General features: G+C 40.0%; 4 protein-coding genes across 4 annotated transcripts in view; 3 read left to right on the top strand and 1 right to left on the bottom strand.

The window, feature by feature from the left end:
* The window catches only part of TCEAL8 (transcription elongation factor A like 8), a 2,172-nt gene extending 1,950 nt beyond the window's left edge, over positions 1-222 (top strand). The window contains exon 3 of the mRNA XM_016195729.2: positions 1-222. This exon is cut by the window's left edge and continues 754 nt beyond it. The gene's annotated coding sequence lies outside the window, so the exon portion shown is untranslated.
* Positions 223-9,786: 9,564 nt separating this feature from the next.
* On the bottom strand, positions 9,787-10,772 carry BEX4 (brain expressed X-linked 4). Its single transcript, XM_016195728.2, has 2 exons — positions 10,732-10,772; positions 9,787-10,377 (listed from the first exon to the last, which is right to left on the bottom strand). Exon 2 carries the CDS (start codon positions 10,370-10,372, stop codon positions 10,010-10,012), a length of 363 nt encoding a protein of 120 aa, XP_016051214.1. The 5' UTR covers positions 10,373-10,377; positions 10,732-10,772; the 3' UTR covers positions 9,787-10,009.
* Positions 10,773-34,094: 23,322 nt separating this feature from the next.
* Positions 34,095-44,164, top strand: NXF3 (nuclear RNA export factor 3). The gene is given in 17 exon segments (XM_087813356.1): positions 34,095-34,110; positions 38,260-38,431; positions 38,654-38,807; positions 39,414-39,497; positions 39,592-39,696; positions 39,820-39,900; positions 40,121-40,230; positions 41,574-41,610; positions 41,953-42,021; positions 42,107-42,162; positions 42,262-42,369; positions 42,489-42,547; positions 42,648-42,763; positions 42,867-42,909; positions 43,468-43,540; positions 44,087-44,129; positions 44,132-44,164. Coding segments are annotated over 17 exon segments (1,359 nt in total).
* Positions 44,165-63,522: 19,358 nt separating this feature from the next.
* LOC107524015 (nuclear RNA export factor 3-like) lies at positions 63,523-70,703 on the top strand. Its single transcript, XM_087813355.1, is given in 19 exon segments — positions 63,523-63,548; positions 63,776-63,828; positions 64,125-64,299; positions 64,522-64,675; positions 65,282-65,365; positions 65,460-65,564; positions 65,688-65,768; positions 65,989-66,098; positions 67,442-67,478; positions 67,821-67,889; positions 67,975-68,030; positions 68,130-68,237; positions 68,357-68,415; positions 68,516-68,631; positions 68,728-68,770; positions 69,309-69,381; positions 69,928-70,110; positions 70,479-70,539; positions 70,650-70,703. Coding segments are annotated over 19 exon segments (1,647 nt in total).
* Positions 70,704-72,089: the final 1,386 nt, after the last annotated feature.

Below are 72,089 nucleotides of genomic sequence, written 5' to 3'. Positions count from 1 at the left end.
GTGTGGTGTGAGTTTTCTTTTTGCTTATATGTATTTTTTAATGAACTCGTGTCACAGACAGAATTAAAATTTTTTAATAAGTAAGAGAATAAAATAATTTACAACCAGCTTATAAGGGCAATGGGGGCACCCAAACTCTTGATGAAATAACTATTAAAATGTAAACCTCAAGTCACCTCTGGATCTCTTAGCCAGAGGAATAAAACTGGCAATTATTACAGACACACTTGGTTAAGTCCTGGTCTTTTCATGGGGAAAATTGGCCTCACAAAGCAGCTGTGGGGAAGAAAGGAAGGGACTCTAGGATGTGCTTGGTGGGCTCATGTTCCTACCTGTGCATACAGGATCCCAACCCACTACAGAACATAGTTATTTGAGGGAGGGCCCTGGCATGACTCAACTTGTGTTCTGGAACAAATCCAATAGGCAAGGAGGTGGAAGCTTCCATGCCAGTCCTCTGATGGTGAGCTCCACCTCCTCCCCTCCCTTGGGACTTGCCATGTCTGCTGGGTCCTTTGCTCTCTTGCTGGCCCCACTGCTGATGGGGCTCTGGAGTTGAGTGTCAAATCCCCACTGAGTTACCTGGAGTCCCCAGGGGGTTGAACTCCCCACTCTGTTTTCTGAAGCCTCTTTCTGCGTTACAGTGACAATACAGGTGGGGATTGTCCCAGGAATGCTTGGGTCACAGTGCTTTGCAGAGTTCTTAGCAAAATAGCCCCTTTTGTTTTTCAGTCCCACAACCCTTCCTCTCCATAGGAGTCAGACATAATGAGTTCATTTTGGGAGTTGGACGGGGTACAAGGCTGAGTGAAAAATGCTGTAGTCAGAGTTATTGCCCTAGGTCTAAGGACTAAGATTTTCTTAAGTGAGATTATCTTTCCCTGAAGGTTCCTGGTGGGCCTTCCTTCCTGGTTCAGAAGACTCAGGATATGTATAAATTGCACAAAGCAATACAGGAAAGGGATTTAAGGGAATAGTCTCCTTTACCTGATCCCATCCCCAGTTGAAATGTGTAAAAAACAACGTGTAAAGGCAGTAAGAACTTTATTAATGCACTTGAAGTCAAATGGCTACTATGTAAATGTTAGGAATTATACTTCCCTTACAGGTCAAACAAAGACTTAACTTTTTCTCCTGATATTTCCACATACTTTTGTTTAATGGACACATCATGTTTTATCATTTAACTGATTTATCTTTTTTTAAATTCTCACCTGAGAATGTTTTTTATTGATTTTTTTTGGGGGGGGGAGAAAGAGATGTGAAAGAGAAACATTGATCAGTTGCCTCCCATACGTGCCCCGAGCAAGGATCAAACCCGAAACCTGGGTATGTACCCTGAGTGAGAATCAAACCTGTGACCCTTTCATGCACCAGAAGATGCTCCAACCAATGGAGCCACACAGGCCAGGGCTTTAATTGATTTCTTGATTATTAACAAGGAACCAGTAAGTTTTTCAAATTCTGCTATTCACTCAATAATCTTGCACAAATCTTTTTATTTCTCTAGTATTGTGACAAGCAATTCCAAAAAGAAATAGTGCATGGAATGGACTGCACTCTAAAGCTTTTATCAAAGTCTTGTATAATCACCTGCACCAGACTCACCTGGGGAACATCTTAAAATACTGATTTCTGGGCCCTACTCACTGACAAAAGGTGAGCTATAGAAATAACAGTTCACAAGTTCCTCCAAGTGATTATCATACGTGCTGAAACATGAGGACAACTGGTATATAGTGTATGCTTTCCCTTATTACAAATAATTAGAAGAAAGTATTGGTGAATTTTATTGAAATTCAGGAAGTAGAATTCTATAACTGCATTTATTTTTTAAGTATGAACTTTTAAAGGAAAAGATTGATAGATTTATACATAAAATTTAAGATTCCCTTTAACAAAGAAAGACAAGATAAAAAGCCAAGGGAGGGAATATAATATAGGATGAACTATGTTTGGTCATGATTCACTTTTCCCAATATCAGTAGTATATATCCAAGTTCTCTTTTTTTGTGATCAGCTCACAAAACAGTGAGCAAACCCTGTGCCCCCTTTTCACTGTGTGATGCCATTTTGGGGGATTTTTAAGTCTTTAGACAAGTCTTCAAAGTTATGGCAGACTGATGATTGTTGGTCAGGCTGGATTCCAGCTGGAGTGAGATGAGGATCCAGGGGCTCACTGTGACAGTTTTACAGGCAGGATGAATCCATCCCCCTGGTGCTCTAAGGGGTGGTGCTAAGGTAAGATGTAAAAGGACTCACCCCAACCACACTCCTCTCCAGGTTGTGACTTTGGTTTCTCTGCTCCAGCCTGCAGCAGGCACCAGACCCTCCTAGGCTGATGGCCAGGCAGTCCTGGACATGCTTACCTGGAGGACAATGACTGGCCCCATCTGAAGTCAGAGCACTTTGCTTTTCCTTCCTTCTGTTTCTCTTTTGGGGAACTTTTTGTAGAGGAGGAGATAAAGCCCCCGGGATTTCTAGCTGGGAACATTGGTTGGGATCATCTATGAGCAAGACCTCTGACCTGGGCCTGACCAGGTCACTAGGGGCTGAAGCAGAAGCGGCTGGTCCTTCTCTCAGAGTACAGTGAAGTGAGCCCCTCTCCCCCAATAGTGATGGACTTCCAACAAGAGCTCACCCACCTTGCTCAGACTCCCAGAAGGGCCTTGGATATGTCCCAGCCTGTTTGGGTGGTTCTGTGGTGATTTTAGCTGTGTGTGTGCCTGGCGCAGTGCTTGTGATGTCTGCATCAGCCAAGGCTCAGAGACACAGTAGACCCCAGGTAAAGGGAGCTTGCAAAACCATGTGGTCCTTCAACTCAGGAGAAAAGTGTCACTACCTGTGTGAACACCCCTATGCACTGCAAGTCCAGCCCTTGACTTGGGGGCCAGGGCTGTCAAACTGTGAATTGGTGTGAAGTTGCTTTTGAAGGCATTTATGATGGAGGAAGCAATGCCATTATGATCCTTGTTCTTTAGGTCTGCCATCTGAGGAATCATTATTACTTTTTCTGACATCCTAAAGGACTGGTTGGGCAATAAGGTGAAGATGAAATTCAGATTCTTGGGTTTAAAAAAGCAAAGTGGTTAAATATATGGCCATAGAGACAGATAAACTTGGATTCCAATCTGAGCTAGTCTTACAGTATGTGACCTTGCATAAACCAGTTCTTTGAAGTGAATATTTATAGGTAGTGTTTTCATGGAAAATTTCTAACTTCATCATTATCTTTCTATTTCTAGTTTTATTATTTTCAATTAACATGTGGAGTTTTTATGATCAGAAAAAAAGTAAAGGTGAAAATAGTATAATTCTTTTTGTCCTTTCTTTTAGCTGAAATAGGGGCTATTGGCTCTTTCAGTTCCTCATTTGCTTTCTGTTTCATATTACTTCTGAGAAGAATCTGGTATAAGTGTCAGACCTCTGTGGGTCCTGGCTGAGAAGCTTCCCCGCTCTATGCGACCTCCTTGCCACTCTCCCTTGTGAGCTAAATTGATGCTGTATTTCTGTCTGGTCACAAGGTGTTATTTCATAACTATGTTTTAAATATCCTCTCAGCCCTGGCTGGTATTACTCCGTGGTTAGAGCATCAGCCCAAGGACTGAAGGGTCCCGGGTTCGATTCCGACCAAGGGCACATACTTGGTTGCAGGCTCAATCCCCAGCCCTGGTCAGGGTGAGTGCGGGAGGCAACCAATTGATCTCTCTCTCTCTCTCTCTCTCTCTCTCTTTCTCATTCTCTTCCTTCCACTCTCTCTGAAAAGCAATGGAAAAAATATCCTCAGGTGAGGATTAAAAAATAATAATAAATAAATAAATATCCTCTCATAAAATGATATTTATTTTTCTTCCTTTCTTTTTTATTTTTAATCCTTGGCCTAAATTGAACCCGGAACCCTTCAGTCTTAGGGCTGATGCTTTAACCACTGAGTAATACCGGCTAGGGCAGTGATATTTATTTTTCAAAAATAAAACGGCAATAAACATACATATCAAAAAACATAAAACTGATTCTAAACTTTACTTTAAAAATAACAGGTATAGGAAAATACTGGAAAGGATAAACACTCAAATGCATTTGTTCACAAATATGCATTGTATTTATTTACTCATTCAACAAATATTTACTGGATGCCTCCTATGTGTCAGATTTTGCTAGCTAAAATCAATTTATCCATTTCTGACTTTTCTCCTCAGAAACTGTATTCAACTGCCTGCTGATAATGGACTAGATAAATATTATCCAACAATATGGGCAGAACTCTGTATGGACACATACTCATCAGTTTTAGCCAGTTTATCCCTAATGCTGGAGGCTCACCACAAAGACAGGTACTCACACATATATACCCTCACACGTTTCCATTTATATTTATTTTTTTATATCTCAATTAAAGTTGACATTCAGTATTATTTTATATTAGCTTCAGGTGTACAGCACAGTGGTTACATAATCATGTTGTTAACAAAGTGATACCCCGGATATTTCAAGTACCCATATGGCACCATATTACATAGCTTTTATGATATTATTGACTATATTTTTTATGTTGTACTTAACACCCCTGTCACTATTTCGTAAATGCCAATTTTTTTAAGTAGTACATAAGTTTTTTAAAAGTATGTTTTTATTGACTTTAGAGAGAGAAGAAGAGAGATGGAGATAGAGAGGCATCGACTGGCTGCCTCCTGCATGCCCCCTGCTAGGGATTGAACCTGCAACCCGGGCATGTGCCCTGAGCAGGGATTGATCCATGACCTCCTGGTTCATGGGTCGATGCTCAACCACTGAGCAGAATTTTCACTGATACATCTCCTCAGTCAAGAGAAACAAAGAAAAGAATAAACAAATGTGACTACATTAAACTAAAAAGCTTCTGGACAGCAAAACAAACCATCATCAAAATGAAAACGGAGCCCCCCATATGGGAGAACATATTTGCCAATGACACATCTGATAACGGTTAATTTCCAAAATATATAAAGAACTCATACAGCTCAGAAAAGGAAGACAAATAATCCAATTAAAAATGGGCACAGGACCTGAACAGGCACTTCTCCAAAGAAGACATACAGCTAGGCCAGTATGGCTCAACGGTTGAGCATAGACCTATGATCCAGGAGATCGAGGTTAGATTCCTGGTCAGGGCACATGCTGGGGTTTTGAGCTCCATCCCCAGTTGGGGGGGTGCAGGAGGCAGTCGATTAATGAATATCTCTCATAATTGATGTTTCTGTCTCTCTCCCTTTCCCTTCTTCTCTCTGAAATCAATTAAAACAAAAAATCCCCACAAAGAGGACATACAGATGGCCAATAGACATATGAAAAAAATGCTCAACTTCATTAATCATCAGAGAGATGCAAATTAAAAGAACTATGAGATATCACCTCACACCAGCCAGAATGATTACCATTAATAAATCAACAAACAACAAGTGCTGGTGAGGATGTGGAGAAAAGGAAAAGCTAGTACACTGCTGGTGGGAATACAGACTGGTGCAGACACTGTGGAAAACAGTGTGGAGGTTCCTCATAAATTAAAAATGGAACTACTGTTTGACCCAGCAACTAGGAATTTTTCTAAAGAAGCCCAAAACACCAATCAGAAAGAATATATGCATCCCTATGTTCATAGCAGCATTATTTACAATAGCTAAGATTTGGAAACAGCCCAAGTGCCATCAGTAGATGAGTGGATAAAAAAGCTGTGGGACATTTACACCATGGAATACTATGCAGCTGTAAAAAAGAAGGATTTCCACCCTTTGTGACAGAGTGGATGGACTTGGAGAGTATTATGCTGAGTGAAAAAAGCCAGTCAGGGAAAGACAAATATCACATGATCTTGCTTATAAGTGGAATCTAATGAACATAATAAACTGACAAACATTATAGGCCCAGAGGCATGGAGGTATGGAACAGCATGACATACCTCTGGGGGGAGGGGGGAGCCGAGAAGAGATTAACCAAAGAATTTATATACATATATGCATACCTCAAGGACACAGACAATATTGTGGTGAAGGCCTGGGATGGGGCAGGGGCTCAGAGAAGGGAGGCAAAAGGGATGAAATTTGGGAGATATCTGTAATACTATCAACAATAAAATAAAAAATAAAAATTTTAAAAATCCCACAAAAACTCAAGCCCTAAGCAGGATTCCTCTAATGATTACACGTCTATACCCAGGAGCTATTAGCCTGCAGACCATGGAAACAATGCAGTGCAGGCTGGAATAAAATACAGTTAAAGAGACCTAGCATTTCACTCTGTTACACCAGAACTGATAAATGAATTTAGCAATTTCATAGGCTACAAGATTAACATAGAAAAATCAATTGTATTCTTATATATTAGCAAACAATTGGGAAATTAAATTTTACAAATTCCATCTACAGCAGCAACAAAATCCATAAAATACCTAAGACTAAATCCAGCAAAATATGTCCAAGACCTCCAGGATGTCAACTATAAAACATTTCTGAGAGAATTTAATAAGATCTAAATAAATGGAAGTTATACCATGTTCATATATTGAAAGACTATTAATACAGCTATTCTCACCAAATTTGTCTACAGATTTCTGATAAAAATTCCTTCAGGCTTAAGAAAAAATAGTTAACCAGCTGATTTAGAATTTATATGAAAATTCAAAGGAACTAGAATATCCAAAGCAATTTAATAGAGAAGGGATGGATTACAAATGGGAACAAAGAGACTTTTTGAGGTGATGGAAGTGTTTGCTATTTTGGTTGTGGTCATGGTTTCATAGGCTTCACTTTAATAAAGCTGAAATGCTTACTCACATGTAGACACAGGCCGAAAGGACTGAAAGTGACAATGTGTTCTGGTGTTTTGTTCTCATTTTTGGTTTGCTTGTTTTTGCTTTTTCCATTGTAAGTTCATTTTTTCCCCCTTGCTGACCTCTTTAAACTCTCAGCAATATCTCCACTTTCTGTATTTGAAGACAACAGCAAATGCTACTGAAAGTCTGACTTCTTTTCTCAGAGATCTTTTTCTTGTTAATTACTAAGCTTCTATCCCAAGCCTTGCTTCAAAAATCTATAAAAACATATTTTCTTCAAGAAACGAAAAAGTTTACAAACATGAATATATAAATGACTGATGCAGGTGAATGTGTTAGTCCCTTTTGTTGTTCCTGGTTAATTTACTTTTGTTTTCATAAGAGATTCATTTTATTTTCTTACAGGCCTCTTTAGGGACACCCCCAATGACATCTCTTTATCACCACCTTAAAAACTCAGAATGTACTGCCCACCAAGATCAGAAAAAGTTGATACTCCCATGAGATGCATAAATTAATAAAATTGTGCACTGTGGTAACTCAGTTCTTCAATCACCTTCTGACTTGGCCCCCTGACTTTTACTTTTTCCACAAAGTTCTGACCTCACTTCTCCACCCTTGCAGAAACACCCAGGAAAGGGTGCTTCCTTCATTTCACCTTCAGTTATGTTCTGACCATGGTCCCTGAATTTTATTGCTTCTAGAAAGTTCTGTACTTATCCCTCACCATCAGATAAACACCCAGGAGGGAAGGTGTCTTAATTTGGTTCTCCTTCAACCAATCACATTGTGACATTCTTCTGACCTTTACCAGTTCCAGGAAGTTTTGACCATATCATCCTATTCCCTCAGAAACACCAAGGGGAGAGGATTTATTTCAGGTCTTCAAAAAACCATATTCTGAACCCCAACATTGACTCTTACTTCTTCCAGAAAGTCTGTTCTTATCCTCATCATCACCAATAACCTGGTGAGGCTTCCTTCGGTTCTTCTACCAGTCAAGTTTGATCTCACCTTCTATCCCCAGATTTTTCTAAAAATCGATGCTACCTTGGGGAACCTAGAAAGTATGGTATTGATTTTGGCATAGAAAGTATGGTATTGATTTTCAGTGACCAAAAGTCCATTCATGAACATTATTCAATCACCTACCTATTAAGAAGTGCCTATGAGCTCCCCACCTTGCATTTTCAGATCAGTCTCTCCATGATCCCCTTCTTCTAGACAGAAGATGAAATATCTTTCTAGCTCCAAAATGTTATAAGGGGCACAGAGTCCACCTTAAACGTGTTTCTCAATTGAACATGCAGAAACTCAGATGACTAAAATGCAAACATTAAATAGTGATTTTGTATAAGTTGCACGTTTGTTTATACACACTACTGGTAATCAGTACACACAGCAAGAATTTCCAAATCATGCCTTGTGGAACTACTGTGGTGAGGAGAAGTACCCTGAAATGGGAATTGTGGTCCCAGCTCTACCACTAACTGGCTGTGTGAGCTTGGGAAAATCACTTTCCTGCCTAGTTTCCTTATTTGTGAAATGAAGTTTGGATTGAAAAAGTGACTTTCAATTTTTTTTACCTTGTGGCCTACAGTTAGAAATACTTAAAAAAACAAAAACCTTTTATAAGGTGACAATATTTCCTACATGTAAAACTAAAATAAGTTTCTTAAAATAATTCTCAACACTACTCATCAGTGATGGACTGATGTTTTTGTTCTATTCTTTTGTGTTTTAAAATTTTTTCGTGCCTTTTTATTGATTTTAGAGAGAGAGGAAGGAAGAGGGAAGCATCAGTGTGAGGTCAAAACTTCAATCAGTTGCCTCCCACATGATCCCTGACCAGGGATTGAACCTGCAACCTGGGAATGTGCCCTGACCAAGAATCAAACCCATGACCTTTCTGTGCAAAGGATGACACTCCAACCAACTGAGCCACCCTGGCCAGGGCCTATCATGTTTTGTAAAATTGCCTGTTATGACCCACAACACTGATTTCAAGAGCCATAATGGGTAGCAATCCTCACTTTGAAGAACACTGGGCTGGAGGGTCTTTAAGATTCCTTTCTGCTATATTCTAAAAAAAAAATAGTGTCTGCACTAGGAATATAGAAAATCAAAGTATAAAATAACAGCCTCAGTCTTCCTTGACCTTCCTCAGCTTATGTTACAAGTCAAATATTCTGTGTCTTCAGATGACAAAGTATAAAAAATGGCCCAGGCCAGATTCCCCCTTCCCAAGACCTACAGCAAGTGGTAGCCTTGGTACTTAGCATCTTTAAACTCCAGTACTCTCATCTGTCGCTTTCCCTACCACTTTGTACATCAGTCTATTTTAAGGTCTTGTATTTTTCTTTTAATGTATTTTGCCGATTGAATTCAAATAAGTATTCACCTTATGTTACCTAGTTGTTTACACTTAGTATGACAATACATGGCTATATGTACAGGCACATACATACACACACAAATATATACACACATCTGTACATAGCTACATACATGTACACAATAGTGCCCTCAGGCTTCATTGTACATTAGAATTACCCAGGGAGCTTGTTAAAAAGTGGAGATTCTTGAGCCTCACTCTGTGGATCTGGAGGATAAGAGACAGAGATCTTACAGTCTCAAAAAGCTCCCCCACCAAAGTGCTTTTAGGCAAACGATGGACTCACACTCTTTGAAAAAACAGTAGAAAGTACATTCTTAAAATGGTATCAGATGTTGAATTATGAGTAGAATCTTTCCTTACTGATTGGTGGGGGACAAGAAAGATGAGGAGAGGGACTGGGGAGAGGGATGGGACAGGGTGGAATGAGTCATTGGGGAGAAAAAGGGATATCTGTAATATTTTAAACAAAAATAAATTTTTTAAAAAAAGTAGTCAAAGTCCATTGAGATTTTGAATCATAGGTAGTTAGGAAAGGAATGGTAATATTAACAAAAATAAAAACTGAGTAGAAGAGGAAGACTGATTTTTAAACCACTTTATTAATTTTACATCATGAAAAGAATATTTTTTCCAAAAACTGGGTGAAATTGCCCTGCTGGACAGAGTTTTACACTGAGACAAAAGAATATTCAATTAGAAACTAGTAAGAGGAAACAGCAAAAGGTTTACAGAAAAGTAAATCACAAAACTACTAGCTTTTTTAGCAGAGGCCACATTATTAACCTCAGTGAAAACTTTAGGATTCAAGGAATAAGGCAAAAGTCATAATGATTATCAGGCTCAGGAGTTTGGAAGCGCATAACATGTCTCATTTGCTGCTCCCTAGTCTTTCTCCTGATTTCCATCCGCTGCATTGCGATCTTTTCTATATTATCTCCCACTTCACTGTGATCAACACGCTTGTTAGATATGCCCCGGCGAAAATTAGGGACAAGTCGCTTAACCCACCCCAGCCTGACATTTCCTACAGGCTTCTGGGCTTCGCCTCCGCCCAAATTGTGTGGTTTCTCCTCATTCTGCACAAGGGCCTGGTCCCCTCCTTCATTTTCCTGTTGGGCATTTTCCATGTTAAGAATTTTTAGTGTTGGTTCCTCTTTGGACGCCATTGCTCCTAGGAGACAAGAGATAAAAGGAACTATTTTTTTGGTGGACGGATCAGCACCGAGGACAGAGGCCCTACTACGCACCTTTCACGAAACAGCCCAGGATTTCAAAGGCTTTTTAAAACTGCATTTTTCCCACCTGAGAGGCTCCCTATGCCCTCTAGGGGGCCTCCAGTCCCAGCTCTCCCCCCTCCCTCTAACTCCCCTCCCCTCCCTCGCCCCAAACCCACCATTTTCCCTACGATCCAAGCCCAGGCCTCTGCAGGCACCAAAACAGAGCAGGGTGGGGGTGGGGTAAGGATTTGGGGTCTCAGGGTTTTCCATTCTTTCCCTGCCCATGGGCCACTGGGCCCCGCACCCACCTGGGCCTATCCTTGCTGTCTGCTCCTCCTCCCGATTCTCGCCGCGAGCGCGCTGCTGCCACACTTGGACCCAAAGACCTGCAGAGCAGCGGGGTGCGGGAGAGGGTGGCGCTGCAGCCGAGTGCTCGGTGCCCACCAGTCACCCCCGGCTGAGACCACCCCCGCACTGACTACCATTTTCGACACCAAGAAAGATGGGGGCGGGGCGGGGGACCCAGAAGCAGGTGTTTCAGAAGGATCGTCGCCTTGAGCGGTCCAGCCCTCTCCCGGGAAAAGCTCAGCAATTTCTGCAGACACACGGGGGGCCGCTTCGGAGAGAGGGGACCGACGTCTTTGCGCGGCTTCACCCAAGGCAGCCAGACCCCCCAGAGGGTTCCCCAGGCCAAGGCCACTCTCCACACCAACCCCAGGGAGCAGCTCCGGGTCCCTTACCTGCTCCGCCTCAGCCTCCTGGGGCTGCCCTGGCCCGCGCGCCCTCAGGGCCACTGGGAGCAGCTACCGAGAAGGGTGCGAGCCACCGCGGGGTCTGGAGCTCCAGCGAGGCGCGCGGGAGTCTGTGTAGGCCGGTCACGTGAGGCCTTGGTCACCGACAGCGGCGACGCCCCAATCCCGCCCCATCCTGCTCAGCCGGTTGGGGAAAAGCCCTAGGCCCTGCACACCGGCCCCTGCCACTGGCCTCGCATTCCTTTTAACAGCGTCTGCATGGGCCTGGTCGTGGCCCCTTCTGTGTGTATTCCTGGGTCCTTGCTGCTTATCTACTCAGGGGCCTAGTGGCCATTCCCACTGCTTCTCTGGGGGCTTGCTTCTTTCCACCTGTGCTCCCAGTATACATTCCTCCCCCTGCCAGGAGTCAGTTGTAAAATTTAAAGGGCTGCAAAAAAAACTCAGTAGTGAAGATAAATCGCATTTTAGGGCAATATTAAAAAAAAAAATTATGCAAGAATATCTATGATGAGCAATATGCACCACGCACCCCACTCACAGCCTCTGATCGTCCTTGCTACCAATACTCATCGTTTTCTTTAAGAAAAATGCATGAGTGGGAGGCAGAAAATGAGTCAAGGACATGGATATTTTTTCTATTCTTGATACCTTTGTTGGTTCCTTTTTTGTTTAAAAATTCATTCTCTTTATATAGTTTACACTAACTTTATATTAAATTTTTAATGGAAAATTTAAAACATATTCAATCATAAAATAGTATAGTCCTCCCTGGATATCCATAGGAAATTGGTTCCAGGACCCCAGGGGATACCAAAATTCCAGATGTCGCCTTTTTTTGACCCATTGGTCCCCTCCACACTACTCCTGCCCCCTCCCCAGGCCTTCCCCACACTATCATTTGTCCATGGGCTATGCACATAAGTTCTTTAATTAATCTCTTCCTGCTTCCCCTCCCCCCCCTTCCCTCTAAAATATGTCAGTCTGTTGCATGTTTCAATGTCTCTGGATCTGTTTTATTCATCAGTTTATTTTGTTCATTCAATTCCACATATAAGTGAGATCATGTGATACTTGTCTTTCTCTGACTGGCTTATTTCACTTGGCGTAATACTCTCCAGGCCCATCCATGCTGTCCCAAAGGGCAAGAGATCCCTCTTTCTCACAGTTGCATAGTATTCCATGGTGTAAATGTCCCACAGCTTTTTTGTCCGCTCATCTGCCAATGGGCATTTGGACTATTTCCAGATCTTAGCTATTGTAAATTGTGTTGCTATGAACATAGCGGTGCATATGTTCTTCCTGATTGGTGTTTTGGAATTCTTAGGATATATTCCTAGAAGTGGGATCACTGGGTCAAGTGGCAGTTCCATTTTTAATTTTTTGAGGAAACTCTGTACTGTTTTTCACAGTTACTGCACCAGTCTGCATTCCCACCAGCAGTGTACTAGGGTTCCCCTTTCTCCACATCCTCACCAGCATTGGTTCTTTGTTGATTTGTTGATGGCAGCCATTCTGACAGGTGTGAGGTGATACTTCATTGTCATTTTAATTTGTATCTCTCTGATAATTAGTGATCTTGAGTATTTTTTCATATGTCTATTAGCCATCTGTACTTGTACCCTGGAGAAGTGTCTATTTAGGTCCTTTGCCCATTTGTTAATTGGATTGTTTGTCTTCCTTTTGTTAAGTTGTATGAGTTCCTTATTAGGTGAGGATGTGGAACCCATGGATATGGAGAGCCCACTGTATAATGAAAGCAAATGCACCCATTACCCACTTTTCACAGTTAACAACTCATGGTCAATCTTATTTCATCTATATCCTTGCCCATTTCTCACCCTTAGAGATCATTTAAAAAAAAAAATCTTTATTGATTTCAGAGAGAGGAAGAGAGAGGGCGGGAGAGAGAGAAACATCAATGATGAGTCATTGATCTGCTGCCTCCTGCACGCCCCCTACTGGGGATCAAGCCCACAACCCTGGCATGTACCCTGACCAGGAATTGAACCTTGATCTCCTGGATCATAGGTTGATGCTCAACCACTGAGCCATGCTGGTCAGGCTAGAGATGATTTTTGAAGCAAATCTCATACATAATATTACTTTGTGCATAAGGTTTCAAAGTGCATATCTACAAGGACTTTCTTTTTTATGTAAAACCACAGTTCTATTATCACACCTAAAATTAATAGTTTCTTAATATCATGTTATGTCCAATCCTTGTTCACATTTCCAATTCTGCCATAGTGTTTGGTTTTTTTAAACAGTTTGTTTGGATCAGGATCAAAATAAGACTTAATTCCTAATGCTTCTTTCAAGATACTCTCTTTGTTTTTGGCTTTGACAGTTTGATTATAATGTGTCTTGGTGAGAGTATCCTGCTTAAGATTTGTTGAGCTTCTTGGATGTTTATATTCGTGACTTTCCTTAAATTTTATCTTTTATTATTTTATTATTTTTTATTTATTTGTTTATTTTTGTTCAAAATATTACAGATGTCCCCTTTTTTCCCCATTGACCCCTTCCACCCCACACTCATTCCCCACCCCAAGCCTCCACCTTTCCTTAAATTTTAAAAGTTTGTCCATCATTTCTTCAAATAATTTTTCTGCTCCTTTCTCTCTCTTTGCTTTCTCTTTCTGCTCCTCAGACTTTCTAAATTCAACTGATTTATCTAAAAGTTGCCTGTTTCTTTCTTCTGCCTGTTCTCATCTGATGTTGAACCTCCTGAAATTTTCATTTCCCCTACCATACTTTTCAGCTCCTGAGTTTGTATTGGTACATTTTTTAAATTTCTTCTTGTTTATTGATATTCCCTATCTGGTGAGACATAATTCTCTTGGTTTATTTTAGTTATTTACCTATGATTTCCTTTAGCTCTTTGAGCATATTAAAGACAGTTGATTTAAAGTCTTTGACTAGTATGTCCACTGTCTGGGCTTCCTCAGGGACAGTGGGGTTTTTTTAATCCTCACCCGGAGATATGTTTTTTTAATTGATTTTTAGAGAGAAAGGAAAGAAGAGAGAGTGAGAAAGAAACATCTATGTGAGAGAGAAACATCGATTGATTGCCTCCAGTATTCCCCCTATCAAGATTTGTTGTTGCTGGCTGTTGTGGGTTATTTTGTTTGTTTGTTTGTTTAGTGACTTTTTGAAACTATTTCTGTAAAATCTGCATTCTTTATCATGTGTGTCCACTGAAGTCTGTGTTGCCCTAGCTTAGTGGTCAGCTAGTGTTTTGACAATTATTTTAAATAACTGAAGCCAGTAAAAAAAAAAAAAAAAAGAAGAAGAAGTACTCTCCCAGTCTTTGCATATTGGTCTGTGCTGGGGAACTCATTCTATGTTTAGCCAGGCCATTTACAACTCTTCATTAGTTTTCACTTCCTACTTTCAGAGAGTCTGAAAGTCAGCCAAAGAAGAAAGCTTTGGATCTCCTCAGGTCTTTAAAGCACATGCATCCTATTCTGGGCATATGTGTAGCTTTCTCAATCCTCCTGTATATTGGTGAACTTTAAAATGCCCTTATTTCCCCATGTATCTCTTTTCCCAGCTTCTTCCTCCCAGACTTCTCATTCTGTTATTGTTTGTCTTAAATGTTATCCTTTGCCGCAGGTTGCTGTAGCAAAAGCCACTCTGCTCCTGGGAAGGATCTCAGTGAGCAAAACAAAGAAAAATCTTTGTGCTGGTCCTTCAGGGGAATTTGCCAAACAGGTTAAGACCACAGTCTCAACTGTTTGAGAATAAGGCCCATAATGCTCCTTCTGGTACTAGCAACCATCACCAGCTGATCTAGGGTGTTGAGGATGGTGAGCTGGCAATTTATAACACCATAGCACTTTTACTGCAACGGATGAGTTTCTGTCTTCAACAAGTCTTTCCCTGGTTATTGTAAGTTTTGGATTAGATTGCAAAGTTTTGCAAAAGTTGATTCTGACAGTTTTTGGCATGGAACCTTTGAGTTTCCTATTCTGTCATTTTGGGTGGTGTCTTCTCTTTACATTTTTTTTTTTAATTCTCTAAAATGAAATGGCAGCATATAGTTATTTTAGAAAATTATTCTCTTTAAGAGAGTAGTACAATATTATGTTTGCTTTCTCTCAGAAAGTTTTAAATAGAACACGATTAATTATGATGTTTGGTATTTTGTCACAAATAATATTTGATATATTTCACTTGGTTTGAAAAAACATTCTTTTTTAGTTGCTTTCTGAAATATAGCTGTGGAAATTTTATATTTCTAAATATGTTTTATGCAAGGTGAAAAGATGATAGATGAACACAAAGAGGTAACAAAAGTCTTGTTACCATTGTGAGTAGTAACTATTTGGGTACTGTTTGAGTACTTCTAAAAACAATAATGCAATTGAAAAATTATATCTGTTCAAAAGAAATTTTCTTTTTTTTTTTTAAATATAACTTTATTGATTTCAGAGAGAGGAAAGGAGAGGGAGAGAGAGAGATAGAAACGTCAATGATGAGAGAGTCATTGATTGAGCCCGCAACCCGGGCATGTGCCCTGACCGGGAATCGAACCCTGATCGCCTGGATCCTAGGTTGATGCTCAACCGCTGAGCCATGCCCGGCTGGGACAAAAGAAATTTTCTTAAGTTTAAAAGGTTACTAGTAACCTTCCCCCCGCCCTCCCCCCCTTACTTCATGCTCTTTCTGTCTGCTGAGAGAATACATTCTCTCCCTCAGGTCTTTTAAAAACAATCAGGAAAAAAGAACAGTGAACAAAAATAACTACATATGACAAAAGATCCAAAATTATCAAAATAAATTATTGTAGAAAAGAATTAGTCCTGACGACATTTAAAAAACCCATTCGTGTTGTAACACCTCCCAAACACATGGAAATCAGTACATTATACAAACATGCATGATCCATGAACCACACTCTGCAGTTACTCAGAAATTACCAACTCCAAAAATGAAAGAATTTGCATATTTAAACTCAGAACTCTACTGCTTGAAATATAGCATATAAACTTTGGGTCTGAAGGTTTATTTTGTTAATGGCCAATTGACTTTGCATAAACATCAATTTCATTTTCCAGTCATAATTGCAGAGAAGAGACTGAAATGCAAGTTTTCTGATTCTGAATGAGGTAATATACTTAAAGGTGATTGTAAATTATAAACACTATTCAAATATGTTACTATTAATGACTATCACTTCCCTGAAAAAAAATACACCCACAATGAGGTGGGTCTGTCAGCCAGGAGCCAAAAGAATTGGTGACTTGGACAAGAATGAAAAGGTGGGAAACGGTAATATAAACCGTGAACTCAGAAGCATGTATGTATTTATTAATAGAGAAATATTATTAAGAGGGAAATAAAGAATTATGGTGCATTTATACAACAGAACACTATGCACAGTTAAAATGAATGACCTACATCTTCACATAGCAGTATGAGTGAATATCTTAAACATAACATTACATGAGAAAAGCAGGTTGAAAGCACAATTTCTTTGACAATGTAAACATTATCAAAATGTTTACATGTCAAAGTAATCCATATACATATATTATATTATATATGAATATTATATATTTTATACTTTTAAATTTTATATGTACATATCTAGAAGAAGTATATAAACATATGTGGAAAGGTATGTACCAACTTAGGAGTGTGGTTACCTCTGGGAAGAGGATGGAGTAAATAGAAAGGGAAGGGAACTCAGCTATATTTATATCACTTGATTATTTAAAAATTAAATGGAATAATCTTCATACATTTCAGAGCATGAAGTAGCTGTATTTTTAATGAACTGTAACAAGACTGCCCTGGTCGGTGTTGCTCAGTGGTTAGAGCTTCAGATCACCCATCCAAGGATCTCTGGTTTGATTTCCGGTCAAGGGCATGTACTTGTGTTGCAGGTTCAATCCTGGCCCAGGTTGGGGTGCATGTAGAAGGCAACCAATTGATGTTTCTCTCCCCGCCCTTCTCTCTCCAGCCTTCCTTTCCACTTTCTGTAAAAAATCAATGGAAAAAATATCCTCAGGTGAGGATTAACCCCCCAAAAAAATCTTATAACCAAGACTTATTTTAAGTGAAAATCAGATTGGTATACATCATTTGATTCCACCAAACATATTTATAAATATATAATACATGTGTTTCAGTATAGGCAAATAAAAAACTTTTCAGTCTACACACTAACTTGTTTCACTTTCTATATCATTCTGGTTGTCTATTGCTGCATATCAAACAATGCCCAAAATTAATAGCTTAAAACAATAATTTTTTTTATTGTTATCATCATCATCATCATCATCATCATCATCATCATCATCATCATCATCTCTTATAGTTCTGTGGGTTGACTGAACTCAGCTGGGTGTTTTCCCATGGCTTCTCTTATGAAGTTGCAGTTAAACCTCAGCTGGAGCTTTAAGCATCTGAAGACTTAAATGGGCTAGATCTCCTGGCAGTAGATGCTGGCTGTTGGCAGGGAGCTCAGCTGGGGTTGTTGACCAGTGTCTAAAGTGTCAACATTAAACTAAGGTGTTTCAGTTACCTATTACCATGCAAGAAACCACAAAATTTGGGATGGCTTAAATAACATGAGATATGAATATCTTTCATGATTCTGTGGGTTAAATGGGCTCAGCTGAGCAGTTTTTCTGTTCCGTGTGTCTTTTTGTTGTTGTTGTTGTTGTTAATTCTCATTCAAAGATATATTTCCCATTGATTTTTAGAGAGTGAAAGGGAGAGGGGAGAGAGAAACATTGATGTGAAAGACACATGGATTGGTTGCCTCCTCCCTGACCTGGGTTGGGGATCGAACCTGCAACCCAGGTACATGTCTTTGACCAGGAATCAAACCCGTGACACTTTGGTGTGCAGGCTAATGCTTTAACTGATGAGTGACACCCTCCAGGGCTGTTCCATGTGATTTTGTTTGGGGATGTAGCAATCTGGAGACTCAGCTGATGGAATATCCAGAGTGTCTCACTCAAATGGCTGGCAGCCAGAGCTGGAATAATTCTACTCTGTCTAATTAGTACATTTTCCACAGCAACAGAATTAGAAACAGACAAGAAACACTGCATATACTGTTCTGCCCTTTTCATGTACTTTACATAATATATTTAAGATGTAATTCCATACCATTATGTATAGAATTACATTTTTCTCTTAAATGGCTGCATGGTGCTCTGACACATCTATGTACTCTGTCATGCTTATATATTCAACTAGAACCATATTAATGGACACTTAAGCTAAATCCATCTGCCCTGGGCTACAGAGGACATAGTGAAGAGCAGGATAGTACTGAGGTACTTAAAGGACTTACATCCTCATGGGTCGTGTGCACAGGGAAGCAGGCCATTACAAAAGGAAGGATAAATCTAGTGAAGTGGGAAGGTTACTTGTCCAAAGTAAACAGCTACTTCACAGAATTCCGTTTTGGGCTATTAGACCCAAAGGGTGGGCCTACCCTGAAGAGGTTCATCCCAGGTGTAGCATCCTGTAGAACAAAGAGCACAGCTGAATCAGGAGACAAAGAGCTTGGCTGTTAATTCTCTGCCATGTACTCACTGAAGACTCTTGAAATTCATATGTTGGAAGTTCCTTGGTGCCCATTTTTGGCTACCTTTCCCTTTCACATCATGCTGTCTCCTTAGGCAGCCATCTTATCTATACCTATATCTTCAATTGCCATTCACTCATGTATGATTCCTGCATTTCTCTTTCTAGCTCAATCTGTGATCTAAATATCTTGCTGCATTCTTAACATCCCCAATGAGGTGTACAAAGGTACTAAAAAATCAAGATGATCCATCATGTTCCTTCCAAAAAGGATCCATTATGTGTGGCCTATCGTAGTTAACGTCATTACCTATCACACTAATGGGAACAGACTACTGAGAATCACATTAACATCTCCCTCTTATACCCCCTCACCAAATTCTCAAATCTTTCATGCATATGTTCATTAATCTAGTAGAGAGGAATATTGCTGGCTCAAGGGAGAAGGGGAATAATTACACAATCACAGTCCTAGAATGTGTGATCCATTGCATAGAGGACTGCCTTAGGAAGGTTTGTCACAGGAGGGAAAGAAAGTAGAGAGTATAGTTGTTGATGCAGATACGTTGGTAGGTTTGGTGGTAGGAGCATATAAACAACCTCTTCTGTGATAACATCTACTTTTCCAAAGAAACAAAAAGCCAAAAGAGCAGTTGAGAATGTTGAGCTGTGAGAGAGTTTTGAAGATGTTGTGCCACAGTGGTCTCAGATATTGAGAAAGTATGTTGACTAGAAATATGATAAGATTGCCAGCCAGGCCTGCATACTGCCCATACCCTGCAATAGCTGCCCTTCTATCTTATCTCCCATACCACCCCCACTCCCAGCTTTTTTCCACCAGTCACACTGGCTTTTGTCTTTTTCTGGAAAAAGTCATGCTCCTTCCTACTTCAGAATGTACTGTTCCCTAGTCTAATATCAAAAGATCTTTACACCCACAGTTCTTTCTTGTTGTCAAGGTCTCAGCTTAAAAGTCACGTCCATAGCTTGGCCTCCTCTAGGGATAAAGCATGGCACAACTCCAGGGATCATTATTCACAGCATAGTCTAAGTAAGTCTAAGTAAGTGATGGTCTTTGAAGTTGTTAAATTGGGTAGCCCTAGACATCCTTGACTGCTCTCTCCATAAAGATTATTTTCTATCCCATTCCCTGTTTTATTTTTTCATGGTACTCTTCACTCATTGAAATTATATTGGTTATTGTTTATTTTATGTGTGTCCAAAAGGGAATGTAAGCCCCATAAGAAGAGGGCTCTTTCCTGTCTTGTTGCTTAATAGCCAACCTGCTATGTGCTATGTGTCTGGATTACCTACCAGATATACCAAAACAGATACTTAAAGTTGAGTGGCAAAATTGATACTGGAATCAGAGATGACAGTGTGTAAAATATTTAAAGAAGTCTTGGATATTATCTTTTTAGCAGATCTCAAACTATAGGAAACATCAGAATCTATGAAGGAAGTTGTTTAAAATACAGATTCCTGAGCCTCAAACTCCAGGGAAAGGATTCAGCAGTTCTGGGGTAAGGTCTCAGAAGTTGAGGTTTTAACAAGATACCAGGTACTTCTAATAGAGTGCCCTGGTGGCTCATGCCTAGACTAACAAATATTTTTTTAAATGGTGTTTTACTAGGAGAAACTGCTTTTATACCATTAATCTATAACCTATCATGCAGAGCTCTGTTATAGCTTCATTTTGATTGCTGGTGTAATTACTGGGAAGCACAGTGTTCATATAGGACCTCAGATTGATTTTCCAAATGAAATCTCATTTTACTTTTTCCAACCTTTCCTTAATTGTTTATGAGATGGAGACTCATTTCATACTTCCTGTTTGAGAAATTGCTTGGTAAAAATTAGTTCTAAAATGTTTTTTCTTTTGCTTTGGCAATGTAAAATATGTACTTTAGGTGATAATGGATGTGTTAGCGCAGGCTCCTTGATTGTAACGAATGTAGCATTTTGAGGCATGATGTTGATAGTGGGGGGAGACTTGTGGGAACAAGGGGTATATGAGAACTATGTACTTTCTGCTCAGTTTTGCCTTGAACCTAAAACTAATCTACAAAATAAGTTTTATTTAAATACACAAAATGGTTATTGCTTTGATTTTCTCTCCTTGCTAAAAAGGTATGCCTGAGCTCGGCCGGGCATGGCTCAGCGGTTGAGCATCGACCTAGGATCCAAGCGATCAGGGTTCTTTCAATTCCTGGTCAGGGCACTCTGGTGACGAGAACTAGAATTGCACCTTGAATGTCACAGTTGAGGACAACAAATTAGGAGGGATGAAGGACAAACAGGGGTTCCTTAAATCTACCAGATGGACTTTTCTACATCTGAAATGTGGCACAAGACCTTGTACTGCAACTACTATTATCCTTGCAGTCTCTGAGACTCATCACAGACACACCCTGTCTGATTAGTAAAATTTGGGATGATGCTATACTTAGTTTCTAATCTGCCTCCCTTCTAATTCACGTGTAGTTGTGGACATATTTTCAGATAAGTAAATCTTTCTCTACAGCAACAATTTTGTGAATAAGTTTAAGACCATATTCCCATGTCCCATTTTTAAAAATATTATTTTTCTTATTATTCCATAAGTAGTGAATCCTGGTTGTAAGGTAAATTCAAACATGAAAATATATAAGTTCTATATTTCTTCACAGTCCTGGAGATATCTATTACTTGTAGTAGTTTGGTGTATGTTCTTGTTATAGCTTTATACCTAGTCCCCTGAAAATATTGAATTCAGTGTTTGCACATTGTCCTGGCAATGCAGAAGCGTCAGACACACTAAAGGCTGAGTACTCCTCTTCTTCATCTGAACTGTTAGGCCTCGAGCCCTTTATTTTCTTTACTGAGCTTTCTTTTTCATTATTAATATGAACTGCATTTTTGTTTCTCTTTCCAATAAATAGACAACAAAATATACCAAAAAAAACCCTCCCCTACAAATTGATTCCCTTAAGCTACATCCTCCCTTCCCTCTTCTCATTTCCACAAAAATTTTCAAAGTTGGGGGGACTATATTCACTGTCTCCACTTCCAAGCTCCCCAACTGACCCTTTTCTATTTCCTTTCCATTCCGCTGGATCAGCTTTCAACAAGGTCACCAATGGCATCATTGTTATAAAACCCAACGGAGTTCCTTTCAGCCCTTATCTGTAGTGTGAGCCCATATTTATTTTGTTTCTAATGAAAACAATACATGCTCCTTGATTTTTGTTGTTGAAAAAAATTGCAAACTTACCGAAAAGTTGCTGGTGTAAAACAAAGAATTCCTCCCCTTTCCTTCAAGTAAGTAGCTAACACGATGTCCCGTAGCTCCCAAATATTTTAGTGTATGTGTCTTACAGGAAATAACATTCTCTTATATCAGCAATTTTCAATCTTTTTCATCTCATGGCACAACATATACTAATTACTAAAATTCTGTGGCACACCAAGAAATACAGTTTTTACGGATTTGACAAAAAAATAAGTATAATTTTTATTCATTCACACAGGATGGCTATTGTGTTGGTTGTCATCATTTTTTTATTTGACAATCTAAGGAAAAAGAGGTCAGTGCCCTTGACTAAATAGTCATGTGTTGCATATTTTAAAAACTCTTGCAGCACACTGGTTGAAAATTGCAGTCCTGTATAACCAACCACAAGACAACCATCAAAATCAGGAAATTATCATTAATAAGATTTACCAAAAGCTAATCCTCAGACCCCGTTCAAATTTCACCAGTTGTTCCAATAATGTCCTTCACAGCAAGAAGATCCAGGGAAGCCAAAAAAAAAAAAAAAAAAGAAGAAGAAGAAGACTAAATGACTGTCTTATTTTAATGAGAGATGGAAAGATACATAAAAGTAGACTTAGGAAAGTAAATAATAAGACAGACCATTTTGCACAATATGCAGAAAAGAATTTAGAATTAATCATGGTAGAGAAGGTGATGTGGAAGCACATATAGTTTGACTCTCCCAATTATAGGATGAGACAAGCAAGTTTTTCTAAATCAGTCTTGGTGGTGTGTTTTTTTCCATTTCACAAAAAGACACCACACTCAGTTAAAAATAATGGCAGTTGAATTAGCTTGGGTATACCAAACAAGTCAACTTGCATTACCATATAGTTTTTTTGATAGCTGTATGAAACTGAGTAAAATTATATTCCATGACCTGGAAGATGCAACTAAAACATCCTGTGAATGAACAAAAGAGAAAATTTTGATAACAAATGTGAAGGCCCATTACAGTTTGAGACCAATTCTGTCAGATCTTATCAACAATCATGCTTTCTACAGTATATAAAGTGACCAAATAAAATGAAAGGATCTTACTTGTTAAATATGGTATACTACTTGTAAATGACATGATAAAAATGTGATTTACTTACCTGGGACTTAGAGACTTTCATTGAAAAAGTTTTGGTCACTTTTCAGTTTCCTCAAAATGAGCAGAAGCTCTCAATGGGATTTTAGACTGTATGGAAATGGGAGATAGCCTCCTGAGGCATGTGCCTTACAGGATGGTTACTATTGTTGCTGGCCATATAAAATGCATTAAAATGTTGGCCAGACATAAAATCACACTTCCAAAATGATCATAAGGTAGAAGAAGAATGTCTTACTGTAATTTTGAAATATGTTGAAAATGAAAATGGATAAAGGAGTTAAACTAACAAAGAAATTCATACGCTATTTCTCCAAAACTGTTTTGATGATTTCAGAAGAGGAGCCTAGAAAAGGATAAGTTGACTGCGCTTGAGTTGTTCAATATTATGTGTAGTTTGTAACAGAAAAAAAACCACTTACTTTTTTTTAAAAATAAAACTGCTTCAGAAAACACATTCACAGAAGAGTCAGTAAAGTTAAACAGAACTTTCTCATTTTTGTTACTAAAACTGTAATTTACTTGGAATCCAACTTAAATTTCACAAGTTCAAATTATCTATGTGCTTTAAAACCATTTTCCCTGAGAAAGAGAGATTTAACTTATTATGGCAGAGGGTGTGCTTTTAGTCTTTAAAGATGGTGGATATTTTAGAAATAGATGCCCTATAAGGTTAATTTATAGATGAAAAGGGCTTTATTGGCAAACAGCTGGTCTACCAAAAACAATTCAGTAGATATAAAATAAATGGACCTTTTTAGAGAACTGGAAATGCATTCCTACGAGCCTATTTTATTTTTAATTTTTATTGAATTTACTAGGGTGACTTTGATTAATACAATTATATAGGTTTCAGGTGTATAATTCTATAATATGTCATCTGTATATTGTATTGTGTGTTTATCACCCAAAGTCAAGTCTCCTTCTGTCACCATTTATCCCCTCTTTATCCTCATCTACCTTCCCACCCCTCTTTCCCTCTGGTAATCACCACACTGTTGTCTGTGTCTGAGTTTTGGGGTTTTTTTTGCTTAATCCCTTCACTTTATTCACCCAGTCACCCAATCCCCTTCCCCTCTGACAGCTGTCAGCCTGTTTAATGTATCTTTGAGTCTCTTTCTATTTTGTTTGTTCATTAGATTCCATATGTAAGTGAAATCATATGATATTTGTCTTTCTCTGACTGGCTTATTTCACTTAGCAAAAGGTAAGATATTATTCTTTTTACAGCTTAGTATTCCATTGTATAAATGCACCACAGTATTTTTTATCCACTCATTTACTGATGGGCACTTGGGCACCTTCTAAATCTTGGCTATTGTAAATAACACTGCAATGAACATAGGACTGCATATACTCTTTCAAATCAGTGTTTCGGGTTCCTTTGGATATATTCCCAGAAGTGGAATTGCTGGGTCATAAGGCAGTTATATTTTTAAATTTTGAGGAAACTCTATACTGTTTTTCATAGTGGCTGCACTAATCTGCATCCCCACCAACACTGCATGAGGGTTTTCTTTTCTCCACAACCTTGACAACACTTGTTGTTTGTTGATATATTAATGATAGCCATTCTGACAGGTGTAAGGTAATATCTCATTGTGTTGGTTTTTAAAAAATATATCTTTATTGATTTCAGAGAGAGGAAAGGAGAGGGAGAGAGAGAGATAGGAACATCAATGAAGAGAGTCATTGATCGAGCCCACAACCCAGGCATATGCCCTGACCGGGAATCGAACCATGGTCACCTGGATCCTAGGTCGATGCTCAACCGCTGAGCCACGCTTGGCTGGGCTCATTGTGGTTTTAATTTGTATTTCTCTGATGATTAGCAATGATGAGCATCTTTTCATATGTCTATTGGCCATCTGCATGTCCTCTTTAGAGAAGTGTCGATTCAGTTTTTTTGTCTGTTTATTTAATGAGATTGTTCGTTTTTTTAGTGTTGCGTGCTATCAATTTTGGATATTAACCCCATATCAGATGTATCATTGGTAAATATGTTTTCCCATGCAGTGTGTTGTCTTTTCATTTTGTTGATGGTTTTCTTTGCTGTGAAAAACCTTTTTAGTTTGATGTAGTACCATTTGTTTATTTCTTCCTTTCTTTCTCTTGCACAAGGAGATATATCAGAAAAAATATTGCTATATGTCCAAGATTTTACTATCTGTGTTTTCTTCTAGGATTTTTATGGTTTCGGGATTTACATTTAAGTCTTTTATCCATTTTGAGTTTATTCTTATGGTGTAAGGAGGTAGTCTATTTCATTTTTTTGCATGTACTTGCCCAATTTTCCCAGCACCATTGTATGTTCTTGCCTTCTTTGTCAAGTATTAATTGACCATATAGGCATGGGTTTATTTCTGGGCTGTCTGCTCTGTTCCATTGATCTATATGTCTGTTTTTCTACCAGCATCATGCTGTTTTGATTACTGTGGCCTGTAGTATAGCTTCATATTAAGTAGTGTGATTCCTCCAACTTTCTTCTTCTTTCTCAAGATTGCTGGGGCTAGTCAGTCTTTTGGGGTTCCATATAAATTTCTAAAATATTAGTTCTAGCTCTGTGAAATATGCCATTAGTATTTTGATAGGAATTGTGTTGAATCTATAGATTGCTTTGGGTAGTATGGACATTTTAATGATGTTAATTTTTTTTATCCATGAACACAGTACATGCTTCCACTAATTGTATCTTCCTCAATTTCTTTCTCTCTTTTTCTTATGTTGTGGTTGATTATATACTTTATTATTATTATTATTATTGTTCAAAATATTACAGATGTCCCCCTTTTCCCCCATTCACCCCTTCAACCCCACACCTACTCCCTGCCCCAGGCCTCCACCACACTATTGCCTATGTCCATGGGTTATGCAAATATGCATATAAATTCTTTGGTTAATCTCTCCCTACCCACCCACATACCCCCACCTTCTCTCTGAGATTCCTCAGTCTGTTCCATGCTTCTATGTCTGTGGATCTATTTTGTTCATCAGATTATTGTGCTTAGATTTCACATCTAACTGAGATCATGTGATATTTGTCTTCCTCTGTGTGGCTTATTTATTTATTTTGTTTGTTTTTTTGTTTTTAATATATCTTTTATTGATTTCAAAGAGAGGAAAGGAGAGGAAGAGAGAGAGATAGAAACATCGATGATGAGAAAGTCATTGATCGAGCCCGCAACCCGGGCATGTGCCCTGACCGGGAATCGAACCCTGATTGCCTGGATCTCAGGTCGACGCTCAACTGCTGAGCCACGCCAGACCGGGTTATCTGGCTTATTTAGCTTAGCATAATTTTCTCCAGCTCCATCCATACTGTCCCAAAGGGTATGAGATCTTTCTTCTTTAGAGCTGCCTAGTATTCTATGATGTAAATGTCCCAGAGCTTTTTTATCCACTCATCTACTGATGGGCACTTGGGCTGTTTCCAGATCTTAGCTATTGTAAATAATACTACTATGAACACAGGGGTGCATATATTCTTTCTGATTAGTGTTTCAGGATTCTTAGGATATATTCCTAGAAGTGGGATCACTGGGTCAAAAGGCAGCTCCATTTTTAATTTTTTGAGGAACCCCCATACTGTTTTCCATAGTGGCTACACCAGTCTGCATTCCCACCAGCAGTGTCCTAGGGTTCCCCTATCTCCACATACTTGCCAGCACGTGTCATTTGTTGATTTGTTGATGGTAGCCATTCTGACAGGTGTGAAGTGATACTTCATTGTGGTTTTAATTTGCATCTCTCTGATGATTAGCGATGTTGAGCATTTTTTCATGTCTCTTGGCCATCTATATGTCCTCTTTGGAGAAGTGTCTATTCAAGTGCTTGGTTCATTTTTTAATTGGGTTGTTTGTCTTCCTCTTGTTGAGTTGTATGAGTTCTTTGTACACTTTGGAAATTAGCCCCTTATCAGATGCATCCTTAGCAAATATTGTCTCCCATACCATGGGTTTCCTTTGTATTTTGAGCTGATTTCTTTTGCTGTTCAGAAGCTTTTTAGTTTGATGTAGTCACATTTGTTTATTTTTTTCTTTTGTTTCTCTTGCCCTAGGAGATGTGTCAGTGAAAATTCCACTATGTGAGATGTCTATGACTTTACTGCCTATGTTTTCTTCCAGGATTTTTATGGTTTCACAACTTACATTTGAGTCTCTTATCCATTTTGAATTTATTCTTGTTTATGAAGTAAGTTGGTGATCTAGTTTCATTTTTTTGCATGTGGCTGTCCAATTTTCCCAGCACAATTTATTGAAGAGACCGTCTTTATTCCATTGTATGCTCTTGCCTTCTTTGTCAAATATTAACTAACTGTAATGGTGTGGGTCTATTTCTGAGATCTCTGTTCTGTTCCATTGATCTATATGTCTGTTGTACCAATACCAGGTTGTTTTGATTACAATGGCTTCGTAGTATAGTTTGACATTAGATAAAGTGAACCCTCCAACTCTGTTCTTCTTTCTCAAGATTGCTGCAGCTATTTGGGGATTTTTTCAGTTTCATATAAATTTTTGGAATATTTTTTCTAGCTCTGTGAAATATGCTGTTGGTATTTTAATAAGAATTGTATTGAATCTATAAATTGCTTTGTGTAGTATGGACATTTTAATGATATTAATTCTTCCGATCCATGAACATGGTATATCTTCCACTTGTTTATATCTTCCTCTATTTCTTTTTTCAATGTCCTGTAGTTTCTGAGTACAGGTCTTTTACATCCTTGGTTAAGTTTATTCCTAGGTATCTTATTTTTTTAGTTATAATGGTAAGTGGTGATGTTATTTTTTTAGATTCTTTTTCTGAGAGTTCATTGTTGGTGTATAAAAGTGCCACTGATTTCTGAATAATAATTTTGTATCTTGCTACTTTACTAAATTCATTTATCAGGTCTAGCAGCTCTTTTGTGGAGTCTTAGGATTTTATATATACAGTATCAAGTCATCTTCAAATAATGGCAGTTTGGCTTCTTGCTTTCCAATTTGGATGCTTCTTATTTCTTCTTCTTGTGTGATTGCTGTGGCTAGAACTTCCAGTACTATGTTGAATAAGAGTGGTGAAGTGGACATCCCTGTCTTGTTTCTGATCTTAAAGGAAATTCTTTTCATATTTGCCAGTTGAGTATGATGTTGGCCGTGGGTTTGTCATATATGGCCTTTATTATGTTGAGGTGTGTTCTCTCTTATCTAGTTTTCCCAGCACCACTTCTTGAAGAGATTATCCTTTCTCCATTGAGTATTCTTGGCTCCCTTATTAAATATTAGTTGACCATATATGCATGGGTTTGTTTCTGGGCTCTCTATTCTGTTCCATTAGTCTATGTGTCTGTGTTTATGCCAGTACCATGTTGTTTTGATTACTATGATATATAATATAGTTTGAAATCAGGAAGTGTGATGCCTCTAGCTTCGTTTTTCTTTCTCATATTGCCTTGGCTATTTGGGGTCTCTTGTGGTTTCATATAAATTTTAGGTTTTTTCTAGTTCTCTGAAAAAATGCCATTGGTGTTTGATAAGGATTGCATTGAATCTATAGATAGTTTGGGGTAGTATAGATATTTTAACAATATTGATTCTTCCCATCCATGAACTTGGGATATCTTTCTATTGATTTTTTTTTGGTCTTCTTCAGTTTATTTAATCAATGTTTTATAATTTTCAATTTATAGGTTTTTCACTTTCTTGGTTAAATTGATTCATAAATTTTTTATGGTTTTTGATGCTGTTATAAACAGGATTTTTTTCTTTTTATCTTTTTTTACGTAGTTCATTGTTAATATATAGAAACACAGCTGATTTCTGTATGTTGTATTTGTATCCTGCAACTTTATTGTATTCATTATGAACTTAGGTTTTTTTTATCTCATTATATCATGGTCATAAAGTGACTTTGTCTGATGTTAGTGTTCTGTGTTGTGTTCAACAGGAGAACAACACAATCCAGCTGTGAGTACCAAATAACTTCATGATGGGGAATGGTGTGTGGAAAACAAGGAAATTTTGAGAGACTGCATATTTTCAATGAGAGAGGCAGGGATTGCTGGTATAGACAAAGCCAGGTGTAGATGGAACAAATGAAGACATCCAGACCAGTTATGTACAGATAAATGCTCTACATATTTTTGTTCATCTGGGTGCATGGTGAGCTACCTTGAGCACCAATGTGCTAGATGGCAATAGAAACAAGGTTTAAGTCCAGAACTGCCTCACTCCATGCACAGGTCCTTAACCAACAAGATTTGGTGCTATTGTCTTTTAAAGATGAGATCAGCATAAGGGAAGGGATTCAAATCTTCCTGTGGGCCATTTTCATGTACTGAAGTGAGGCAACAGGTGTATCCTAAATTGTGGCAGCCAGTTAAGGCTGAGGACCAGGTACAAATAAATGAAGTATGGCTGTTTATGCTTGTACAGTGCACTAATACATACACCTAGGATTTCTATAGGGGATAGCTTGTCATGTTATTGAGGAAGGGCTTGTTACTTGATGCACACAGAAGCCAATATTATCATTTTAGCTTTTGCAAAAAGAGAAAAGCTTTTATTTGCAAGTCAACTGGCAAGAAGACAGGAGGCAAGGCTCAAAACTGTCTCCCTGACCCAGGGTTTAGGGCTAGATTTTAAGGTATTTCAGAACCTTCCTGGACAATGGACCCTTTGCTTCTGAAAGGGTTCCAGCATTCAGGTTCTGGTCATGTCCTGGTCCTTTTGTTCCATGGGGGGAGCAGTTAAGGGTTCACAAGTGTTACTTTGGTTCTGGGTCTTGTCAGGAACAAGATAGTATCAATTTGAGCTGGTTCGGCAGTTTTAATATTTGATGTTTCCAACCATTTTCTTTTTATGTTCAGTTTAGTGCTCAATATACTGTATAAGGTGCACATCATAATTTCACCAATACAAAGTGAATTTCCCTTTCATGGTGGACATTTCACCTTTGCACTTCACATTTTTCAAAAATATATATTTTTATTGACTTCAGAGAGAGGAAGGGGGAGAGAGAGAGAGAAACATCAATGATGAGAGAGAATCATCGATCTCTCCTGATCCAGCCCCAAACCCAGGCATGTGCCCTGACTGGGAATCGAACTGTGACCTCCTGCTTCATGGGTCGATACTCAACCACTGAGCCACACCTGCCGAGTTAAATTAACATCCTTCACTCCTACCTTCTACCAAATTATTTCTCTTCACAACTCCTAAAAATAGATTGTCTCAATAAGAAGACAAGAATTACCTTGTATCTAGTCATATTTTTTTGACATAGTAATGAACAGTACTTAAATTGGGTTTTGGTGCAACATCAAATTAGTCAGGTACAAGGGTTTTGTTCAAAGCACCCATGAGTATGAGCAAAGGCACCTTAATTTTAACCTCAATTTTTATAGTTTGCATTTCCCATTAGCAAACATATTGTAATATAGATTTTAATTGTAAGGTTTTAAAATGAAACTCTTTAATTTTGAGAAAGCAAATTCTTTTTGAAAAACACATATTTCTTCCAGGTTTTGCCAACGATGTTCTTACACTTGTTAATTTATTTTCACTGAGAAATAACATATAGATTTTCAGATGTCCTCCTCTGTGAGGAGCAATATCTGAATGATATGGTTGAAAACAGTAGAAATAAAAACAGAGTTGTCTCAAATTGTTGCAGTAAATTGAAATTAGATTTTAAATAGTATTCAGGTGTCAGGAAGGAAACTCAAAAAGTTAACTATGTTTGTCAGTCTTTTGTGGTGTTACTGGTTATTTGCATTTCTCCCTCCATCCTTGAATATATCTTCCACATTGTCTAAACTGAGTGCAAATTCTTCTTATGGCCATAAACAAAGCCCTTAAAAGTATATCCAATAATTAAAGCAAGGCAGGGTGAAGCAGTAGGAAGAGTAAAGTAAAGGCTTTGGTTTTAGAAGACTTGGGTTCTGGGCTGGGCTCAGCCTATGAGTAAGAGCATGACATGTACCAGTGTTGAACACTGAGGTCCCAAGCCAGGTTCCTCATTCAGGGAGTGAGGATTCTCTCCCTCATAAGTTACTCATCAGGATTTATTGAAATAAAAAAGGCAGTGAAGGTCACACATATGTTTTTGCCTCGGCCACACCTGGAATCTAAGGCTCAGTTTTCTCATTTGTAAAGAAGGAATCACCATGTGAACTTTATAGTTATGTCAAAGGAATTAAATGTTAAAAGATAAGTCAGTGTCACGTTAAACACATGGTTAATGAGAATATAATGAATGATGTTAGCTCATCAAGGGTTAATGAAAATTTTTGCTTCCTTTATTTTTTTACTATTTTCCAAATTCATTTAAATATTTTGAAATATATTTAAGAGTATAACACAAAGCAAATTATTTTAAAACTTTCAAATTTGCAATTCTACCTTTGGAAATTTCATTTGGTCTTTGCAATGCAAAACTATGTCTGCTAAAAATCACAGACTATCATCATTAAGGTACTCTCACTGGATCTTTTCTCAAGAAGGAAGCATCAATCCACAGCCTCCACAGCTTCTCTGAAGTATGCTCTAGTTTTTGTCTGTGGAACAACTCTGAGATTCCATTGCTGAACTGACCTGGTCTCCCACAGAGCATTCTCTCATAAAAGTGGAAGAGGCGAATCTGAGGCAAATCTTCAGATAACATATTGGAATACTTCACCGTCTTCAGTCCATTGCGTGAGGCTACAGCCCATGAGAAAATTTTTTTAATTTTCACCTGAAGATAGATTCTGATTGATTTTAGAGAAAGGGAAAGAAAGAGAGAGAGAGAGAGAAACATCAATGTGAGAGAGAACATGGACTGGTTGCCTTCTGTATGGCCCTCAACTAGGGATTGAACCCTCAACCTGAGTATGTGCCCTGACCAGGAATTGAACCCGCAACCTTTCAGTTTATAGGACGATACTCCAACCAACTGAGCTGCACCGGCCAGGGCCATGAGAAATTGTGAGTTCAGAGTCTTTGATCCCCTTTCACATAAAAAGTATATCTGGAGATAATAAAGATGATGGACTTACTAGATACCTAATGCTAATCAAGCTAGTAAGGCATGTCTGAGACTTCTCACAAGAAGTGAAGTTTAAGGTGAGATCTGAGGCTAAGGGGGCATTAGCCAGCAGAAGACAAAAAGTTGGAGACAAGCCATGTATAACAGGAAGGAAATACTTCATAAAGTGGTTCATCCCTTGGGAAATCCAGTGTGGCAATTCCTTACCCAGCAGTTTGAAAAATTGGGAGTAAATACCTGCAAACAGTATTACAGAATTTGTGCTAATGTGCAAGATCATAAAGGACTTTATTTAATTAGTATAGAAAGTGACAAAAGATAAATACTTCACTTGAAGAATAAAAGCTTCTCTAATAAACATCTGGAAAGGTGCCAAAGTGCATTTGAGGAAGGAGGCAAGAACATACAACAAATGGTGTTGGAAAAATATGACAAGTACATGCAGAAAGAAAGAACGAAAGAGAGAGAGAGAGAGAGAGAGAGAGAGAGAGAGAGAGAGAGAGAGAGAGAGAGAAAGAGGAAGGAAGGAAGGAAGGAAGGAAGGAAGGAAGGAAGGAAGGAAGGAAGAAAGAAAGAAAGAAAGAAAGAAAGAAAGAAAGAAAGAAAGAAAGAAAGAAAGAAAGAAAGAAAGAAAGAAAGAAAGAAAGAAAGAAGAGAGAGAGAGAGAGAGAGAGAGAGAGAGAGAGAAAGAAAGAAAGAAAGAAAGAAAGAAAGAAAGAAAGAAAGAAAGAAAGAAAGAAAGAAAGAAAGAAAGAAAGAAAGAAAGAAAGAAAGAAAGAAAGAGGGAGGGAGGGAGGGAGGGAGGGAGGGAGGGAGGGAGGAAGGAAGGAAGGAAGGAAGGAAGGAAGGAAGGAAGGAAGGAAGGAAGGAAGGAAGGAAGGAACTAGACCACCAATTACATCATACACAAGAATGAGCTCAAAATGGATAAAAGACTTAAATATAAGTCATGAAGCCATAAAAATCCTAGAAGAAAATATAGGCAGTAAAATCTCAGACATCTCTCATAGCAATATCTTTGCCGATACACCTCCTTGGGCAAGGGAAACAAAGGAAAAAAATAAACAAATGAGACTACATTAAACTAAAAAGCTTTTTGCACAGCAAAAAAAAACTATCAACAAGATGAAAAGGCAACCCACTGCATGGGAGAACACACTGGCCAACGATACATCTGATAAGAAGTTAATTTCCAAAATATATAAAGAACTTATACAACTGAGCACCAAGAAGACAAATAACCCAATTAAAAAATGGGTAAAGGACCAGAATAGACACTTCTCTGAAGAGGACATAGAGATGGTCAGCAGATCTATGAAAAGATACTCAATGTCACTAATCATCAGAGAGATGCAAATTAAAACCACAGTGTGTTATCACTTCATGCCTGTCAGAATAGCTACCATCAACAAGTCAGCAAACAATAAGTGCTGGTGAGGAAGTGGAGAAAAGGGAACCCTCGCGCACTGGTGTTGCCACTGTGGAAAACAGTATCTAGTTACCTTAAAAAATTAAAAATGGAACTACCTTTTGACCCAGCGTTCCCACTTCTGGGAATATATCCGAAGAAACCTAAAACACTAATTCAAAAGAATATATGTACCCCTATGTTCATTGCAGCATTATTTACAAAAGCCAAGATCTGGAAACAGCCCAAGTGTCCACCAGTAGATGAGTGGATAAAAAAGCTGTGGTTCATTTACACAATGGAATATTACTCAGTCATAAAAAAGAAGAAAATCTTACCTCTTGCAACAGCATGGGGATGGACCTGGAAATTATTATGCTAAGTGAAATAAGCCCAGTCAGATATGATCTCACTTATATGTAGAATCTAATCAACAAGATAATTTAACAAACAAAATAGAAACAGAAGCATAGATACATAGAGCAGATTGACAGCTGTAAGAAGGGAGGGGCTTGGGGGGGGCTGGGTGAAAAAATGTGAAGGGATTAAACAAAAAATATATGTGACACATGGACACGGACCAAGGTATGGTATAGCCAGAGGGAAAAGGTGGTGGAGGGAGGTGGAAGTGGGCAAAGGGGGAATAAATGGGGACAGAAAGAGACTTGACTTTGGGTGGTGAGCACATGATGCAGTATGCAGATGATGTTTTATTGAGTTGTACACTTGAAACAAAAATCTGGAAATATCATAGTAGGTGAAAATTTTAATTTGCAGAAACTTATTTATGTGATTATAAATTTTAAAAATGTACATATAAAAACTACACAAATATTTTAAGGTAGGCATACACATTACCCAAAGAGAAATACATCTGGAAAATGTGCACCAATCTATTTACATTGGATATCTTAGATATCTGTGAGTGACCATGAGGGGATTATATAGATGAAAGGTTCAGAATGATTTTACTTTCTATGTGTAAGCTTTAATGTTTAATATTTTGTGATTAGCCAAATTTGTTGAAACACTTGAAAAGATCTAATAACTAAATGACAGAAAAGTCACATATATTTACCATGTTATAAGAATGTTTACATGAGACTGCTTTATATAAAATAAAAAATTCCAACTTTTGATTTGGCGGTTTATCTGTGTATGTGTGTATATTTCTGTCTTACGTTCTGTCACCCCAAATGTTCACATTTTCGTGTGCAGATTTTTTTCACCTCTCTCAGGGGCTGGACTTCCTCTCTCAGGGCATAAAGATTCGGTGAGGGATGATTGACAAGGAGTAGAAAATTCAAGAAAGTTCTGGCTGGTGCACTGGAACTACTTCCTCTAGCCCACCCCCAAGTCACCACTGGTCTCCTCTCTCTTTTCTTTCCCCTTGCAAAACCCTCTGTTCCTACTTTTTTTTTAAAAAAAGGACGACATGATTTATTTTTCTATTCTTGTTACAGTGACCCACCAAACTCTGTTTACTATTTCCTTTATATTTTCCAGGTCTGTTTTTTGTTTGTTTGGGGTATCATTTTTCTGGATGGGCTGGAGTGAATTCCAGCCATGTAACTATTTTGAGATCATTTTGTTATATTACCCTAACTTAAGAAAATCCTACATATTGCAGCAAGAATTTAATGAAGCTATACCTGGAGCTATCACCCTCATTCCATGGAGCTCAATTCCAGTCTCTGTAACTCCAGTTAGCATCTGAATGCCTCCAGATAAGTGCAAGCACCACATTAAGCCTCAGCAACCTTGAAAAGCTGGTGATTCTGATATCAGAGTTCCCTTGTGAAGAATACATGAAAAAAAAACAACAGATGCAATGTAGCAAGAATAGAGCCTGGCCAATAGCTGGCACTCAAAGTTCTTTGGATGTGTAGAATGAGAGAACACAGTGTAGTGCAGCCGACCCAGAGGCTGGCATACAGAGTTTCCTGTGTTTAGATACAAATACTTAGGTATCAAGGCCTCCTGACTCTAGTTGGCCTCCTCTGCAGGGGTGGTTCAGTTGGAAACTGTTGCCTGGGTGTTAGGCTAGTAAGAAACTCAAAGGGTAGTAATTGTAGAAAGTTTAGAGTCCTCTGGCCCCCAGAGCTTTCTCTATGCCTTTAAAAAAGGGACTTCCTCTAAAGATTCCATCTTGTTTGTCTGGTCCTGAGGAAATTGTTTGGGACCACCTCTTGTCTTCCTCAGCAGCCCACCTTGATCTTCAAACCTCCAGCTCCAGACTGCACAGATTCTCTTCACAAGCAACCTGTGAGGATATTGGTGACAGGTCACTGCCTTCAGACCACAGTATGGGTGAGTTGATAAGCATGAGGCCTTGGCCTTAGATTCCAACAAGGACAGAGGAGTTCTGGGTCCTCTTCCCCACCCTAACCCATACATAGTTCATCCACCTCAAAGACCCCTTTAGAAAAAGGGTGACAAAGGTCCAGGCTGACTGTTTTCTATGCTTTTGAGGAAATGAGCCAAGTGGTCCTTAGTTCCACATGGAAAAGCTCCTCTCCTTCTGATGAGGCTGGTGTGAAATTTATTTCTCTGCTTGAGGGGAAAGACTTGAGTCATTCAGTCTTCTTAGGTCCAGGGTTTGGAGAGTTGGGAGGGTCACCTAGGTTGGGGGGATTTTGTATAAATTAACGTTTTTTAGAAGCATACTAGAAATTGGGGAGGGGCAGAGAATCCACCATTACCCTTGAATCTCACATCAGCTATTCAAGGTAGCAGTTTATTGAAGCTTGCTTTACGGCCCAGCATATGACCTATTCTGTAATATTCCCTGTGTGGTTGTTATGTACATTGTTTTATGTTAACATACTTAATTCACATTTTTAAACCTTCTCCTTCTAGCTGAATTTTTGTCTGCCATTTTATGCGTCAATCAGTGATCTGTGGCAAAATATTCCATTCTGACGATGGATTTGTTCATTTTTCCATTTACTTATATCAGTTTTTGCTTTGCATGTTCTGGCTCCATAGTAAGACATACAAATTTAGAATTCTGTATTAATATCTTCTTATTGCATTGAAACCATTATAATAAAGAAATTTTACTCTTTTATTTAGTAATTTTTAAAAAGTATGCCTTGTACTAATAGAGTTGTATAAGCTTTCAGGAGGTTAGTGGGTAAATGATATATTTTGCCAAATTATTTATTCAAATTTTGTAGATGATGAAATTTTGAATGTATCCTTTAAAGGAGCATTTGATGGAATTTTTTAAATCCATTGTGATATTTGTTTTCCTGTTTAGAATATTTAATCTGAAAATATAAATGTAAATATATATATATATAAATTGGTTTATATATACCATATTACTGTACATTCATTTTTGCCTGTCTTAAGTCACTTTCCTTTCTTTTTCTTTGAAATGATTAATATATTTAACTATTAAATTGTTCCCTCATTTGGCTAGATAGTTAAACAATCTTTCTATTTTCTCAGTATTTACCCTTAAGATTACAACGTACATTTTTGCCTTTTCAAAATCTAATGTAAATTAGTTATTTGAAGCTCCTCACACAATGAAATGACCTTGAAGCACTTTGATTCCATTTTCTGTCTCCCATTTCAATTGTCGTGCATTTCAATTCTATATATATTTAACCCCCCAGAATAAGTTATCGTTGTGCTATGTAATCAATATTCCTTTAGATTGGTCTACATAGTCACAAATATCATTAGTCTTTCTTACCTGCATTTATGTGCCTCCATCTGGGGGATCAAATTTCCTCTTCTTGAAGAAGAATCCTTAATATTTCCTTTAGTTTGATTCTTCCGGTCACAAATGTTCCCAGTTTTTGCTATGTTAACATCACTATGAAATATGTCTTTTCTTTAGGAATGTTTTTCCTTAAAGCATACTCTTTCTTCTATGAATATTGTTATGCCAACTTGGTATCTTATTACTTTTGGAAACTTCACAACCAAGATCTCTTCAAATGCCACTTCTGCACTGTTCCCTCTCCTTCTTAGGGGGCTCAAACTAAACGTGGGTTAGATATATTAACTAGCTCTATTTAATTCTCTCCCCTTCTTCCTCTCTCTTTTTTAATCCTCTCTTGAAGACATGCTTAGAGAGAGGAAGAGAAACATCGATTGGTTGCCTTCCACAGGTGCCTTGATGGGACTAAACCAGCAACCCAGGTAGGTGTCTTGACCTGGAATCAAACGAGCAACGTTTCTGGGCAGAGAACAACGCTCAACTAAATGAGCAACTCCAGCCAGGCACTCTCTTCTTATGGTGTTCTCAATATTATGTCTCTTTAGACATTATTCTGGATATTTTCATCAGACTTCTCTTTCATTTCTCTAATTGCTTTTTCAGGTGGAAACTCACCTTTGACCCTTGAACCATAACACCAAACTTTCAGGGTAGATTTTATTATGCCCCTAGAACAGAGGAAAGAAGTGAGAGTTAGAGATGGTAAACAACTTGTCCCAGGTCACCTAGCCTGAAAGGGGCAGATCAGGGACTAACACCACAGATTAAACTCAACACCCAAGCCCTTTCCTTTGTGCTTTCCTTCTTGGCTATGAATATTCCCTACCTCTCACCTCCCAGGAAGTGGAACCACAGTGAAGTCTTTCAATGTTTTTAGCACTGTGATGTATTTCATTTTAGATTATGAAAGTCAGTAATATTTCTTCATTAGCTATGATAGCTCCCCAGGACTTTTTCTGGTATTGAGACCATTGGTGTGTTGTTGTTCTTAATTTCAGGGCACAATACCCAAAGTAATACCATACATAGAAGATCAGGCTGGGGTATTTATCGAAGGAGATATAACAATGTGTCTGAACAAGTAAGTTCTGGCACTCATCCTTCATCCTGCCAGCAACAAGATGGAGATTCAGCAACAAGTGATGCTCACGAGGACACCCAAGTAAGATAGTAAGTGACCAGGTAGCATGGCTGAAATGTACTGGCCAGTGGCATACATAACCTTGTAGTTAAATAAGTCATTCTTCTCTCCAACCTGAAAAAATGAGCAACTATAGTATTAGATTATTGGCTGAGAAAACTTTATTTTAGCCCTGCTATCAATGGGGCGAACATGCATAGAAGACTTCCTGAGCATATATGGATTACTTCCTTCTCTCCACTGCCCCACAGTGCTCCCTATGCCATTCCACGCCATCACCGGAGAGCCTATTTTCAGAAACAGAACCTAACCCATGTTAACATGGAGAAAGAGCAAAATCCTCCAGAGACAAAAATGGAGGAGAAGAGGCAGGATGAGACCTCAGGAAGCTGGTTCAAGATCACTGTGAGTATCCTGGAAAAGTGCAACTAATATATAGAATATGAACAGAGGGAGCTATGTTGGACTCATGTAGAGATGCTAGGTGCCTTTTTGGGGCAGAAGAGTTGGCAATGTTTCTCTTTATTACTAGGAGTTAACATCCTAAGTCACCTAAGTCAGGCTCAGGGAAGCAATATAAAGGAAACAGACTGACTGCAAGGAGAATGGGACAGGTAGTCTAAAGGCAAAGGAGAAAACTACTGCAAAGGAGATGGAGCACCTCCACACTGGAGGGAACAGTTTGGCCCAGTGAAGTGTAGGAGGACTTTGAGTCTCTGGGGTCCTTGTGAGAGGTGCAGGCCAAGTCTGCCTTAGGTAGGATCTCTTGGAACTTTATAAAAGGAAGTAAATCTTAAGTTGATTATTTGAGGAAAACTATTTGAAAGGAAAGAATGGTATTTAGGAAATTCATGTCTGGTACAAAAGTTGACAATAATGGATATTGTCCTATCTTAAACTATTATTTCAAAAGCTGAGAAAAAGATCTGAAAGGAAAACATGGTTGGGGTTCTTCTTAATTTTAGATCCCATTATGTCAGTCTCCTCCCCTATCTTTCCTTTGGCTCCTAGATTCCATTCGGCATAAAATATGATGAGAAGTGGCTACTGAACTTGATTCAGAAGCAATGCAGCGTCCCCTTCACTCCAGTTGAAGTAAGAGAGGACAGTGAAGTGGATGAGAAGTAACAGGGCAGACGAGTAGTCGCTCTGGTCTCATATTCTGTTTCTCTTATCACTCTACCTATAGTTTCACTATGAGGAAATGCAAGCCCAGTTCTTTGTTGAGAATGCCACCATTGCCTTCGCATTGAAGAATGCCGATGGCAAGATTTGGGATGAAGATAATGAGAAGGTATGTGTCAAGGACATAACTAGGGCTAGCCAGGGGCAAGAGGAAGGACAGGGGCAAGGTCTTGCTTGATCCCAGGGCTCAGATTTCCTGGTGCTTACTCAGCCCCTTTTGTGTTCTCTGCAGATACCTATAATTGTCAACCCCTCTGATGCACCTCAGTCTGTGCAGAAGGAGCTGAAGTCAGAAAAGGAGGAGCAGATAAAGGTAATGCAGACTCAAGACAAGTTGTACATCTATATCCAGACCCACTTATTCTTCTCCAACCTTTTTTCCCCCTTCACCACCTCAGACTCAGAGCCACTGAACCCCATGGGGTGATGAGAAGGGGCAGTGCAGTGGATTTGCTAGAAAAGGAAGGGACTGGGGGTACAGGTCATCTTGGCTCTCTTTCTGTGGCCTATGTGGTTCCTCCCCATAATCACAGGTGAAGTCAGCAGAGGAATTGGGCCAGGGCAAAGGGCTGGAGCCAGAAGAGATGAGTGCAAGCAGAAACCTGCTATGCACCACGTTACCAGATAATTCAACCAACATAAGGTTAGTTGTACCCTCTTTCACCCCTGTGAGCCTGAGCTACCCTTGATAGTACCTGTTCACAGAGGCAGCAAACAGGTGTTCTGGGAGGACCACAGGCCTTAAGTTCTCTTCTCTGTGTCCCTCACCTGTGTTTAGTGGTCTCCTTTCTTTCCTCTGACCTGCTCACCTGTTCTCCTGGTCTGGTCTGTTTCCTGACTCTGCACCCAAACTTTTCCTGCATGCCCTCCTAAGATTGCACTCCAGGAAGTATGATATCCTCTCATCATCAGTACCAAGTGTGACCAGCCTTGGGCCAGATGTTGGTGACCTGGAATGGGAAGAGTCCTCCAGCACAGGTCCTCATGTTGAGACAGACCTTTCTATTCTGTGCTGAGAAGGGGCTACCCTCCCTTGCCTTGAGAGGAGCCCTCTTTCCCTTGTTCCAAAAAGGTCTCTTCTCCAATCCCAGGCTAACATGGAGAGTTTACTGCCCCATGCTGAGGGCTGAGGCCCTGGCTGGCTGCCATCATGACATTACTTCCTCTGGACCAATGCCAGCTGGGCTCTCCTTGAGAAACACCAGGTATCCCTGAGTTAAGGGATACTGCCACTGCCACTGAACAGAGGGCCTCTTGAGACAGCAGTGGAAGGCAGAGGGCAGAGGGGTTTGAGGGGACAGAAGGACAGTCCTCTCAGGGACACTGCCCTTCCACACTTCATATCACCTGCCTGGTCCTTCAAAGCAGCCCTAGGTAGCCTGAAACACGTAGGATTCCTCAGGCAAGAAACAAACTAAGACAGGCACAGATGCATGGGGCTGTGAGGAGAGAAGACCATGACCACCAGGGGGCCACAGACCCTCCACCCCAAGCTGAGCTGTGGCCTGATCCTTCACTCCTTCTGGGGTAGGTCTCCTGATCCCATGGCTGATGTGTCTCCCATGCCCAGTTCAGACTGAGCTCCCACAGGTGACAAAGACTCAGCCAACATCCCAAGGGCTCCGAGTCCAACATGTGCAAGTTTTTCATTCCTAACTGGGGTTCCAGGACCCAACAGTGGCAGGTGAAGGAAAAGTGTGCAGCTCCAAATGCTGCTCCTTATGCCCCTGGAGAAGGGAGTCAGCACATCTAAGTGGGAGCTACCCAGCAGAATGGAGAGGGAGAGGGGGTAAGGAGGGAAGAAAGCTGAGTGCTCTTCCTGTGGGTCAGTCCTTGGAGAAAGTTCCCAGGTTCCTGGAAGGCTGGGACAGTGGAGTATAGCTGGAACACACTGGGCTGTATGTCTGGTGTAGGTGTGCTTGCTCCAAGGAGGCAGGGCTGCTCTGCAGATTCACTTACGTTTCTGTTTTGTCTTGATTTTGGCAGCTCCATCCTGGAATTGTTCCCGAAGTTATTATGCCTAGTAAGTGTATTATTCCTCCATCACTGACTCCTTTAAGTGGCGCTGACACCTCCCACAACCTGCTCTGAACCCCTTTAGGTCTGGCTCAAGTTACATATTTGGATCTGAGCCTTAATCCTCACTAGTGGATTGACCCCTGTGGGAACCTGACAAAAGCTCTGGAACTTCTTCACACAAGTTCTCTACAGGCTCCAGGGCCCTCATGATGATGGTACAAGTGTAGTCCTGCCCATGGAATTTCCAGGGCTCTTCTGGCCCTCACCCTCGCCTGGGCCAATCCTTTTCCTGATCATTCAGCACCACCTGCTGGTCTGCAAGGCTGACTTCCTCTTCCTTCCCCAGGATGGCCAGGAGACATCTCTACCAACTAATTTGGGGATCGGAGCCCACAAGAAGTTACCATCCTGCCAGGTGAGGAGAGGAGATCTAGCAGGATTTTAGGTGGTGAATGAGGATGGGGTACCAGCCATGGTCCTGAGGACTGTTTTGATTTCAGGGAAGCTTCTTTGGATCTGATGCGCTGAAGAGTCTAGTCTTGCAATTTCTGCAGCAGTAAGTACCTCTGGGAGCACCAGGACTGCCGATTGGGACTCTCATGTTTCTTTTGAAGCCTGGTTAACACAGGCAGCCTGTTCCCTCGCTCCCCTACAGGTATTACTTGATCTATGACTCTGGAGACCGGTACTGTCTTCTCAGTGCTTATCATGATGAAGCCTGCTTCTCCCTGACCATTCCTTTCAACCCCAAGAATCCAGCCCAGTGAGTATCACAACTTAGACTCTGCTCCTGGGTTGTATATCTTCCCAGGAGACACAGTCAGGTCTTGGAAACACCCACAGTGGCAGGATCATTACCTCCTGTTCCTCTTTTTCTCCTAGAAGCAGCTTATTTGAGTACTTCAAGGATAATAGGAATATGAAGAAGCTCAAGGACTCCAGTGCGTGTGGGATGGGGAAGATTGGGCAGGGAAAGGGGGTGAGCAAGGTCATAGGGTCCAGGGTGAGGCAACCTTGACCTTTCCTGTCCTTCCCCCACAGACCTGCGTTTTCAGCTGCTGAAACACACAAAACATGACATTGCGTGCTCCCTCTGTGTGTTGCCCAAAACTCAACATGACCTCAACTCCTTCACAGTGGACATGTGGTTCCATTCGGTGAGCACCCACTTCCTCTCTTCCTCTCTGGGGCAGGCCCAGAAAGACACAGATGAGTGGGAGGTATAGATGGTGACTGAACACCTGTACTCTTCTCTTCTAGGAAAGGATGCTCTGCTTCTCTGTCAATGGCGTGTTCAAGGAAGGTGAGTGTATGTAGAGTCCTCTCCCCAGATGCCCCACTGCTCCCTCTCTCTGGCTGGGCTCCCTCTCAGAACTCTCTCAGCTTCCCTGATCCTTTCTTTTCCTTACTATTCCCTCTGAGTTCTCTTGCCTCTAGTCTGCCTCCAAGCCATCCTGCTATGACCTGCATCTATATTTGTCAGCCTGGCACAGCTATGGCTTTGGGGACACAGGTGTGGGGTTTGATGGCTGTCATCCCAGATCCTGACTGTGAGATCTTGAGACCATTTCCTAACTTCTCATATTTCATATTTACAAAATGGGGCTAAATAATGCCCACCTTTTGGGTAGCTGCAAAACTGAATCAAAGGAACTTGTGAAGTGGTTGTCCCAGGGCCCAGCACATAGTAGGGAGCAGATTGGTCCTATAGTCGCCCTCCCTATTCCCGGACACCTTGACTCCCAGTGAGCACTTGTCCCTTTGGCATTACTATGGAGTCCCACCCTGACTGGGCAACACTGTGTGAGTGAGTGAAACATGTGAGTCTTCAAGGGGATATTGTTGTTTGTTGTTGTTGAAGTGGAAGGAAGGTCTCAGGGTTCTGTGCGTGCCTTCACCAGGACCTTCATCGCTACTCCTGCCAGCAATTCCAGGTGAGTGCTGTTCTCTGGGTGGGCACGAGCAACCTAGCCTTGACTCAGGGCTGTGGGAATGTGACAGTGCATGTCCTTGGGGTTTTCTCAGCATTGTGCGAAGCCAGCAGGTTGATCTGAGGAATGGTCCTGTCTAAGCGTTAAGAGCATGAACTCTGGAGTTAGAACAGTGAAAGTGTTCCAGGTTTCTTTTAGATCCTCTTTGTGACCCCAGCACTCACTGGATTTATACCTTAGTGAAATCACATGACCTTACTGTGACACTATGTTTTTCTTTAAAAATGGGATTAGACTGTCCTCTCCCTTGAGCTATTTTACAGAGTAAATGCAATGGGCTTTGAGGTATAAATCTAGTGACCCTTGTAGACAATCTCTCCAAGGATGGACTCACTGGGAGTGGCAGAGCTACCAGGCAAGGATTCTGGGGCGCAGATACAGACAGGGTGTGGGAGGAACCTGGTTACTGAGTGGCAGCCAAAGCAGGATCATTGTTGAGGGTGTGGGGTTTTCTATCCATCAGTTGTCTGAGGGCCCATTTTTCTCCAGTCTGTGCATTGTGAATGATGAGCTGTTTGTGAGGGACGCCACCCCCAACACGGTACAGAGTCTGCATCCTCCATCTGAATACCCACACCCTCCTGTAGCTCCAGGACCACCCTCACCCAGGAGCAGCAGGAAATGGTGCAGATTTTCTCCACCCCGTCTGGGGTGAGCCTCCAGTTGTCTCAGAAGTGAGTGCTGGGTGTGCATGGGGATAGGAGGGAGCTGGGAGAAGCAAGAGAGTGAATAATAGGAACTTGTAAATAATTTCTTTTGCTTGTTTTATTTTATTTATTATCACCCTAACATTTCACTCTCAGTAAATATTAAGTTACCTGCTTGTTTTGAAGAGGAGGTGAGTATATTTATGAATTTTATAGACCTTATTCCTTTATTGACACATTTGGTTTTCAGGAGTTTTTCCCATGATACACTGTGCCATAAGCGCTTGTTTTGCTCCATTAAACATGAAGGGGGGAAATCATTATCTCCACTCATAGCACCCAAAGATAAGCCCTGAATGTTTTCATCTGTGTTATATCTTTTCAGAAGTTTGCTTATATGATATTTGTATATTTATGCATGTTTGCATACATTTGTATACTTGTCTACAAAAGATAAGGTCTCATTTTATAGTGACTGCATGGGGATGATGGGTCCAAAGAGGCATAGGAGGAATTTTTTAATCTTTAAAGCCTTACATGTTCAGCAAGTTTACAAGTTAATGTGAATGAGTTATCTCAGCTCAAATTTAACCCTTGAATTTGCCCATATATTCACTTCCCTTCTTACCCTCTTATTTCCACTATAGAGTTAGAGACACTTCCCATGCAATAGGATGAATTTTAGGCCCAATATGTACTTAGTTATTAGTGAATGCTAGAACAGACAATTGTATGTCAAAGAAATGTTAGTAATTTTAACTTTTGCCATACAGGGAGAAAGCAGATGGTTGAAATCCTGGTGTGATGTGGCTGGATAATGCATGACCTGAGAAACCCTGCACTAGTCACTGTGGGGCCGGTACAGAATTGTCCTATAAGTATATTAAGATAGGGAGCCTTCCAGGAGCAACAGTTAGGTAGTCACCACACCTTGCTGTCTGGTGTGATCTCTCACTGAGCTTACCAGGTGAGTCAGAGACAAGCCTGTCTTCCCAGCCTGGGGACTGGATTAGGTCAGAGGTATGATGTTGGGCGACTCTTATGAGCTTTAGAAACACCCCAAAACAACAGAGAACCTTCTACCTCCAAAACTTTGAACCGGGCATATCAGAGATATCTTCTTCCTTCATAAACACCTATCTTCTCATTAGGAGAAACAATGAGAAATGACTTTTCAAATGTCTGTCTTGGCCCTAAGGCTCAACCAGCCTCCACTGCTGTGTCCTAACACTTAAAGGTCTTTTAAGTCCCACCACATGCCATATCCTCAGGCAGGTTTTCTCATTTACCCCCTGGGACAGCTGTGAGGATGGTATCAGGAGTCTCAGTTTACAGATGACCAAGCTCATCCTCATAGAACTTTCATCCCTGGTCCTCCCTAGAAGACACAGAGCAGCCTCTCTTTTAGAAGATGGGCTTCCAAGGTGGGACAAATGGTTATTTTGCTCTCCTCTGAATAGGCTTCATGGGTACTCAAAAGCCCCTCTTGATGATGAAGATAATAGTGCACATATATGTGCACATACATTCATTACCTTAAAGAAACATTCATTGTAATTGATTTCATGGGGGAAGTGAAGTAGATCCAAAATAGAATTAATAACTTATGTGTGTGTGCATATTTCTATGTTTCCTCTAGTCAATGTCTCACCAGTGTAGTTTTATCTTCAATTCAGATTGTAACTGGATTCCAATCTCAGGATTCTGTAACCCAGAAAAATGATCCAGTTCTTATAATAAATCTCCATATATGTAGGAATTGGCTTACATAGTTATGGAGGCTGAAAAGTCCCACAGTCTGCCATGAAGCTGAAAGCTAGTGGTTTAATTCAGTATAAAACTAAAAACTTGAGAACCAAGGGAGCCATGGTGTAATCCCTACTCCAGAGGTCTGAAAACCAGAGGGCCACTGGTGTGAGTGCCAGATTCCAGAGGCCCAATAAGCAAGAGCTCCAATATCTAAAGGCAGGAGAAAATGGATGTTTCAAGAAAAGGAGAGAGAGACAATTTGCCCTTGTTTCGCCTTTTTGCTCCATTTGTGTCCCCTAATGGATTGGATGATGCTTGCCCACATTGGTGAGGGTAGGTCTCTTTACTCAATCTAATGGATCAAATGCTAATCTCTTCCAGAAGTGCCCTCACAGACACACCCAGAAATATTGTTTTACCAGCTATCTATGCATCTTTGTCCAGTCAAGTTGACACATTAAATTAAGCATTACAAGTCTAGTCTTTATTATTTCCTCTTGAAGAAATAATTGAGAACCATACCAGATAGTGTTATACATTTCCTTCAACCAGCAAACAGAATTTAGAAATCTCAAGAGGAGAAGGAAAAACTATTGTATTTATTATATTTTTATTCTTTCTGTTTTTGTTTTTCTTCCTTACTAATGTTCCAAGTGTCCTTCTTTACCAATTCATTTCTGTTTTTAGAAACTTCTTTAACCATTATTTTAGGGTACACCTGCTGGTGCCAAATTCTCTTAGTTTTCTTTCATCAGAGAATATTTCTGTTACCCTTCATTCCTGAAAGATAACTTAGCCAGATATAACATTCAAGGATGACAGTTTTTTTCAGTACTTGAAAAGTGTGCCAGTTCCTTCCACTCCATGATTACTTATGAAAAATTTTCTGTCATTCACATTGTTTTTATCCTATAGGTAATTATGTCATTTCTCTGTCCCTGTTTTCAAGAAAATTTTTTTGGTGTTTTTCTCAAGTTGGATCATGATATATGTTTCACAGATTTCTTTGGGATTATCTTGCTTGGGGTCCACTGAACTTTTTAATTTGTAGGTTTATGTCTTTTGCCAAATTTGAAGTTTGTCAGCCTTTTTTCCTTCAAATACTTTTTATGTCATGCACTATTTATCTTCCTTTCCAAGACATAAATGACATGAATATTGCATCTTTTGTTACAGTACCACAGGCCTCTGAGGCTTTGTTCCATCTTAAAAAAAAATTCTATTTTCTCTTTGTTGTTCAAATTGGGGAATTTCTGTTCTATCTTCATGTTCACTGATTCTTTTTTCTCTCCTCTCCATTTCACTATTGAATTCATCCAATCAGTTTTTTTGTTTTGTTTTGTTTTTTAAATATATCTTTATTGATTTCAGAGAGAGGAAAGGAGAGGGAGAGAGAGAGATAGAAATATCAATGATGAGAAAATCACTGATTGGCCGCCTCCTGCACTCCCCCTACCGGGGATCGAGCCCTCAACCTGGGCATGTGCCCTGATAGGGAATCAAACCCCGATCACCTGGATCCTAGGTCAACACTCAACAGCTGAGCCACGCCCGGACTGGCCATCCAATTAATTTTAATTTCAGTTACTATATGTTTAACTCTAAAGTTTCCATTCAGTTCTCTGTATCTTCTATTTCTTTTTTGAGACTTTCAATTTTTTAATTGTTTTCAAACATGTTTGTATTTACTCATTGCACCATTTCTATCATTACCTTAAAATCCATGTCAAATAATTTCAATATCTGTGTCATCTTAATGTTGGTATCTGTTGATTATCTTTTCTTAGGTTAAGATTTTCCGAGTTCTTGGATAGAAGAGGGATTTTTGTCCTTATCTGGGATATTTTTGGATATTGCTATTAGACTCTAGATCTTAATTAAATCATCTGTTTTAGCATGGCTTCAGTGATACCATGCCAGTGGGGGAAGGGGATTGCAATCTCATGACAGACAGGTGGGGAACAAAAGTCCAGGTTCTCCTCTCAGCCTTCTGTGACACTGGATTTGGGGTGGAAAGGGGAGAGGTGCCTCATTACTGTTTGGTAGATGTGGGATTTCAGGCTATCCACATATACTACCCTGTCTGGAAGAGGAAGAATATCACTCCCCATGTGGCCTCCCTGACACCATGGGTTAGAGGGTGGATCTCATTACTGCCAGGTGGTGATAAAAGTCCTGGTTACCCATTCAACCTCCTCTGAAGTGTGTGTGTTTGAGGGAGTGGGGGGAGATAGGGCACCGGAGTGGAAAGATTATCAACATTGTTCAAGATATTAATTGTAAATATTCTTTCCCCCTGTCTTTTTTATTTGCTATCATGTGTTTTAGCATGCCATTTTTGTTACTTTTGCCTATCAGTCTTTTTTTCTTTAATGTGCTTGGATTTTGAGTCATAGTTAAGAAAGTTACCTCTACTTCCAGATTAGAGAGATATTCATCCATGTTTTCTTCTAATACTTACATGGATTCTTTTTGTTTTTACATTTAAATCTCAACTATTTGTAATTTCTCTTGATGTAAGATGAATAAATGGATCTCTTTTTAACTGTTAACCATAAGGTTATCTAGTTATCACAACATTGGTTCTTAAACCATACATAATATATTCACTCATTTAAAATGCTTCATTAATCATGTTGAAAATTTATGAATATAATTGGATCTAATCAATATTTTTTATTCTGCTTCATTAGTCTCTCTGTCAGTTCAAGGGACAATACCACACTCTTACATTGTACATTCTTTATTATATGTTTCAGTATCTAGTAGGACTACCTGCCACTCCGTCCCATCACACTTCCTTTTCAGGCTTTATTTGATTGTTCTAGCTGTTTCTTCTTCCAAATACATTTGATAATGAAATAAATTATTGTCTAATATAGCAATTTTCTAAATCCACATAAATATGGTATTTTATTTGAAGTACTATGAACTAATAAATTAATTTTCAAAAACTGACATCTTTATTACATTGAATCTCTTTAACCAAGAATATAATATCATTTTCTATTTGTTCAAATCTAGTTTTGTTTTCTATGTAGGATATGAACATTGTTTCTTAAGTTTATGCCCAGCCATTTTCCTTTCTTCTGTTATATTTTCTTTTTCTTTTATTTAGTTGTACATGGGAAGGCTATTGATTTTGGATATTAATAATATAACCTGCTACTTTACTAAATTCTCTTTTGGTTTGTTGTAATTTTTCCATTTTTTTCTTTGGGTTTTCCATTGTGTGATCATATCATCAGCAATAATAGATTTTACTACATCCTTTTGCTTTTAATAGCTTGCATTGGAAAATATCACCCTCAAAATTTCAAACATTAGAGGAGATAAGTTGGCATTTTGTCTTGTTCTTGTCTTTAGCAAGACAAGGAAGACACCAATATTTCCTCATTAAGTAGAATGCTAGCTTTTTGTCTGAAGTGTGTATATATGCCGCTATGCTAGAAAAGTGTCAACCAATTCTTATTTTCTTTTAGAAAACCTGAATGGACATTAATGCTGTCAAATACTTTTTCTTAATCTTTGGAGATTGTAATATGATTGTTTTCATTGACTCTATTAATAAAAATAGATTACATTGATGGATTTCTTGATATTGAAACACTGTATTGTGTATGTATAATCTTACAAAACATCATATATCTATAACACATTCCAACTTCTAATTAGATATGTGTAATCCTATAGTAAGAAGTTACCCTTTATAATCCCTATCTTGGTCATCTGTAAAATGAGCATATTAATCCCTACCTCCCAGAACTATTATAAGGATAAAATGAGCAAGCTTATATAAGGTGTCTAACTTGTAGTACTTCAGCAAATGTATGTATTGGCCTCCCTCCCGCAAAAGATGTGGCTTTAGCATGAACAGCTTACAGAGATCAGTTGGATTTCAAGCAGCAGGAAATGTATACATATTTATATGATGGATAAGCTTTAGTGTAATTTCTTATAGAATGAGACACCTGAGGATGGTGAGGAAAAAAGTGAGAACAATAAGAGGATTTATTAAACAAGAAATCTGGTGGATAATTCCAGGATTGGTTAATTTAGCTGTTCAATAGTGTCATTGAGGACTCAGTAATGGTTCATATCTACTGCTGGCTTCCTCGGTGCCTGACACTGTTATAAGTGCTAAGCCTATACTTATTTCATCCTCACCACCACCTATGAGGAGCTATTTTTTTCCTGCCTTTAACCATCAGAGAACTGAGGCACAACAAGGGCAAAGCTAGGCTGTCACAAGAGTAATATGGGAAAAGATTCTGTGTGGCTTCCAAGCTCCCCATCTAACCAGTGTACCTTACTGCTTCTCACATAATAAGACCCTCAACCTTACTGTTTGTTCATCAGGGCACAGAAAAATAAGTCAAACTAAGGTACTATGTTTCTTTTGTCAGTTTATACAAAGATTTAAAATATTGATATTAATTTCTGTGCTTTAGAATTAAGAAAAATACATTCTGTTAAACTGTGGAAAGGGGTTCCCCAATATCTTGTCTCCCTTCCTATGCCTTGACTATGTTTCCCATTCTGAAGCAGAGTGGCTTTTCTGTGGATGAGGTTGAGAATGTTTATGTTTTCCTGCCATTTTATTTTATTTTATTTTTGTAAAATAGCAAGAGCAATAGGTATTTCTTCTAGGTAAATTAAATGATGGAGAACATGAAATAAAATGACCATAACCCAAAGCATACCACCCAAAGATCAGCCTTGTTAATGTTTTCATCTGTGTTATATTCTTCAAGATGTTTTCTTAGGTATTTATAGGTCTATAAAAGCATGCACATATTTGTAGATTTATCTGCAAAAGATAAGATCTCATCTTACACTTAGTTTTGTAACCTACTTGTCTCACTGTAGTGGGTTGAATTGTGTCCCACCAAAACATATGTCTAAGTCCTAACCCTCCATCTATGTGAATGTGAACTTATTTGGAATTAGGATTCAAATAATTAAAGACCTCTAGATGAGATAATCGTGGATTTAGAGTATGCTCTAAATCCAATGACTCGTGTCTTTATAAGAGTAAGGAGAGAGATTTAACACACACAGGGAAGAAGACCATGTGAATACAGAGGTACATATAGCTATTTTGCTGCCACAATCCAAAGAAAGCCAGGAGCAACGAGAAGCTGGAAGAGGCAAGGGAGGTTTCTCCTGTAGAGTCTTCAGAGGAAATGTGGCCCTGTTGACACCTTGATTTTGGATCTTGTCTCTAGATCTGTGAGAGAATGAAGTTCTGTTGTTTTAAACCGCTGTTTATGGTGATTTTTATAGCGACTCTAAAAAACTAATATACTCACTAACAGCATACTTCAACTGTCACTGATTGTGAATAAACATCAGTTTATATCTTTTTTTTCATGGTTATGGAAATTGTAATGTCAACAAATTATATATATATACACATACACACATATATACAACAATAAATTTAAATGACTAAGATTTATTAACTGCCAAGTTTATATATTTATTTATTTATTGACTTATTTAATGCTCACAACACTTATGAGGTAGATATTTTTGCTAATTTCCACATTATAGATTGAAAAAACTGAGGAGCATTCAACAATTGGTGTTGGAACAACTGGATATTCATATGCAAAAGAAATGAATCTAGACAAAGACCTTACACCTTTCACAAAAATTAATTCAAACTTTATTATAGACATAAATGGAAAATACAGACTATAAAACTCCTAGAAGTTAACATAGGAGAAAATCTAGATGATGTTAGGTTAGATAATAATTTTTAGGTACAATATCAAAAGCACAACTATGAAAAAAAAATTGCTAAGTTGGAAATTAAAAACTTCTGCTCTGCAACGTATACTGTTCAGAGAATAAAATGACAAGCCAAAAACTGGGAGAAAATAATTGCAAAACACATATCTGATAAAGAGCTGGTACTCAAAATATATGGGGAACTCTTAAACCTCAACTATAAAAAAAAAACCCCAATTTTTAAAAGAACTTAACAGACACTTCACAAAAAACCACAGATGGCAAATAAACATATACAAAGGATACTCAATATCATATGTTTTCAGGGAATTGCAAATTAAAACAACAATGAGATACTTCAGTACATACCTACTGGAATGGCCAAAATCTAAAGTACTGACAACACCAAATGTTGGTGAGGATGTGGAGCAACAGGAACTCCCATTCATTGTGGTTAAGAATGCAAAATGGTACAGCAACTTTGGAACTTAATTTAGCAGTTTCTTTATCAAAGTTAAACATAGTGTTTATATGATCCAGCAATTGTATTACTTGGTATTTATCCAAATGAGTTGAAAAGTTAAGTTCACAACAAAACCTGCACACTGATGTTCATAGCAACTTTATTCAGAATTGTCAAACTTGGAAGCAACCAAGATCTCTTTCAACATATGAAGGAATATATTGTCTCTTCATTTCGGCTGCCTCCCTGTGTTTGCTTCAATATATTAGATAGAGCTGTTCCACCTCCCAGTCTTGGTAAAGTGTCCTTATGTAGTAGGTGTACTGTAGGGCCCAGTGGCACAGTCTCCTCAGTCACTTGAACTTGGTGCTCCAGGTGTGCCTCCCCACCCCCCTCCCCACCCCATTGTGGGCTGTGGGCACTTTCCTGTTGTAGTTGAGCCTTGATTGTTATTTGTGCATCAATGGGACGGATTTATCTACAAGCCAACTGGCTGCAAGGACTGGCCACCACCACCACGGAGGATCTGCTGTGCATTGGCCAACCCCATAGAACAAAACTCACTTCAACAGGGTTCAGGCATGTGCTGATGGCTCTGGGGCCTCCTAGAAGGGACAGGCCAAGGTCAATTGCTGCTTGTATCCTGCCTGGGGCCACCTGTCATGAGCTACAAAGCAATCTGCAGATGGCTGCTACTTGTGCTGGGCTTGGAGGTACCCAGAAGAGAGAGGCCAAGCTGCAAACCAAGGCCACCTGTCATTAGTGACTGGCCTGGGGCCACTTAGCAAATGGTATGAGGTATGCAGAAGCCAGATGCTGCTTGTTTGAGAGATTTTAGGAAAGTTGGCAGCATGAGCCAAAATATACTGTTTTTTATGAAAACACCACTGGAAAGGGCTTGGGTGGACCCGCAAATTGGGTAGTGTGAGGTCTCAGAAATCACAAGGACAGGGGCAAACAGTGTTAGCCAGGTTGATGGAGACTCAGATATGGTGCCTGCCTGGTGGCTCTGTTGGAGGAGAGCTCAACCAAGTAACAATGGCCTCTGTCAGAAGTTCTGTCTGAAGAAAGCTGCTTCTTCACCTCTCCCCTTGATGCCAAACAATTCAGTTCCTGTGTGTCTCTGGTGCCTTTTGACCTGCTGCCCCAGTGCTGGAGCTCAGAGTGCATGAGTCCAAGGAAATCTGAGTTCTTTAAGAGGAACAGTAGAGAAATCAATAATTGAAATTAACCAATATTATTATTAAAACAATAGGAATGCCCAAACAATATATGAAAAGCTATCCAACCAAATAACTGTGAAATCGTAATTGCAAACATTGAGATAAGATACTAAGTGAGAAAAGAAGGCTAACGGTTGTTATTTTTAAGAAAACACACTGTGTGTGTGTGTGTGTGTGTGTGTGTGCTCTCTGTAGTAAATGTATAAAGTCATTGCTTATAAAAGTACAGTATGTCAGGTAAAAACCATGTGGAAATGACATGCCTCTGAAAGGTAGAAATTTTCTTCTTTACCTCAGAGTCTCTTCTTCCTGGTGTGCAGGACAACTTTTGGGGACTTGGGAAGATAAAGAATCATTTGTATGAGGAAAGCCCATCAGGGTCAGTTCTGGAACATTCAACATGTTGACCTTCCCCAAAACCCGGAAGCAAAGGGAAAGGAAATGGACTTAGATAGAGAGGCAACCATGGTGGCCCTTGAAGTGGAAGGAGCTTATAAGGACATAGTCCATCACCTCTGCACCTCCTGGGCAGCCCCTAGTTTGCTGCAGTCTTCAGCTGAGAGCCAGGAGTGCTCTTTGGTCAGAACCTCCCTAGGTTATGAGAGGCTGGGAACAGGGCTGTTCACCCAGGCAGAGCCCAATACTTCTCTGCTTACTTCAGCCCTATTCTCTGTCTCCACTTTCTGTATTCCCCACCCTGAGTTGGGTTCATCCCTAACTTTGTACTCTCTGGAGGTGTAAACCCCACTCCTTTCATATGTACTTTGGATTGGTGGTAGGAAAAATAATAACAATAAAATTGAAAACAACAACAATAAAATATACAAACAATTATAGCACACATAGTAGATAAATTACTTGGTCAATATTATGCAACCAGCAAGTAATGATTCTCAGCATCAAATCTAGGTCCTTCTTTTCTAACTCCCTACTCCCACCCCTAATCCCTGTTTATACATTGTGTGTTCTTCTGTGTTAAGAAAGAGGACAGCACAGGATAAAATATTCACACAAGATGATCCCTGTGGTCAGTTGATGTGTCTGGCACTGGGGCACGTTTGATGACTTCCATCTTCCGTACTATTTCTCCTTCTTGGAGCTCAATAGGAAATTGCTTCCCCCATGTCAAACTAGAAGGAAAATGTGACAGGAAAACTAGAGGAAAAAAAGAAAATGAAGAGATGGGATGAAATTTCTAGATGCTGGTTCAAATCTTCTATTTTATGGGACAGAAGGGACACAGTGGGCTGAGAATAATATATCTCAAAGTCCTACCATGTATAGGACATTCTTTTGTTTTTTCCTTTTCTTCTTACAATAAGTCTGTGAAGAAGGAACTTTTAGTTCCCTTTTACAGATGACCAACCTCAGACTCACAGAAGGTATGTAAAATTTCCAGGGTCAAATGTCTACCCTTTGCCTTCTGCACTGTCCAGTCAATAGCCTCCCACTTATAAATTTTCAGGGCTTAAGAACTGACAGTAGGAAATTCCCCTGATGTGGAGAGAATCTGAGCTGTCATGATCCCATTGGGCATGAAGATAGTGGGGAAGGAATCTTGCCCCAGGGGCCAAGAGGCCTGTGTGTAGGTGCCACATGGACTGAAGTGTTGAACTGGACACAGAAAACTGCATAAGCTGTTGCCCTCTGAAAAGAGAACTTGAATGACAGGTTATTAACATGTACAACTACTACATAAAAATCATTTTACATTTTACCTTGTTTAAGTCTAACAACTCCTTTCAAAACCAATAATTATTCAGATAAGGGAACTGAAGTTAAAAGGTAACTTGACCTAGAGAAACAAACCTTAAATTACTGATCCAGGACACAAAACTTGAAAAGACACAAAAGATTAGGTTTTTCCCCTTTGTCCTTCGAGCTTACATTCACTGTACCTCAAAGCATTATTATGCCATTGCTCTTTTTAAAACAGTGCACTGAAGTACTATTTAAATGCTTAGAATCATTATAAAATGCAAAATGCCATGCTAATAACAAAAGTTAAAAATCAAATTGCGTATGAAAAGTTGAGGAAATTATTTAGCACCTATATTTTGACATAGGGTTTATATAAGTGATATAAAAATATTCCTTAAACAATAGATATGGGTCAATTGATATCGGGGAGAATGTACATATGAATATAAATTCACAATAAACACTTAGAAATATGCCAAGTGAAACAAATTAAATAAAATGAAAATGAATCATATTAAGTGAAACAAAGAACTTGTAAAATGTAACATAGAATATTATTTCATTCTGTAAAAGAATATATTAACATGTGTGTATAAGTGTTTAATTATAAGTAGGTGCATTACACACAGAGGAAACTTATGGAAAACAGGCTTAAATAAATTAATGAATACTATATTTGTATTATGGTGAGCAGAAGGGAGGCCTATAGAGAGAGAATAATTTTAGTTTCTAAATATATATTTCTATATCATTTAATAATTGTTAAGCAATGCAAAGTATTAATTGGTAATCTGAAAAAGTTGTTGAGATAAAAATTTATTAAGAGGAAAATCTGCAAATCAAGTCACAAAATGATAGTACAAAAATACATTTACTGAGTTAGAAATATGTTCATATACTGCCGCATAAAAATAACAAATTTTAAAAGTGTCTTGCCCTTCCAGTGTGGCTAAGTGGTTGAGCATCAACCTATGGTCCAGGAGATCGAAGTTCGATTCCCAGTCAGGGCATGCAGGAGGCAGCCAATCAATGACTCTCATCATTGATGTTTCTATCTCTCTCTCCCTCTCCCTTCCTCTCTCTGAATCAATAAAAATATATTTTAAAAGAAAGTTTCTGAGATAATTTAATGTGTGAGCACTGGTGAAATATAGAAGATTCTTTTTTTTTAAAAAAAATATCTTTATTGATTTCAGAGAGAGGAAAGGAGAGGGAGAGAGAGATAGGAACATCAATGATGAGAGAGTCATTGATCAAGCCTGCAACCCGGGCATGTGCCCTGACCGGGAATCGAACCCCGGTTGCCTGGACCCTAGGTCGATGCTCAACCGCTGAGCCATGGCCGGTGGGGCTAGAAGATTCTTAAAATTTTCTATTCTGTAGGTTTTTAAATATGGAATTTTTAAGAATAAAGGATTGGAAGTATAAAATAATTGTGAACTAATTATAAATAAGATGTTTTTATATTCTTTGCTTTGGGAATAAATTCGTGGTTTTATGGATAAAGGTTTTTATGGGGAAAAGAAGCATATCAAAACAATTTATTTGGGAATGTTTCTCTGTGTGTGTGTGGGGGGGAGTGGTATCTGTGCTTCTATGCCTCAACTTTTTCATGACAATTATCCACACTCTAACTCTTGCAGCTTTCTGTTCAGCTCAGTTAGAGGCTGGATTTCCAGCCCTAGCCCTTGAAGATCCCAGGATGGACATAAACAAAGAAGGGTCCCTGCCAATGTGTGGAAAAGTCCAGAAAGCTTTGGCCTATAGTATAGGCCCTATACCAATGGAATCCACGCATTTCTCACACTCCCTCCAAATCCCCTACACTTTACCAAGTCTCCTAGTTGAGACTTTCACACCTACAATTCTGACTCTGATGTCCAGATGACATCTTTCTGCGTTTCCTAAGGATATTTTTCTCAATGAAAAGGCACAATTTAAAGAAACAGAAACAAAATATTTTCTTCAAGTACATTACAAAACTGTAAGTACATTGTGATCTCCACTCTCTTTGAAAAAGTCATATGTATATAAAAAGACTGAGAAAAGACACTTAGTTTCGCCTCCTGCTTACCCTGCATCTACATCTCAATTTATTAATGTGCATCAGGTCTACTTTATTTTGGGCACTGTCAGCTAATTTCTTATCTGCATCCCAATCTTCCCTCTCTGGATCTGTAGACCTGCATAACTGGAAATATCCACAGAGAGTAAGATGGATAGTGTCCACCAGTAGGGTAGTGAGGTATGACCTCACAAGCAAGATTAGTCCAAACCTGATAGTGAGTCCTGGAAGCTCAACATTGAAACAAGAAATAATGCAATAGACTGGGGAATGTTGCTACCTTGGGAAATGGAGGCAACTTGTACCCAAATACTTGTCCTATTACATAATGTACTCCTGGACTGGATGACTTCAAAGGTGAATTTTATCAAACATTAAAAACTAACATCTGTCTTTCTCAAAGTATTCCAAAAAATTCAAGAGGAAGTAAGACTCCCAGGCTCATTTTATGAGACCAACATTATCTTAATTCCAAAACCAGATAAAGACATTACAAAAAAAGAAAATTATAGGCCAATATCCCTGATGAGCATAGACACTAAAATTCTCAACAAAATATTAGCAAACTGGGTTCAGCAATACATTAAAAAGATCATACACCATGATCAAGTAAAATTTATTCCAAGGATACAAGTTTGGTACAATATCCACAAATCAAATGTTACATAAACAAAATGAAGGATAAAAACCACATGATCATATCAATAGATGCAGAAAAAAAAACCTGATAAAATCCAGCACTGATTTATGATAAAAACTCTCAGTAAAGTGGGAATAGAGGGAACATACCTCAACATAATAAAGGCCATATATGACAAATCCACAGCCAGCATCATACTCAATGGGCAAAATCTACAAGTGTTTCTTTTAAGATCTGGAACAAAACAAAGATGTCTGCTTTCTCCACTCTTATTCAACATGGTACTGGAAGTCATGACTGAAGCAATCAGACAAGAAGAAATAAAAAGGCCTGGTAGGGTGTGGCTCAGCAGTTGAGCATTGACCTAGGATCCAGGAGATTGAGGTTCAATTCCCAGTCAGGGCACATGCCTGGGTTGCAGGCTTGATTTGATCAATGACGACTTGCTCATCATTGATGTTTCTATCTCTCTCTATCCCTCTCCCTTTCTCTCTCTGAAATCAATAAAGATATATTTAAAAAGAAAAAAAAAAAAAGAAATAAAAAGCATCCAAATCAGAAAGGAAGAAGTAAAACTGTCATTATTTGCAGATGACATGATACTGTATATAAAGAACACTAAAGATTCCACCAAGAAACTACTGGAACTGATAAACAAATTCAGTAAAGTTGCTGGATACAAAATAAATATCTAGAAATTAGTTGCATTTTTATATACCAGAAAGGGAAATTAAGAAAACAACCTTATTCACAATTGCTTCAAAAAATAATAAAATACCTAGAAATAAATTTAACAGAGGAAGTGAAAGACCTGTACTTGGAAAATTATAAGACACTGAAGAAAGAAATTGAAAAAGATACAAATAAGTGGAAGTATATACTGTGTTCATGGATAGAAAGAAATAACATCATTAAAATGTCCATGCTACCAAAAGCAAGCTACAGATTCAATGCAATTTATATCAAGATACCAATGGCTTATTTCACAGAACTAAAACAGTTCCAAATATGTATATGGAACCACAATAAACCTCAGATAGCAACAGTGATCTTGAGAAAGAAGGAATCATGCTACCTGATATTAAACTATAGTACAAGGCCATAGTAATCAAAACAGCATGGTACTGGCATAAAAACAGACATATAGATCAGTGGAACAGAACAGAGAGCTCAGAAATGAAACCATGCCTTTATAGTCAATTAATATTCCACAAAGGAGGCAAAAACATACATTGAGGCAAAGATAGTTTATACAATGAATAGTTTGGGGAATATTGGACAGATACGTGCAACAAAATGAAATTAGAACATTTTCTTACACCATACACAAAATAAACTCAAAATGGATTAAAGGTTTAAATATTAGTCTTGAAACCATAAAAATCCTAGAAGAAAACATAGGCAGTAAAATCTTGGACATTTCTTAAAGCAATATTTTTTCTGATATATCTCTTTGGGCAAGGGAAGCAAAAGAAAAAATAAACAAAGGGACTACATCAAAGTATAAAGTTTTTGCGCAGCAAAGAAAACCACCAACAAAATGAGAAGACAACCCACTGAATAGAGAACATATTTGCCAACACATCTGATAAGAGGTTAATATCCAAAATTTATAAAACTCAACACCAAAAAAACAATCTAATTAAACGGGCAAAGGACCTGAATAAACACTTCTCCAAAGGGGACATACAGATGGCCAATAGACATATGAAAAGATACTCATAGTCACTAATCAACAGAGAAGTGCTAATTAAAACCACAATAAGATAGCACCTCATACCTGTCAGAGTGGCTATGATCAATATATCAACAAACAAGGAGAAAAGGGAACTCTTGTGCATTGTTGGTGGGAAAGCAGATTGGTGCAGCCACTGTGAAAAACAGTATGGTGGTTCTTTAAAAAATTAAATTGGAACTGCCGTATGACCCAGTGATTCCACTCCTGAGAATTTATCCAAATAAATCTGTAACACTAATTTGAAAGAATATATGCACCCCTATGTTCATAGCAGCGTTATTTATAATAGCCAAGATTTTGACGCAGCCCAAGTGCCCATCAGTAAGTGGACGAAAAGGGGCCACATGCTAACCTGATTAGCTCATGGAAGACTTGTGTGGCAGCCTTGAAAACTCAGAGAGCTAAAGTAACCACAAAGGACGGTCTGAAATGAAAACTTTTTTAACCAAAAAAGTAGTTTATGGTGGGTAGTCATGTCCTAGGCCCGTATCTTCCCTGACAAAGGTCAATCTTTACCTTAACTGAGCCTGTCTATTGTCTTTTTGCATCTATGATAACATATGGTTGGAATGTCAAAGTAGTTTTCCTTTTTCCGGACCCCTCAGAGCATAGGCACTGCTCTACGGAGACCACAAATCCCCTCATTGTTACCGAGTTAATTGTTGACTGTTAATTATTCTGCACCCACCTAAGTAAAAGAAGTGTGTGTCCATCATTTTACTTTTTATCCAACCGCAGAAGATTCCCTGCTTTGCTTTCTCCTGCCTCCCTAATCTGTCACCAGTGGATTTCATGTAACCCACTTATGTCTCCTGTTTTGATTGTAATGTATAAAACAAAGTGCAAAACTGTCATTCTCCAGAGCATTATCTCAATTCATTGAGATTCTGCTTCCTGGCATATGTCAATAGTTTGGCTCAAATAAACTCACAAAAAAATTCTTCGCAGATTGGAATGTTTCTTACACTAACAAGTAGATGAGTAGATAAAAAAGTTGTGGTACATTTACACAATGGAATATTAGCCATAAAAAAGAAGGAAATCTTAACTATTTTGATAGCATGGATGACCCTGGAGAGAATTACGCTAAGTGAAATAAGCCAGTCAGAGAAAGACACATACCAAGTGATTTCACTCATGTGAAATTTAATGAATAAATGAACTAACAAGCAAAATCAAGTCAGAGTCATATATAGAGAGCAGTTGGGGATAGGGTTGAGTGTGGGGTGTGGATGGATAGAGCAAAAAAGGAAAAAGAGGAGAAAAAAACTCATGGACAGGGACAACACTTTGGTGATTGCCAGGGGGAGGAGGATAGATGTCAGGGGAGGAAGGTATAGTGGGATAAATGGTGATAAACAGAAACTTGACTTGGAATGGTGAACACGCAATACAGTGTACAGATAATGTATTGTAGAATTGTGCACCTGTAACCTGTATAACTTTGTTAACCAGTGTCACCCAATAAATTCAATTAAGAGGAATAAGAAAGAACAAATGCAATGTAGCAAGTACAGAGCCTGGACAACAGCTGGGTTTGCAGAATGAGAGACACAGTGTAGTGCAGCCAACACAGAGCTTGGCATGCAGTTCCCTATGTTTGTAGCTACAGACAGGTGGGTCCCAGGCCTCCTGACTCTAGTTGGCCTCCTCTGCAAGGGTTGCTCAGTTGGAAACAGTATACTTGTTGGTAGTTTGTAGCAAGCTCAGGGGGGTGTAAGAATAGTAAGTTAAGTATCCTGTAGCCCTTAGAGTTTTCTTCTCTATGCCTTTAAGGAAGGGACTTCCTGTAAAGACTCCATCTTGTCTGGCCCTGAGGAAATTGTTTGGGACTAGCACTTGTCTTCCTCAGTAGCCCACCTTGATCTTCAAACCTCCAGCTCCAGACTGCACAGATTCTCTTCATAAGCAACCTGTGAGGATATTGGTGACAGGGCACTGCCTTCTGACCACAGTATGGGTGAGTTGATAAGCATGAGGCCCTGGCCTTAGATTACCACAGGGCTGGAAAGGTTCTGGGTCCCCACTCCCACCCCAACCCATAGGACACCTAGACACCCTCCATTTTAGAAAAGGGGTGGTAACTGTCCCCCCAAGCTATTTTCCTTCCTCCTGAAGAAACATGCCAAGTGGGCCCTGACAAACCCATTCTGGTTCCACATGAAAAAGCTCCCCTCCTTTGGATGTGGCTGAGGTGAAATTTTTTCCCCTTCTTAAAGGGAAACACCTCAGTTGTGCAGTTCTCTTAAGTCCAGGGTTTGGAGAGTGGAGAGGGTCACCTAGGTTGGGGGGATTTTGTATAAATTAACATTCTTTACATGCATACTAGAAGTGGGAGAGGGGCAGAGAATCCACCATTACCCTTGAATCTCACATCAGCTATTCAAGGTAGATTGTATTACCCCATAGCAGTTTATTGAAGCTTGCTTTACGGCCCAGCATATGACCTATTCTGGTATGTTCTCTGTGTGGTTGTTATGTGCATTGGTCTACATTTCCATGTAGCTGAATACTTGCCAGCCATTTTATGTGTCACTCAATGAGGTGTGTTAAAATTTCCCACCGTTGCCCTGGCCAGTGGAGTCCATCAGTTGGAGCGTTGTCCCATGCACCAAAAGGTTACCGGTTTGATTCCCAGTCAGGGCACATGCCCAGGTTTCAGGCTTCATCCCTGGTAGGGGGCGTGCAGGAGGCAGCCAATCAATGTTTCACTCTCACGTATATGTTTCTCTCTCCCTCTCTCTCTAAAAATCATTAAAATAATCTTTTAAAAAATTTCCCACTGTGACTGTGGATTTGTCCATTATTCCAGTCACTTTTTGATTTGCATATTTTGGCTCTGAAACATGCTTACAAACTTAGAATTTTTTATTAATATCTTTCTATTGCGTTAAACATTTTATCAAAATGAAATATCTTTGTCTGTAGTAATTGTCTTTTATCAATATAGTTAAACCAGGTTTTAGTAGGTTCATATGTAAATAGTATACTTTTGCCACTGCTTTTATTTCAAATTTTCTAGATCACTACATTTTGCATGTATCTCTTTTAAAGAGTGTTTGCCGGAATGTTTCTTACCTATTCTAATAATATTTGTCTTTGTATTTGGAATATTTAGTCTGAAACTATTAACGTAAGTATAGATATCAGTTGGTTTATCTATACCACATTACTGTACATTGTTATTTGCCTGTTCTAACTTACTTTCATCCTAAATGATTGATATATTTGATTTTTAAATTGTTCCTTCACTTGACTAGAGTGTTAAACGTTGTTTTTCTATTCTTGGAGTGTCAACCCATAAGATTACAACGTACATTTTTGCCTTTTCAAAGTCTAATGTAAATTAGTTATTTGAAGCTCCTCACACAACGAAATGACCTTGAAACACTTTGATTCCATTTACTGCTTCCCAATTTCTTGTCATGCATTTCAATTCTATATATATTTAAAACCCCAGAACAAGTTATCATTCTGCTACGTAATCAATATTCCTTTAGATTGGCCTACATAGTCACAAATATCATTAGTCTTTCTTACCTGCATTTATGTTCCTCCTCTGGGATCATATGTCTTTCTTCTTGAAGAAGAATCCTTAATATTTCTTTTAGTTTGATTTTTCTGGTCACAAATGTTTCCAGTTTTTGCTATGTTAACATCACTATGAAATATGTCTTTTCTTTTGGAATGTTTTCCCTTAAAGCATACTCTTTCTCCTATGAATATTGTTATACCAACTTGATATTACTGTTGGAAACTTCACAATCAAGATCTCTTCAAATGCCACTTCTGCACTGTTCCCTCTCCTTCTTAGGGGGCTCAAATTAAATGTGGGTTAGATATATTCACTAGCTCTCTTTAATTCTCTCTCCTTCTCTCTCTCTCTCTTTTTTAATCCTCACTTGAAGACATGCTTAGAGAGAGGAAGAGAAACATCGATTGGTTGCCTTCCACAGGTATGGCATGACGGGACTAAACCGGAAACCCAGGTATGTGTCTTGGTGTGGAATCAAACGAGCAATGTTTCTGGGCAGAGGACAACGCTCAACCAAATGAGCAACTCCAGCCAGGCACTCTCTTCTTATGGTGTTCTCAATATTATGTCTCTTTAGACATTATTCTGGATATTTTCATCAGACTTCTCTTTCATTTCTCTAATTGCTTTTGCAGGTGGGAACATACCTTTGACTCTTGAACCATAAAACCATACTTTCAGGGTAGATTTTATTATGCACCTAGAACAGAGGAAAGAAGTGAGAGTTAGAGATGGTAAACAACTTGTCCCAGGTCACCTAGCCTGAAAGGGGCAGATCAGGGACTAACACCACAGATTAAACTCAACACCCAAGCCCTTTCCTTTGTGCTTTCCTTCTTGGCTATGAATATTCCCTACCTCTCACCTCCCAGGAAGTGGAACCACAGTGAAGTCTTTCAATGTTTTTAGCACTGTGATGTATTTCATTTTAGATTATGAAAGTCAGTAATATTTCTTCATTAGCTATGATAGCTCCCCAGGACTTTTTCTGGTATTGAGACCATTGGTGTGTTGTTGTTCTTAATTTCAGGGCACAATCCTGAAGGAGAGACCATAGAGAGAAGACCAAGAAGCTGGGGTATTTACCGAAGGAGATATAACAATGTGTCTGAACAAGTAAGTTCTGGCACTCATCCTTCATCCTGCCAGCAACAAGATGGAGATTCAGCAACAAGTGATGCTCACGAGGACACCCAAGTAAGATAGTAAGTGACCAGGTAGCATGGCTGAAATGTACTGGCCAGTGGCATACATAACCTTGTAGTTAAATAAGTCATTCTTCTCTCCAACCTGAAAAAATGAGCAACTATAGTATTAGATTATTGGCTGAGAAAACTTTATTTTAGCCCTGCTATCAATGGGGCGAACATGCATAGAAGACTTCCTGAGCATATATGGATTACTTCCTTCTCTCCACTGCCCCACAGTGCTCCCTATGCCATTCCACGCCATCACCGGAGAGCCTATTTTCAGAAACAGAACCTAACCCATGTTAACATGGAGAAAGAGCAAAATCCTCCAGAGACAAAAATGGAGGAGAAGAGGCAGGATGAGACCTCAGGAAGCTGGTTCAAGATCACTGTGAGTATCCTGGAAAAGTGCAACTAATATATAGAATATGAACAGAGGGAGCTATGTTGGACTCATGTAGAGATGCTAGGTGCCTTTTTGGGGCAGAAGAGTTGGCAATGTTTCTCTTTATTACTAGGAGTTAACATCCTAAGTCACCTAAGTCAGGCTCAGGGAAGCAATATAAAGGAAACAGACTGACTGCAAGGAGAATGGGACAGGTAGTCTAAAGGCAAAGGAGAAAACTACTGCAAAGGAGATGGAGCACCTCCACACTGGAGGGAACAGTTTGGCCCAGTGAAGTGTAGGAGGACTTTGAGTCTCTGGGGTCCTTGTGAGAGGTGCAGGCCAAGTCTGCCTTAGGTAGGATCTCTTGGAACTTTATAAAAGGAAGTAAATCTTAAGTTGATTATTTGAGGAAAACTATTTGAAAGGAAAGAATGGTATTTAGGAAATTCATGTCTGGTACAAAAGTTGACAATAATGGATATTGTCCTATCTTAAACTATTATTTCAAAAGCTGAGAAAAAGATCTGAAAGGAAAACATGGTTGGGGTTCTTCTTAATTTTAGATCCCATTATGTCAGTCTCCTCCCCTATCTTTCCTTTGGCTCCTAGATTCCATTCGGCATAAAATATGATGAGAAGTGGCTACTGAACTTGATTCAGAAGCAATGCAGCGTCCCCTTCACTCCAGTTGAAGTAAGAGAGGACAGTGAAGTGGATGAGAAGTAACAGGGCAGACGAGTAGTCGCTCTGGTCTCATATTCTGTTTCTCTTATCACTCTACCTATAGTTTCACTATGAGGAAATGCAAGCCCAGTTCTTTGTTGAGAATGCCACCATTGCCTTCGCATTGAAGAATGCCGATGGCAAGATTTGGGATGAAGATAATGAGAAGGTATGTGTCAAGGACATAACTAGGGCTAGCCAGGGGCAAGAGGAAGGACAGGGGCAAGGTCTTGCTTGATCCCAGGGCTCAGATTTCCTGGTGCTTACTCAGCCCCTTTTGTGTTCTCTGCAGATACCTATAATTGTCAACCCCTCTGATGCACCTCAGTCTGTGCAGAAGGAGCTGAAGTCAGAAAAGGAGGAGCAGATAAAGGTAATGCAGACTCAAGACAAGTTGTACATCTATATCCAGACCCACTTATTCTTCTCCAACCTTTTTTCCCCCTTCACCACCTCAGACTCAGAGCCACTGAACCCCATGGGGTGATGAGAAGGGGCAGTGCAGTGGATTTGCTAGAAAAGGAAGGGACTGGGGGTACAGGTCATCTTGGCTCTCTTTCTGTGGCCTATGTGGTTCCTCCCCATAATCACAGGTGAAGTCAGCAGAGGAATTGGGCCAAGGCAAAGGGCTGGAGCCAGAAGAGATGAGTGCAAGCAGAAACCTGCTGTGCACCATGTTACCAGATAATTCAACCAACATAAGGTTAGTTGTACCCTCTTTCACCCCTGTGAGCCTGAGCTACCCTTGATAGTACCTGTTCACAGAGGCAGCAAACAGGTGTTCTGGGAGGACCACAGGCCTTAAGTTCTCTTCTCTGTGTCCCTCACCTGTGTTTAGTGGTCTCCTTTCTTTCCTCTGACCTGCTCACCTGTTCTCCTGGTCTGGTCTGTTTCCTGACTCTGCACCCAAACTTTTCCTGCATGCCCTCCTAAGATTGCACTCCAGGAAGTATGATATCCTCTCATCATCAGTACCAAGTGTGACCAGCCTTGGGCCAGATGTTGGTGACCTGGAATGGGAAGAGTCCTCCAGCACAGGTCCTCATGTTGAGACAGACCTTTCTATTCTGTGCTGAGAAGGGGCTACCCTCCCCTGCCTTGAGAGGAGCCCTCTTTCCCTTGTTCCAAAAAGGTCTCTTCTCCAATCCCAGGCTAACATGGAGAGTTTACTGCCCCATGCTGAGGGCTGAGGCCCTGGCTGGCTGCCATCATGACATTACTTCCTCTGGACCAATGCCAGCTGGGCTCTCCTTGAGAAACACCAGGTATCCCTGAGTTAAGGGATACTGCCACTGCCACTGAACAGAGGGCCTCTTGAGACAGCAGTGGAAGGCAGAGGGCAGAGGGGTTTGAGGGGACAGAAGGACAGTCCTCTCAGGGACACTGCCCTTCCACACTTCATATCACCTGCCTGGTCCTTCAAAGCAGCCCTAGGTAGCCTGAAACACGTAGGATTCCTCAGGCAAGAAACAAACTAAGACAGGCACAGATGCATGGGGCTGTGAGGAGAGAAGACCATGACCACCAGGGGGCCACAGACCCTCCACCCCAAGCTGAGCTGTGGCCTGATCCTTCACTCCTTCTGGGGTAGGTCTCCTGATCCCATGGCTGATGTGTCTCCCATGCCCAGTTCAGACTGAGCTCCCACAGGTGACAAAGACTCAGCCAACATCCCAAGGGCTCCGAGTCCAACATGTGCAAGTTTTTCATTCCTAACTGGGGTTCCAGGACCCAACAGTGGCAGGTGAAGGAAAAGTGTGCAGCTCCAAATGCTGCTCCTTATGCCCCTGGAGAAGGGAGTCAGCACATCTAAGTGGGAGCTACCCAGCAGAATGGAGAGGGAGAGGGGGTAAGGAGGGAAGAAAGCTGAGTGCTCTTCCTGTGGGTCAGTCCTTGGAGAAAGTTCCCAGGTTCCTGGAAGGCTGGGACAGTGGAGTATAGCTGGAACACACTGGGCTGTATGTCTGGTGTAGGTGTGCTTGCTCCAAGGAGGCAGGGCTGCTCTGCAGATTCACTTACGTTTCTGTTTTGTCTTGATTTTGGCAGCTCCATCCTGGAATTGTTCCCGAAGTTATTATGCCTAGTAAGTGTATTATTCCTCCATCACTGACTCCTTTAAGTGGCGCTGACACCTCCCACAACCTGCTCTGAACCCCTTTAGGTCTGGCTCAAGTTACATATTTGGATCTGAGCCTTAATCCTCACTAGTGGATTGACCCCTGTGGGAACCTGACAAAAGCTCTGGAACTTCTTCACACAAGTTCTCTACAGGCTCCAGGGCCCTCATGATGATGGTACAAGTGTAGTTCTGCCCATGGAATTTCCAGGGCTCTTCTGGCCCTCACCCTCGCCTGGGCCAATCCTTTTCCTGATCATTCAGCACCACCTGCTGGTCTGCAAGGCTGACTTCCTCTTCCTTCCCCAGGATGGCCAGGAGACATCTCTACCAACTAATTTGGGGATCGGAGCCCACAAGAAGTTACCATCCTGCCAGGTGAGGAGAGGAGATCTAGCAGGATTTTAGGTGGTGAATGAGGATGGGGTACCAGCCATGGTCCTGAGGACTGTTTTGATTTCAGGGAAGCTTCTTTGGATCTGATGCGCTGAAGAGTCTAGTCTTGCAATTTCTGCAGCAGTAAGTACCTCTGGGAGCACCAGGACTGCCGATTGGGACTCTCATGTTTCTTTTGGAGCCTGGTTAACACAGGCAGCCTGTTCCCTCGCTCCCCTACAGGTATTACTTGATCTATGACTCTGGAGACCGGTACTGTCTTCTCAGTGCTTATCATGATGAAGCCTGCTTCTCCCTGACCATTCCTTTCAACCCCAAGGATCCAGCCCAGTGAGTATCACAACTTAGACTCTGCTCCTGGGTTGTGTATCTATGCAGGAGACATAGTCAGCTCTTAGGAATGCCCACAGCAGCCGGATCATTACCTCCTGTTCCTCTTTTTCTCCTAGAAGCAGCTTGTTTGAGTACTTCAAGGATAATAGGAATATGAAGAAGCTCAAGGACTCCAGTGCGTGTGGGATGGGGAAGATTGGGCAGGGAAAGGGGGTGAGCAGGGTCATAGGGTCCAGGGTGAGGCAACCTTGACCTTTCCTGTCCTTCCCCCACAGACCTGCGTTTTCAGCTGCTGAAACACACAAAACATGACATTGCGTGCTCCCTCTGTGTGTTGCCCAAAACTCAACATGATCTCACCTCCTTGGAGGTGGACATGTGGTTCCACTTGGTGAGTGCTCACTTCCTCCCTGGGACAGGGCCCAGAAAAACACAGGTGGGTGGGAAATGTAGATGGCCACTGAGCACCTGAACTCTTCTCTTTTAGGAAAGGATGCTCTGCTTCTCTGTCAATGGCGTGTTCAAGGAAGGTGATTGTGTGTAGAGTCCTCTCTCAGATGCCCCACTGCTCCCTCCTCCTGGAGTCTCACAGCTTCCCTGATCCCTTCCCTTTTCTTACTAGTCCCTCTGGGTTCTCCTGGAAGAACTCTGCCCCCAAACCATCTTGACCTGACCTGCATCCATGCCTGCCAGCCCAGCACAGCTGTGGCTTGGGGACACAATTGTGGGGTTTGATGACTGTCGTCCCAGATCCCAACTGTGGGAACTTGGACCCATTACCTAACCTCTCATTTTCCTCATTTGTAAAATGGGACTAACAATACCCACCTCTTGGGTAGCTGCAAAACTGAATCAAAGAAACTTGTGAAGTGGTTGTTCCAGGGACCAGCACATAGTAGGGTTTTTGTAAGTGGGAGTAGATTGCTTCTGTTGTTTCCCTCCTTGTTTCTGACACCCAGTGAACAGTTGTCCCTTTGGGCATGAGTATGGAGTCCCACCCTGACTGGGGAACACTGTGTGAGGGAAACATGTGGGTCTCCAAGGGGATATTGTTTCTTGTTGTTGAAGTGGAAGGAAGGTCTCGGGGTTCTGTGCGTGCCTTCACCCGGACCTTCATCGCTACCCCTGCCAGCAATTCCAGGTAAGTGCTGTGCTCTGGGTGGGACTATGCAGCCTAGCCTGAGCTCACGGCTGTGGGAATGTGATAGTGCATGTCCTTGGGGTTTTCTCAGTGTTGTGGGAAGCCAACAGGTAGATCCAGGAACAGTCCTGCCTAGGGGTTAAGAACATGGACTCTGGAGTTAGAATACTGAAAGTGTTCCAGATCTTTTAGGTTCTCTTTTTGACCCCAACTCTCACTGGATTTATATTATACCTTAGTGAAATCACATGACCTTGCTGTGACACTATGTTTTCCTTTAAAAATGGGATTAGACTGTCCTCTCCTTTGAACTGTTTTACAGAGTAAATGCAGTGGGGTTTGAGGTACAAATCTAGTGAAGCTGGTAGACAATCTCTCCAAGGGTGAACTCTGTGGGAGTGGCAGAGCTGCCAGGCAAGGAATCAGGATCAGGTACAGAAGGGATGTGCGAGGAATCTGGTTGCTGAGTGGCAGTCAAAGCAAGATCATTGTTGAGGGTGTGGGGTTGTCTATCCATCACTTGTCTGAGGGCCCATTTTTCTCCAGTCTGTGCATCATGAATGATGAGCTGTTTGTGAGGGATGCCACCCCCAATGAGTCTCAGAGTGTGTATTCCATTCAAGTGCCTACACCCACCACCAGCTCCATGGCCACCCTTTCCCAGGAGCAGCAGGAAATGGTGCAGGCTTTCTCTACCCAGTCTGGGATGAGCCTCCAGTTGTCTCAGAAGTGAGTGCTGGGTATGCATGGGGATAGGAGGGAGCTGGGAGGAGCAGAGGTGCAAATGAAAAGAACTTGCAGGTAATTTCGTTTGCTTGTTTATTTCACCCATCGCTTTGAACATTTCTCTCTCATTGCATATAAACTACACAGTTGTTTTCAACAGGTATGTATTCTTTTATGAATTTCTTGGACCTCATTCTTCTATTGACACATTTGGGTTTCAGGAATTTTTCCAACACACACTGCGTACAGGGCTTATGTCACAGTAAATGTGGAGGCATGTTTATGTCACATAGGTTATGAAATGGCAAGGTGTTCTCAGAGTGTCTCCACTTTGGTCCTAATAGATGTCTCCTGTTCTTCCTCCACTCCAGGTGTCTTCATGACAACAACTAGGACTATACCAGAGCTGCACAGGTGCTGGCTTTGCCCAAGGTGAGTTCTGGGGATTCAGGTCAAGTGAGTGAAGAACAAGTGGCCTGGGGATGAGCCTCAGGGCTCCTGGCTGTATTGATCTCCCAACTCACTCCCTTCACTTCCTCCAGGCCAAGTACAAGATCCCAGAGGAGGCCCTCCCACAAGCTGATTCTGGATCCTGAAAACACAGCCTCACCAAAAACTCCTTGGGTGTCGTCATCTTCATTCTCATTATTTTTGTTGTGTTTCTCTCCAGTCTTACTGTATCCCTGTTACTGAGCCAGGAGGTCTGGTTGGAGCTGGGAAGTCAATGCTTAACTGACATAGTTCTGTGTATTTGTCTCTTCCAGGAACCCCGATTCTTTTCATAATAAAGAATGATATTGTATGTTATATCACATCCCCACAAAGTCCATTCAAGACAAAATCTATTCACCGGTCTATAGAGGAGGAAAGGGAAAGTGAGAGGTGGTCAACGAGTACCTGGGGAACAGTTTGATAGAGACTCAAATCCTGGATCCCCCTATAACACAGGCTGTGTATGTTCCCCAGGGCTGTGTAGCTTCTGAGGTAGCATGCTCTGTTACCCTGGTAGACCTGGGGGAGGTGTTCTGTTCTCCTAGTGTATTAGTCCAATATTTTCAGCAGAAAACAGTATTACTTTCTTAACCATACAAATCTATTCAAATTTTAAAGCAACTCCCTTGGGGACAAACAGTATTAAAGAGCACGTGAAAACCTAGGAAGAAAAAATTGTCCTCATTTATGACTGACATTGGAGTAATATTCTTGACATATAAAGAAATCGGTAGAGAGAAGGGGAACTGATATCAAAATAGAATTGTTATTAAAAGCAATAGAAGTGCCCAAGAAATCTATGAAAAGCTATCCAACCATAATTACCTACTTAACCAGAACTGCAAATATTGAGATAAGGTACTAAAAAAATAAGGAAATCAGCCCGGCAGGGCATGGCTCATCGGTTGAGCATCGACCTAGGATCCAGGCAATCAGGGTTTGATTCCCAGTCAGGGCACATACCCGGTTTGTGGGCTGCAGCTGATCAATGACTCTCTCATCATTGATGTTTCTATCTCTCTCCCTCTCTTTTCCTTTTTCTGAAATCAATAAAGATATATTTAAAAAAAAAAGAATAAAGAAATCTAATGATTGTATTTTTAGAAAAATACATGCGAGTAAGTGCACGTGCATTCATGTATGTGTCTCTGTATTGCTGTATTCGTTTTATATGTCTCTACATACCACAAAATGGATGGCTTAAAAGAACAGAAAATGCCCTGACCGGTGTGGCTCCGTGGTTAGAGTGTTGGCCCAAGCACCTAACCATCTCAGGTTTGATGCCCAGTCAAGGGCACGTACCTGGGTTACAGGTTCAATCCCCAGCCCTGGTCAGGGCTCCTGCGGGAAGCAACCAATGTATCTCTCTCACAGCGATGTTTCTCTCCCTCCCTCCCTCCCTCCCTCCCTCCCTCCCTCCCTCCCTCCCTCCCTCCCTCCCTCCCCTCTAGAAAGCAATGAAAAAAATATCCTTGAGTGAAGATTAAAAA

This window comes from Miniopterus natalensis, chromosome X (assembly GCF_054644295.1).
Source record: "Miniopterus natalensis isolate mMinNat1 chromosome X, mMinNat1.hap1, whole genome shotgun sequence".
Classification (NCBI taxonomy): domain Eukaryota; kingdom Metazoa; phylum Chordata; class Mammalia; order Chiroptera; family Miniopteridae; genus Miniopterus; species Miniopterus natalensis.
This window is presented reverse-complemented; position numbering and strand designations above follow the sequence as displayed.

Excerpts from the sequence above, each read along its gene's own strand:
- BEX4 (XM_016195728.2), bottom strand. The coding sequence starts at position 10,372 with ATGGCGTCCAAAGAGGAACCAACACTAAAAATTCTTAACATGGAAAAT.